The sequence below is a fragment of the Eurytemora carolleeae genome, unplaced genomic scaffold (genome assembly GCF_000591075.1).
Source record: "Eurytemora carolleeae unplaced genomic scaffold, Eaff_2.0 scaffold218, whole genome shotgun sequence".
Classification (NCBI taxonomy): domain Eukaryota; kingdom Metazoa; phylum Arthropoda; class Copepoda; order Calanoida; family Temoridae; genus Eurytemora; species Eurytemora carolleeae.
Genome location: NW_019396368.1, coordinates 200116 through 261125, shown reverse-complemented (window position 1 = coordinate 261125; position 61010 = coordinate 200116). Strand labels below are relative to the sequence as shown.

At 33.1% G+C, this 61010-nt stretch overlaps 5 protein-coding genes and 2 long non-coding RNA genes across 11 annotated transcripts; 6 read left to right on the top strand and 1 right to left on the bottom strand.

Moving 5' to 3' along the window:
* The first annotated feature begins 360 nt into the window (after nt 1-360).
* Nucleotides 361-12776, top strand: LOC111701857 (homer protein homolog 2). Of its 3 annotated transcripts, none has more exons than XR_002765282.1 (14): nt 361-457; nt 892-991; nt 1971-2042; nt 2531-2635; nt 4301-4395; nt 4978-5046; nt 5284-5373; nt 5792-5922; nt 6406-6519; nt 7222-7329; nt 8267-8371; nt 9503-9574; nt 10086-10251; nt 11726-12776. XR_002765282.1 is itself a non-coding variant. In XM_023473319.1 (13 exons), the coding sequence occupies exons 2-13, from the start codon at nt 906-908 to the stop codon at nt 10188-10190; spliced, it is 1152 nt and encodes a 383-aa protein (XP_023329087.1). In that variant the 5' UTR covers nt 361-457; nt 892-905; the 3' UTR covers nt 10191-11331. The 3 variants fall into 3 exon arrangements, 1 of the variants encoding a protein (XP_023329087.1); XR_002765281.1 differs by lacking the exon at nt 11726-12776 and adding an exon at nt 10485-11331; XM_023473319.1 differs by lacking the exon at nt 11726-12776 and having other exon boundaries at nt 10086-11331.
* A 94-nt stretch (nt 12777-12870) lies between these two features.
* Nucleotides 12871-21307, top strand: LOC111701858 (mediator of RNA polymerase II transcription subunit 27). Of its 3 annotated transcripts, none has more exons than XM_023473322.1 (11): nt 12871-12949; nt 14660-14794; nt 15345-15440; nt 16963-17045; nt 17827-17928; nt 19623-19731; nt 20013-20078; nt 20289-20368; nt 20771-20812; nt 21063-21123; nt 21168-21307. In XM_023473322.1, the coding sequence occupies exons 1-11, from the start codon at nt 12896-12898 to the stop codon at nt 21207-21209; spliced, it is 870 nt and encodes a 289-aa protein (XP_023329090.1). In that variant the 5' UTR covers nt 12871-12895; the 3' UTR covers nt 21210-21307. The 3 variants fall into 3 exon arrangements, with proteins under 3 accessions (XP_023329090.1, XP_023329089.1, XP_023329088.1); XM_023473321.1 differs by having other exon boundaries at nt 21063-21150; nt 21195-21307; XM_023473320.1 differs by having other exon boundaries at nt 21063-21307.
* An 8-nt stretch (nt 21308-21315) lies between these two features.
* LOC111701859 (uncharacterized) lies at nt 21316-22681 on the top strand. The gene is made up of 3 exons (XM_023473323.1): nt 21316-21753; nt 21899-21999; nt 22541-22681. Exons 1-3 carry the CDS (start codon nt 21546-21548, stop codon nt 22664-22666), a joined length of 435 nt encoding a protein of 144 aa, XP_023329091.1. The 5' UTR covers nt 21316-21545; the 3' UTR covers nt 22667-22681.
* A 2055-nt stretch (nt 22682-24736) lies between these two features.
* LOC111701863 (circadian locomoter output cycles protein kaput) lies at nt 24737-37896 on the top strand (the record flags this gene model as incomplete). The annotated part of the gene is made up of 10 exons (XM_023473324.1): nt 24737-24800; nt 24861-24929; nt 27043-27140; nt 30333-30403; nt 31089-31197; nt 31627-31679; nt 33353-33464; nt 34008-34134; nt 35624-36484; nt 37645-37896. Coding segments are annotated over 10 exons (1581 nt in total), but the record flags the coding sequence as incomplete, so codon positions are not given.
* A 573-nt stretch (nt 37897-38469) lies between these two features.
* LOC111701860 (uncharacterized) lies at nt 38470-40337 on the top strand. Its single transcript, XR_002765283.1, has 2 exons — nt 38470-39104; nt 40099-40337. It is a non-coding gene; the product is annotated as an uncharacterized LOC111701860 (long non-coding RNA).
* A 3424-nt stretch (nt 40338-43761) lies between these two features.
* On the bottom strand, nt 43762-46555 carry LOC111701861 (uncharacterized). Its single transcript, XR_002765284.1, has 2 exons — nt 44737-46555; nt 43762-44668 (listed from the first exon to the last, which is right to left on the bottom strand). It is a non-coding gene; the product is annotated as an uncharacterized LOC111701861 (long non-coding RNA).
* A 7967-nt stretch (nt 46556-54522) lies between these two features.
* LOC111701856 (glycine-rich protein 1) lies at nt 54523-57398 on the top strand. Its single transcript, XM_023473318.1, has 2 exons — nt 54523-54631; nt 56645-57398. Exons 1-2 carry the CDS (start codon nt 54595-54597, stop codon nt 57346-57348), a joined length of 741 nt encoding a protein of 246 aa, XP_023329086.1. The 5' UTR covers nt 54523-54594; the 3' UTR covers nt 57349-57398.
* Nucleotides 57399-61010: the final 3612 nt, after the last annotated feature.

Sequence of the window (61010 nt, the reverse complement as noted above, 5' to 3'; positions counted from 1 at the left end):
TAGCCGCAGCGCTCGGCCCAGAAAGTATCTTAACCTAACCTAAACCTAAATAACAAAAAAATAAATAATAATGAATTTGCTGAAAAATAAATGGTCATGTACAAAATTGATAGGAGGGGGGGGGGGTCCAAAAATCGTATACTAGGACAGACCCTACAGGTCTTTACAGATTAGATTTCCCACAAATCCTTAAACTCTCTCTTTCCAACTTTTATTGAGCAAAACATTACAAATATTTATAACGTAAATATACGAGTGTTAAAAACTAAACAAATAAACTTGAAAGCTAATAGATATATGTTCAAACCAGCTCTGAATAGATTAAAACTTCGCGCCTGAATATAGAAGAATATGCACATTTTGAATGTTAAAATTATGTTTCAGAACTTTGATCTGATATAAAATGTAAATCTAAGAATATGATGAATAAAGTTTAAATGCCAACTCTACTAAATAGGTAATTACGATATTTACTCTTTTTGCTCTAAAACTGTAAAAGCAATTTAAATTCACTACCCATTTATTATTCTACAATGAATTTTTATAATTCCCTAATAAACGATTTATAGACCCCCAAATAATCCAAAAATCGTATTCTAGGACGGACCCTTAAATTTTATTGTTTATGTCAATACACAAGTAAAATAAATTTAAGGAGTACACGCCACGGCACCCAGCCCACTAGCCTGTCTTAGCCTTAGCGCTGGGCCCAGATCAGAAATTGTCTTAACCTAACCCAACCCTAGAATTATGTTAAGTGAAATGAATGGGTTNTCCAAAAATATTTGACAATACTCTTGGCAAATGATAGAGGAAATCAAATCAGTTAAACAAATTAGAACCAGTTTTTTCCACTTAAAAGTTGCTAAATTTTTATTTTTTAATTTTTAGATTTTTTTGACCAAATGACAATCCAAGGTGAGAGGATGGGTGAGCAACCAATATTCACGTGTAAAGCACATGTCTTTCATATTGATCCAAAAACTAAAAGGTAATTCAAAGGAATTTAATTATTTAGGAGAAATAAATAAGATTAAATTACATAGATAATTATGAGGAAATTTAATGAGAGATAAAGGAATTGAATTGAAGGATAAATAAAGAAGAATAAATTCAAGGAGAGTTAAATAAGATTAATTTAATGGAGAAATAAATAAGATTAAATTAAAGAAGAAATAAATAAGATTAAATTAAAGGAGAAATAAATAAGATTAAATTAAAGGAGAAATAAATAAGATTAAATTAATGGAGAAATAAATAATATTAAATTAAAGAAGAAATAAATAAGATTTAATTAAAGGAGAAATAAATAAGATTAAATTAAAGGAGAAATAAATAAGATTAAATTAAAGAAGAAATAAATAAGATTAAATTAATGGAGAAATAAATAAGATTAAATTAAAGAAGAAATAAATAAGATTAAATTAAAGGAGAAATAAATAAGATTAAATTAATGGAGAAATAAATAATATTAAATTAAAGAAGAAATAAATAAGATTAAAATTAAGAAGAAATAAATTAAAGCATGTCAAAGGAATGATAAATATGATTAAGGGAATCTAACCAGCTTTGCCTATCAAAGTAGACTCACTCAATTTAGAATTTTTAAACCAAGTCAAGAACATTCCCATAGGTCGACCTAGATTCCCAAGCAAATTGGTCTCAAGGTTTACGAGTTATGATCGGACATACAAATAAACAAACTATGATTACTACTTTATATATAGAGAAGATCAAGTTTGAAAAGAAAACATATTTTACAAGTAAAATTTTCAAAATACTTTGCAGATTAGTAATTACTGTATTTTCCAACAGAATAATTAATTTTCCCCAATTAAGCAAATAAAACCATAAAAAAGTTTCTGCTCTGCGGTAACATACATAATATTTTGGGAAAAAAATAATTTCCAAAAGGGAGGGGGGAGGGTGATTTTAAATGAAAATATACAGTACACCCTTACTATCTTCAGATCTTGGATCCCGGCTTCTAATGCAGCAGTTGCGGTTTCATTCTTCTATGATTCTTCAAGAGCACTGTACAGGTAATTATCATTTTCTTAAATGTTGTAAATCTTATTTCGGGCCGGGTAATATGTTGGATAGGGATTTAATTCTTAGTTTTTCATGTTATAAATTTTTTTTGTTAATTCTTAAATGTACATCAACATGTCGTGGAATATTAAATGGAGGTATTCTCACAAAACCTCATCTATGCATATACTTTGCTTATTTGTTGATTTGTTGCATCCAATAAATGTCAAAACAGCCAAACCGATCTGGCCCGTAATTTTTGTGGGACCTGACATGGCCCAAAGAATATTATTATTTATGGGTGGTTAGTATTTAAAAAAATGCCTTGTAAAAAATCCGATTTTCAACATCCACGACAAATATCCATCAATCCATGAAATTATTTTTATTGTTAGATAATTTAAGAAGTGAAAATGCCGCAGATAGAGTAAAAATGTTAAAATTGAAGATGGGTGCGAAGCGCCTTGAAAGTTTAGTTGTTTTATATTTCTATATTTAGGATTATATCTGTGGAAGGAACAAAAGCGGTAATTAACTCCACAATTACACCAAACATGACGTTCACCAAGACAAGTCAGAAATTTGGCCAGTGGTCAGATGTCAGGTGGGTTTTTAAGAGTTTTAATGGTAGAATATTTTATAGAACGCCCCCCATTAAAATAAAATCATAAAATAAACGGATATTTATCCCCCCCCCCCCACAAATACAATACTACTCAAACAAACAGAACCCCCAATAGTGAAAATAGAAAAACCAAAAAACATTGATATGATATGCTAATTCAGGGGAAAATTGTTCCAAAACTAACACTTGATCCATTTCTAACACTTGTTAGAAATGGGTCAAATCTGCAAAATTATCTTTTTCAAGTATATATATCTTTAAATACAAGCCGAGTGAAACAAGACTTACGCCATACAGAAATGGCTAAAACTGTTTATTTAAACTAATAATAAGGTGTTAAAATTAGTTTTTGATGATTCTTATTTTCATATTCGAACATATCCCTATTTTAAAACAATTAGTGCATTTCAGCTTACGTCGTGGTTTTTTAAACATATCCTGGTTTTGAGGCAATTACTCTAATTTATATCAAGGTACTAATGCAAGGAAAGTTTCAGAGGTGTACGCATTTTTTGTTCTGCAGTGTCCTGTCTTTGGGCGGAAAAGTAAACTCAGGACGGATGTCACAGCCTGACATGGAATCCATTTTCACAAAAATAATCTATGAACTATTTTGGTCATCGGAAGCTATTATGTGGATTTTCAAAAATATCAAAATTAAATGCTTTTAACCTCCTCGGATAATAAACGAACACCGATGCATCTTTTCTTGTTAACAAAGTCCGCCCAGAGAGAACTGGTTTTAATATGTAACCAGAGTATACGCGACCGCTATTAACTTTCCTTGCATTAGTTCCTTGATTCATATCAATGTCAATTTTCAAGCATCTACGCACTACGCAGTTAACTAACAAAAAAAGATTTTTTTGATAAGGTAAAATATAAACAAAATAGAAATTAAAAACATTTTGCTCTTTTGTTATTAAAAAAAACATAACGGCATTGAGAAATCAAAATCTTTATTTTGTTCTTGCAATGTAGATTTAACTAGAAATGCTGGAAATTAATAGTTTAAAATGTAGTAAACTAAATCAACTTTATTCTCTTATTTAACAAATAAAATTTGAAAACTTAGATTTTAAATATAATCCAGGAGTTAATTTAGGCTTGATAAGATAATTTTTATTCAGTGATTTATTTTGTAAGTTATAAAAATGAGTTTTGTTTTGAATTGCGGATTATACTCAAAAACGGAAAAGTGTGTTTTGTCTCGAAAACGTGACAATGATTCAAATTCAAGATAGGTTCTAAAACGTGAAACCTAACACTGTCTTGAAAACGGTTAAGGGTTTTAATATAAAAAGAACTCCTTTTATAATTTTTATTTCAGAAAAAAAGTTTAAAAATCGGAATTGTTGTCCTTGTGATGCTTAATAAGATGTTCGTTTTATTAGTTTTTATTACCGACTTTTTCTCTCAATATGGGCCTGTTTCCTTAAACCCCTGTCTTTCAATTTGTGCCCATTTCTCAGTGTTTGTAATGGGCCAAGTGTCAGTTTTGGAACCAATGTCCCATGTAATTACACATTTTGATATTATTGTACTTGCTTGTTTGACATGAATGGTTGACCGACATAATCGGAAGATCAAGGGGGGGGGGGGAGTGAGAATAAATCAAATATTTTATTTTAATTTGTATTGCAGAGCGAATACAGTATACGGACTAGGGTTCTCCTCTGAGGCAGAGCTAAACAAATTTATTGAAAAGTTTGCAGAGGTTAAAGATGCCACCCGGGCAGGTAAACAATTTTTATGCTCATGTTCAATGTTCATGTCTTTGTTTTATTTATTTTTTTGTTATTGTTCTTATTGTTGTTTTTCTTGTTCTTCTTGCTGTTCTTGAGGTTCTTGTTCTTCTTGTTGTTCTCGTTGTTCTTCTTGTTCTTCTTGTTCTACTTGTTCTTCTTGTTCTTTTTCTTCTTTTTCTTCTTGTTCTCCTTGTTCTCGTTGGTCTTCTTGTTCTTCTTGTTTTCCATGTTCTTCTTGTTCTTGTTCTCCTTGTTCTTCTTGTTCTTCTTGTTCTTCTTGTTCATCTTGTTCTTCTTGTTCTTCTTGTTATTATTGTTATTATTCTTCTTCTTTTTCTTCTTGTTATTCTTGTTCTTGTTCTTCTTGTTCTTTTTCTTTTTTTCTTCTCCTTTTTCTTTTTTTTCTCGTCTTTCTCTGCTTTTTTTCCCTTTTTTTCTTGTTCTTCATCTTCTTTTAGTCTTTTGTTGTTCTTAAGTTATTGACACTTTTCTAATATATCATATTCTGTTTTTAGTTTCACATTTTCATCTTTGTGACTTGTATCATTATTTAAATCCTTGATGTCTGTTCAGGAAAAGCCAATGGTAGTGGAACCACCCCGACAACGAGTGCCAATGCTAGCCCTGTAACCGCAAGATCAGGTGAGTGCCCACAGCGTTTAATTGTAAAATATAACAGAAAAGCCCCACAAGCACCAATGAAACAATTCTAAATTTTATTTAAGTCATTTCTATTTCTATTTCTATTTCTATTTTTATTTCTATTTCTATTTCTATTTCTATTAGGAATCAAACATACATAAGAACAAATAATTGTAAATAATAATATTTTATTCCCACTCATAATAGAAATATATATTTATAATGATCATATTTAAGGCAAAGAATACAACGACAACTTGGAACACATTCCTCCAAATCAAAATGATGCGGTCAACTCAAACCTTCTTAAATCCCAGCTAACTATAGGTAGGTCAACTCGAACCTTCTTAAATCCCAGCTAACTATAGGTAGGTCAACTCGAACCTTCTTAAATCCCAGCTAACCATAGGTAGGTCAACTCAAACCTTCTTAAATCCCAGCTAACTATAGGTTGGTCAACTCAAACCTTCTTAAATCCCAGCTAACTATAGGTAGGTCAACTCGAACCTTCTTAAATCCCAGCTAACCATAGGTAAGTCAACTCAAACCTTCTTAAATCCCAGCTAACTATAGGTAGGTCAACTCGAACCTTCTTAAATCCCAGCTATAGATTTGATCGTAACAACCCGATCATGTCCTGGGGACAAAAAAATCTCTTTTAAAAAGATTACATGATGCATCGATTGTCAATTGTTATTTATTAATTTATTGGACAGACGATTGATTGATTGATTGATTGCTTTAGGTTCTGACAGTCCAAAGAAAGCTGGTCTGCCTGACAAGGTCCCTGCCCCGGCTTTAAACGGTGATGCTCAGCTCAAATATGAGAATGACCGGCTTAAGCTCGCGCTAGCTCAGAGCTCTGCTAATGCAAAGGTACTCACAAAGGTTTAATTGAACAACAATTTCCTTTCTCAACCCTCAACAATCATTTTCCCTAAATCTAGCGCGTTTTTGAGGTTCTTAAGGTCGAAATAGAACGTGTTAAGAAAAATAGATTGTTTTTGTGTTAAGGGGTTTCTATAAAGATTAAAAAAAAATAAAAATATGAGTCACATTTTCCATTTTCTTTACTATAAAGTATGTACCAATTTGTCATCAGGATTTCTTCTATTTTTTCTCAGAAAACCCTTAAATCTTCTTTTCAACGAATTTTGGTTAACAATATCGCGTTTTTTAACACTTCCTCTTAAGTTGCATCTTCTCTAATTAAATTAGTGAAGATTTGTAAGAAAACCCAATTGAACTTGGTGGGAAACCAATCTAAACTTTCTTTCTCGAAGTTTTTCTTATTTAAACCTTTCTGTTTTAGTTAATTTTCTTCTTTGTTGAAGTTTGATGAATCTTATTACATTGTAGAAGTGGGAGGTAGAACTATTGACTCTGAAGAACAACAACGCCAGGTTGACCAGCGCGCTGCAGGAGTCAACCTCGAATGTGGAGGAATGGAAACGCCAACTTCATTCATACAAGGTTTTAAATATAAATATAACATTATTCTTGAAATTGAAATGAATTAGTCCACAAATGTATGGTAGATTGATAGATCAATTGATTAGACATTTCACTGACAGAAAACACGATTGATTAATAAACGACTAATTGAAACGATGATGTACTCGTTCATTGATTAAGCGATTGATTGATTGATGCCGCGATTGATTAATGCGACAATTTATTGATTGATACAGCGATCAGTTGATAAAAGGATTGTTAAATGGAAAGAAGTATTGATTGATTGGTTGAAAGGACGGTTGATTAATTGATTCAACGATTGTTTAAGGAGTAATAATCCTTTTTGTATTCAATCAAATAAAATGAATTAATACATTTTTGACAGTTTCAAACTAGGATTGTACCGAGATGGACTATCCTAGGTGGCTGTTAGTGCCGGCGGTCTGGGGGGTTCATAACGGGGCCTCTTTTTCAGATTTCATTTCAAATAAGTTCAAATTAGTTGGGCGGTGACGTATGTCATTAATCTGTACTTCGACAGTTGGCCACACTAGACAAGCGTCGTAACCAATGGGTGCATTAATAACTGTTGTGGCTATTTTTGCTGATGTCTCAGCCCTCAATACTACGCAATGATGGTTGATCGCTTGTTTGTTTGTTTGTTTGGTTATTTGATTGATTAATTGATTTGTCGGTTGCTTGATTGATTGATTTCTCTAGGAGGAGAATGCCAGGCTAAAAATGAATCTGCTTGAAGCTGAGGCCGGGAGAGGAAACTGTGATTACGATGCAGTTGGGGAGCTTAGAGAGCTCAGGGCACATTTCGAGGTTAGTTTTGCTACTAAGGGTGCTCAGGGCCCATTTTGAATTTATTTTTATTCAATACAGGGTGCTCAGGGTCCATTTTGAATCTAGTTTTTCAATCAATGGTGCTCAAGGGTATTTTAAATTTATGGAGTCAAGGGTGTTCAGGGCCCATTTGTTCATTTCTTGGTTAGATGTTGAGTTAAAGTGAGGTTGGTATTGGAGTTCAGGGTGCAGTGGTAACTGTTCAGTTCAGGGCCCATTTGTGATTAGTTTTCAAATAAAGTAAAAGCAGTTAATTTCTGAGTTAGTAATGGAGTTAAATTGTTCATTTAGGGGAATTCAGGGGACTTTTTAAAGGTTAATTTTGGAACTAAGGGTCACAAAATATGGTCCAGCTTTTTTATCTTTAATAATTTATTTTGGATAAGGGGTGTGGGCACAAGCTCACGCATACAAATAAAACAATTTATCAATAAATCTATTTCCAGTTTGTAATCAAAGTCTTTCTATTAATTTGTCTTGCTCAAGATTAGTTAAAAGTCATGTACTTCAACGTTTTGTGTTGCGCCGTTGTCTTGAAAACTCGAGTGGTCCAGCTTTTAATATAGTGTATATCATGTTTATTTATTTTAAATTTTTAAATTTTCTATTTCAATTGTAAACATTTTCTCTTAGTAAACCTTGTAAAACATAAACAAAGAAAAGTTTACGAATTATATACCAAAAAAATTCTTGGCTTTTCAAAATTTATTGAAAATTGAATTTTGTTGGATGCTAATTTTTGAAACTTTGATCATCCATAAACCTTCCCTAGAGTCATGTGAGGCCCCATACAAAATGTGGGCCCGATCGGTTCAGCCGTTTGGGCGTTTATTGGAAACAGACAGACAGATTTCATTTCCTTATGATTCCTTATGATATGTATATATAGATTTGATAATAATAACTTGCTATCAAGGATGTTGAACGCGAACTAGGAGAGAAGAACGAAGAAATTAGAAAACTAAAGACGGAGGGTGGAGGAGGATCTAAACTAGATCTAGAGGAGATTAAGTCTCTCCAGGTAGGATCATGAAGCTAAGGAAGGGTCTAAGCCAGATCTAGAGGAGATTAAATCTCTCCAGGTAGGATCATGAAGCTAAGGAAGGGTCTAAACCAGATCTAGAGGAGATTAAATCTCTCCAAGTAGGATCAGGAAGCTAAGGAATGGTCTAAGCCAGATCTAGAGGGGATTAAATCTCTCCAGGTAGGATCAGGAAGCTAAGGAAGGGTCTAAACCAGATCTAGAGGGGATTAAATCTCTCCAGGTAGGATCATGAAGCTAAGGAAAAGTCTAAACCAGATCTAGAGGATATTGAATCTCTCCAGGGTGGATCAGGAAGCTAAGGAAGGGTCTAAGCCAGATCTAGAGGAGATTAAATTTCTCCAAGTACGGTCATGAAGCTATGGAAGGGTCTAAACGAGATCTAGAGGGGATTAAATCTCTCCAGGTAGGATCATGAAGCTAAGGAAGGGTCTAAACCAGATCTAGAGGATATTGAATCTCTCCAGGGGGGATCAGGAAGCTAAGGAAGGGTCTAAGCCAGATCTAGAGGGGATTAAATCTCTCCAGGTAGGATCATGAAGCTAAGGAAGAGTCTAAGCCAGATTTAGAGGATATTAAATTTCTCCAAGTACGATCATGAAGCTATGGAAGGGTCTAAACGAGATCTAGAGGAGATTAAATCTCTCCAGGTAGGATCATGAAGCTAAGGAAGGGTCTAAACCAGATCTAAAGGAGATTAAATCTCTCCAGGTAGGATCAGGAAGCTAAGGAATGGTCTAAGCCAGATCTTGAGGGGATTAAATCGCTGCAGGTAGGATCAGGAAGCTAAGGAAGGGTCTAAGCCAGATCTAAAGGAGAATAAATCTCTCCAGGTAGGATCAGGAAGCTAAGGGATGGTCTAAACCAGATCTAGAGGAAATTTTATCTCACCAGTTAGGATCAAGAAGCTAAGGAAGGGTCTAAACTAGATCTAGAGGATTAAAGCTTTCCAGGTAGGATCAGGAAGTTAATGAAGGTGGAGGATATAAACCAATTTGCTAATTTACAAAGAAAATTATATTTTTTTTTTTCAAATTATTTTGGAGGTCAAATATGTAGAAGAAGACAAATTGACACCATTTTTCATTTAATTTCATGGTTTTGTTTTAGGTGGAGAACGAGAGTTTGAAACTAACCTTGGATAAAACTCAATCCCAGTTAGATACATCACTTGATGCTCAGGTGATTGGGGAGACTAGATAATATTAGCTTTTTGTCGGGGGGACAATATGATAAAAAACTAAATTCAAAAATTTGGTTTTTGTAGCAAAACCTCAGCAGAAATATAGAGAACAGTAATTTTATTTGTTGACTAAGAACTATACAGAAGATGGTTGAAGCTCTCTGAAATATAGATACTTTCCAAGACTATCTATCTATCTTAACCTAGCCTGACCTGGAATAGTATAATCACGGGAGCTGTATATATTTGAGGAGGAGGGGGGGGGGGGAGAACTATGAAAGAATTGGGCCTTAAATGGATTGTTATTTATATTTAACCAGTGCTTAGGATTTGGATCTGTTAGATTTGCAATATTTTAGCTTTCTTGATCCGGATCCGGATCCACGGGGGAAAACATCAACAAAAACCGTTAAAAAAGTCTGTTAACACTCCAACACCAAATCTGAACCGTTGAAAAATTAAAGATAATTTACAATTTCCAAGATCTGGATAATTTGAATAATTATTTAGGATCAGCAGCGGAAGGTTCTGGAAGCGATAAATCGTCAATTCGGCGATTATGTTCATCATCTGGGAGAATTGCAGAACGAACTGACCCAGGTGTTAAACACCTAGACTACACTAAGCCACCAGGAGGAGCTAATGAACTAGGATTCCAAATTTCCAAAATGTCGGGGTTAGTTTGAGAACGAACAGGGGGTATATATTTTCAATACAAATCACTTCTCCCCGTTTCTAAAAATCTTTTTGGACTTTTTTCAAATTGTATTTAAAATTTTGTTTTACTCTCGAAATCTACAAATTCATATCCGAGAAAGGGGGAGGGGGCTTAAAAATATATCGTTCTCAAGTTTATTTTGACAAGATTGCCATGTGTCTTGTTCAAAATTTATCCCATAATTTTTGGAGAAGAGGAAAAAATACTTCTAATTTAGTTTTTTTAATTCTTATCATTCCTGATAAAATTTATTTGGCGACAAATTCTGTCGAAATTTTTTTAAAGTTCCTTTTTTTACTGCTTATCCTAGTTGATATTAATGTAACCATCATTTAACTTTTCTGATATTGCGGAATCTCTTTTAATGATATTTATAGATTTTTATACCCCATAAACCTCATTCATTAACCTACTGTTGTCTATATTTAAAAATATTTATAAATAAGAGGGCGTTAAAAAAAGGAAAATGTATTTCCGACAAAAAATACTTTAATATTTGAAAATTTTTAATTAAAAATTGTTAATAACAAACCAGTGACTTGCGAGGAGTCTTATTGAATAGTTTAACATTAAACGTATCACATTGGATTTTAGATTTATATTTGTTTTTCTGAATATGGTAGAGCAGAGAATACAATTCAATGTTAAAACCAATGTGATTTTTCTGACCCTGTAAAACACCCTTGTTTTCATTGGACAATGGACACCCTGGATTAATGACATAAACTCTTAATAAGCTTTATATTTATCATCCTATAAAAGAATCTCACTATTTATTATTTCTAAGAACTTCTATTTATTTATTAAATCTTGCTTTATTATTTCTTTTTCTTGTCTAAATAATCTTCCAGTTTTCAAGTGCGGGGGAAATCCCTCTGGGTAAATTATCTACCCCCCCCCCCTCGCCTTGGTCGATAGCTAAGGTACTAATAAAATCAAAATATTTATAATTGTTTTTAACGGTTCAGTAAAACGTATTGATATTGTAACAAATAAAATTACACTTTTTGTGAAACCAAAAATACAGATCTAAGCTCGTAGACCTTCTACAATAAATTTAAAGTGACTGCAATCATAATTTCAAGTGACCCTCTCTGTAAAGGTGGAAATTCTCTGTTAATAACGGTTCTCTTTGTTTGAATTAGACATTAATGTGTTTGTTCTTTTAAACTGTTAATTTCGTTTATGTTCTCTGCAAAACGAACTTGCGCATTTCTTGCTACAAGAAATACTGGAGAATTTATAAGAATTAAAAGACTTTTCGAGCTAGAAAAACGACGTTATATTTTACATCATTGACGAGATTGAATTATCAAGGGTACCGATGTTAATCGGTCATTGCCATCTTCGCATGAAGTCATTTAAAATTATGTTTACACTCCCTTTAAACTCAATCATAATTTAGAACTAATAATCTTTTATAACTTATTAGAAACAAGATTAAAGAGACAGTTAAGAAGAATCTAGAAAATTAATCAAAATGGTTCGCGCAATAGATGTACAGTACACATGGTTTTTGTTAGTGTGTACAGTGTATATGTACATATTACACAAGGTACGTAATGTACAAGAAACATATTTTTTCGACAAAAAAGCAAGATTTTATCCGAATGTCGTTTCTTTTTTAAATGATTTTAAACTAACAATAATTTTTCTAGATTCTTCAGCAATTTGATGGGATATATACAGTCCTATTCTAAATAACCCAGAATAATATAAGTTTATTAATGAATTCATAAATAGTATCGACATTAAAATATAGGTAACCTGATTTTAGCAATATTTTTAATGAAACATGAATCACAAAATAGCCCTAATCCTGCCATGTTTTTGCTCTAAAAAATAAAAAGATTTTGTTTAAATTTCAATTTATTTAAAATCGTTCTGAAGAAAATCATATCTCTGATATTTTGGAAATGGCAGGACTAGGATTATTGTAAAAAATATGCCGGTTACCTTTAATTAATGCCGCAAGATATTTCTAAGGTCAAAGACGACCTTGAAGTTATCAATTGATCAATTTATATTAGTCCGGGTTATTTAGAATAGAATTCAGGATTATAATTTATAATTTGTAAATAAATCTAGACTTGTCTTAACATGAGATGTATTCAGTATTGTATGTTATATGTATGTAACTAACTAAACCAAAACCTATGTTCTGAAAATATTATGACGAAAAGTATTAATTTACTAAAAATAAGGCCTAAACTTTAGTGAAAGGGCAATTTTTTTAAAAAAAACTTCATTTAATGAAAATAACTAAGGTTTAAAAATTGTAAAGTTTTCTTAAATATGTTTTTTCTTTGAATAATCTACTTTAAAAAATAATTATAAATCACAGTAAAGAAATGAATTTTTGATGTTGAAAGCAAAATTAGGCGACTGTTAACCCCATATTGGAATACAATTTGTTAAGTAATTATGTTTTGTAGTGTATTGTTATATATTTACATTCCTGAAATAAATGTCTTAAATTTGAATTTATCTATTATTTTTCCTAGTTTTAAAAAAAAAATTGAAATTGAAAGGACGTATGAGAATAAGTATTATGAACCTAAAGTCCCTATGTTTAGGTTTTTTATTGTTTTTTCAGATAAAAATGAGCGATACTACAATTAGACTTATCGATCAGCTCAGAGAATCTGCTAATGAGGTAATCTTGTACATTAGAGGGACTGTAAGCGTAATTTAAAGTCACCCTCCTCGTCTATGAAAACGGTGCTTAGGATTAGTTTTGATGCGGATCCGGATCCTGGATCCGCACTGGAAAAAATAGATTCGGATCCAGGTCATTTCTTTAAGATTTACTGAATTTTTTTAACAAAAAATAATTTTAACATTTTTTTCGCTTATTTTTATCCTAAAACTTAATGAACCATTCAGAAATGAAGAAATTTTTATATTCTAACTTTTTTCGAAAGTTTGGATTTGGGATTTAGGAGTAAAAAAGTTTTTTTTTGACAAGTCATTAAATAAACTATTAAAAGATTATATGTTGATGCGGAGACTTAATTTAAGCAAATGTTCTTTTTGCAAACTTATTGAAAATTTGATGGGATTTCAAAATCTATCAAAGTTTGACTTAGGTCAAAAAATATAAGTTTAAGAGCGTGTTAAGTAACACAAAATTAGACTTTTGTAGTACACTATAAATAGACCAACATTTTTGAAATGGCCAAAACCACCACAAAAAAAAATAAAAATAAAATTCATGAAATGAGTCTCTGGCAGTGCTTAGGGTCCATCAGCAACATTTTGGCTTCCTGGATCTGGATCCGCAAAATATGCAAATCCACTGATATTTTGCTCTCAAAACCCAAATCTGAACTGTTGAAAAAAAAGAAATTATTAACAATTTTCTTATCTCTTTATGGTTAATCAAGTTTACGTATACAAATAACCGAAAAAAAAGAAGAAAACAAATTAAAAAAATTTTCTTTTCTTCAGAAAATCAGCAGATCTTAAAGAAATGTTCATGACCCGGATCCGGATCCATTTTGTCCAGTGGGGATCCTCAATCCGATCCGCATCAAAATGATATCAATACTAGCTCTCGTTCTTTGTGGGTACTGTACTGGGTAACCCTGTAAAAATAACTTAAAATAAAACGCTGATTGTTTGATAGAGTTGGAGGGGAAGGAGAGAATGGTTAACTATAAAATCTATATCTACATATAAATTTAGCTTGTCTGGGTGTCTGTTTATCTGTTTGTTTGTATCCAATAAACGCCAAAACGGCGCGGCTGAACGGATCAGGCCCAAATTTTGTGTGGGATCTCACGTGGCCCCAGGGAAGGTTTATAAAGGATCAAAAATTTTGTGTTAAAAGGATTTTTAGTTTGTAATATTTTGAAATTGCGCAAAAAAAATATTAAAAAATGCGCTAACTTTTTTTGGTTTTTGTTTTTAAAGAGTAGATGCTGACACACAAAGCCACAATTAAAAGTTGAAAAAGAAGATGTTCGCGAAGCGCCCTTAAAGCCTAGTCTATATATAAATTTAGCTTGTCTGTCTGTTTGTTTGTTTGTATCCAATAAACGTCAAAACGGCTGAACCGATCGGGCCCACATTTTTTGTGGGAGATCACGTGACCCTAGGCAAGGTATATGAATGATCAAAATTTTAAAAATTTGTGTTGTGAAGGAGGGGTGGATGGGGAGGAGAGAGAATGGTTAACTATATATATATATATATATATATATTTATATATAAATATGTATTCTCTTTTTCCATCTCCGATCATAATTGAGGAACCCCTCGACGGAGTTGCAACACATTTTGCTTGGGTAACTCGGAAGAACCACGGGAATGTTTTTAGTTTACTTTGGGATTGGAAGTCAAGTTATATTTATATATTTTCTAGGTGTTTGATAGAGTTGGAGGTGGGGTGGAGGGGGAGGAGAGAGAATGGTTAACCGGGCTACAGAAGAAAATGGAAACTGTCTCCGCTAACATAAAGGATATTGAGACTGCAGCATCACAGTTCAACGGACCTACGGTAAACTCATACTTAAAAGTAAACTTGAGGTAAATATACATTGCCAAGGACTTTTTGGTAAACATACTGTACAGTGGATCTATGGTAAACCTTCATAAAGTTTAACTGACCTACGCAAACTTAAACAAAGTGTTCAAGGGACCTACGGTAGAAAAAATTCAACAGACCTTTAACGAGCTCAACTACCCTTCGATGAAAGTACTGTTCATAATGACCAAATATTCAGTTCAACAGACCTACAATTGATTGATTGACTGACTGACTGACTGACTGACTGACTGACTGACTGACTGACTGACTGACTGACTGACTGACTGACTGACTGACTGACTGACTGACTGATTTATTGATTGTTTTGAAAACATTAATGGTTGATTACCTTCACGCAGACTCCTCAATAAAATCCTTTGATTAAATTGATTGATTGAGTGACTGATTGATTGATTGATAAATTGTTTAGAACACACTATTCACCAGAATCTATTAATTGTTTGACTGTTTGATTGATTATTTGATGATTGATTGATTAATTGAGTGATTGATTGTCTAGAATACACTAATGGTTGGTAACCTTGACGCCGACTCCTCAGTAGAATCCTTTGCCCTCTACACAGATATCACAAGAAGCCATAGATGGTTAGATAAGGTTAGAACCTTTTCAATAGATGGTTAGATAAGGTTAGAACCTTTTCAATAGATGGTTAGATAAGGTTAGAACCTGTTCAATAGATGGTTAGATAAGTTTAGAACCTTTTCAATAGATGGTTTGACAAGGTTAGAACCTTTTAATAGATGGTTAGATAAGGTTAGAACCTTTTAATAGATGGTTAGATAAGGTTAGAACCTTTTCAATAGATGGTTTGACAAGGTTAGAACCTTTTAATAGATGGTTAGATAAGGTTAGAACCTTTTAATAGATGGTTAGATAAGGTTAGAACCTGTTCAATAGATGGTTAGATAAGTTTAGAACCTTTTCAATAGATGGTTTGACAAGGTTAGAACCTTTTAATAGATGGTTAGATAAGGTTAGAACCTTTTAATAGATGGTTAGATAAGGTTAGAACCTTTTCAATAGATGGTTTGACAAGGTTAGAACCTTTTAATAGATGGTTAGATAAGGTTAGAACCTTTTCAATAGATGGTTAGATAAGGTTAGAACCTTTTAGTAGATGGATACATAAGGTTAGAACCTGTTCAATATATGGTTAGATAAGGTTAGAACCTTTTCAATAGATGGTTAGATAAGGTTAGAAGCTGTTCAACAGATGGTTAGATAAGGTTAGAACCTTTTAATAGATGGTTTGACAAGGTTAGAACCTTTTAATAGATGGTTAGATAAGTTTAGAACCTTTTAATAGATGGTTAGATAAGGTTAGAACCTTTTAATAGATGGTTAGATAAGGTTTGAACCTTTTAATAGATGGTTAGATAAGTTTAGAACCTTTTAATAGATAGTTAGATAAGGTTAGAACCTTTTAATAGATGGTTAGATAAGGTTAGAACCTGTTCAATAGATGGTTAGATAAGGTTAGAACCTTTTCAATAGATGGTTAGATAAGGTTAGAACCTGTTCAATAGATGGTTAGATAAGTTTAGAACCTGTTCAATAGATGGTTAGATAAGGTTAGAACCTTTTAATAGATGGTTAGATAAGGTTAGAACCATTTTAATAAGCATTTAATGCGAAGTCTCATGAATATTTGTCTGCGTATACTCATAAATATTTCTCTGCATAGACCCATCAATATTTGTCTGTGTAGACTAATGAATATTTGTCAGCGTACACTTATGAGTTTTTAATTGTGTAGTTTTATGAATATTTGTCTGTGTAGACTCATGAATATTTGTCTGCGTAGACTAATCAATAGTTGTCTGTGTAGACTCATGAATATTTGTCTGCGTAGACCCATCAATAGTTGTCTGTGTAGACTCATGAATATTTGTCTGCGTAGACTCATGAATATTTGTCTGCGTAGACTCATGAATATTTGTCTGTGTAGACCCATGAATATTTGTCTGCGTAGTCTCATGAATATTTGTCTGCGTAGACCCATCAATATTTGTCTGTGTTGTCTCTTGAATATTTGTCTGCGTAGACCCATCAATATTTGTCTGAGTAGATTCATGAATATTTGTCTGCGTAGACCAATCAATATTATTCTGCGTAGACTCATGAATATGCTGGGGCTGCTGCAGCATATCTAAGTGGAAACACACTCAAAAGATCGTACTCATCTGTTGCTAAATCCAGGTAGACATTTTAAATTATAGTCATAAAAAGAAAACTCCGGAATTAATTAAGCGACTCTACGTTTTTATCTCTGGCAATATTAATTGTTTAAAAAGGCAGACCACAATTTGGAAATGGTAGGACTAGGGCTATTATGTGTTTATCGTTTCATCAATTATATTTCAAAATAGAGTACAAAGTTGACGAATAATTATAAATTATTAGGACTGTATGATTTTTCTAGTTAAAACTTTTTTTTGAGGTTTATATGATACTTGAAAAAAATTAACTTTAAAGAATAATATTACTTTAAACAAAGTGTTGACTTAGTCATAAGGCAAAATTCTGATAATTAATCAATGAAGGAAAGAATCCCATGTTTATTTTATAATTCAAACACTTCAATAAAATGTATTTTTATCATGCCCCAGAGTTTCTTGAGATTTACCCAGTGCTTAGAACCTATTTGAACCGGATTTACCGAGTTTTTAACAAACAAAAATCATGAATTAGAAAGTTTTTAATAAACTCTCATAAATTTACAGTTGAGATTTGTTTTTTGAGCAGCATGTTTATTTTTCTTTTAGCAGGTGTTTGTTGATACTTTGACACTTTTAGCAGGTGTTGGTAGATACTTTGACACTTTTAGCAGGTGTTGGTTGATACTTTGACACTTTTAGCAGGTGTTGGTTGATACTTTTAGCAGGGGTTGGTTGATACTTTGACCCTTTTCGGCGGATCTTAATCCAGGTTTACCGAAATGTTGCGGATCCAACGAATCTCGAATTTTTTTATTGTTTAGGCGAAAACCTCAAACTAACAGTCATATTGCTCAGCCCATGCATCTAAACAGACTGATTGATGGAGTCAATAAAATGTTCCAGGATATGAAACTCATTATCAGGTTCCTTTCTCATCTTCTTACACATTGTGATTATAATTTTAATAATATTCATTATCAGGTTCCTTTCTCATCTTCTTACACATTGTGATTATTATTTTAATAATATTCATTATCAGGTTCCTTTCTCATCTTCTTCCACATTGTGATTATTATTTTAATAATATTCATTATCGGGTTCCTTTCTCATCTTCTTCCACATTGTGATTATTATTTTAATAATATTCATTATCGGGTTCCTTTCTCATCTTCTTACACATTGTTATTAGTTATTAGTATTACTGTTTGAATTATTATTTTGCTGTTTTTAATGTCATTGTCATTTCTTTCAATTTATTTTCCTTATCATTATTATTTTCCTAGTTGTTAAGTTACCATATAATTATCTCCTTCTCTTACTTCATCATGATTACTATTATTATCTTTAAAATTGTTCTTATTGAAATCATTATCATTATTATTTTCCTAGTTGTTAAGTTACCATATAATTATCTCCTTCTCTTACATCATCATGATTATTATTATTATCTTTGAAATTTTCCTTATTGAAATCATTATCATTATTATTTTCCTAGTTGTTAAGTTATATCATTATCTCCTTCTCTTACATCATCATGATTATTATATCATTATCTTTAAAATTTTCCTTATTGAAATAATTATCATTATTATTTTCCTAGTTGTTAAGTTATATCATTATCTCCTTCTCTTACATCATCATGATTATTATATTATTATCTTTAAAATTTTCCTTATTGAAATTATTATGATTATTATTTTCCTAGTGGTTAGGTTATATCATTATCTCCTTCGCTTACATCATCGTGATTATTATTATTATTATCTTTAAAATTTTCCTTATTGAAATTATTATGATTATTATTTTCCTAGTGGTTAGGTTATATCATTATCTCCTTCGCTTACATCATCGTGATTATTATTATTATTTTTGAAATTTTCCTTATTGAAATCATTATGATTATTATTTTCCTAGTTGTTAAGTTCTATCATTATCTCCTTCTCTTACATCATCATGATTATTATCTTTAAAATTTTCCTTATTGAAATCATTATGATTATTATTTTCCTAGTTGTTCAGTTATATCATTATCTCCTTCTCTTACATCATCATGATTATTATTATTATCTTTGAAATTTTCCTTATTGAAATCATTATGATTATTATTTTCCTAGTTGTTCAGTTATCATATTATTTTCTTCTTCTCTTACATCATCATGATTATTTTATTATTATCTTAAAAATTTTCCTTATTGACATCATTATAATTATTATTTACCTAGTTGTTCAGTTATCATATTATTTTCTCCTTCTCTTACATCATCATGATTATTTTATTATTATCTTAAAAATTTTCCTTATTGAAATCATTATAATTATTATTTTCCTAGTTGTTCAGTTATCATATTATTATCTCCTTCTCTTACATCATCATGATTATTATTATTATCTTTAAACTTTTTCTTATTGAAATCATTATAATTATTATTTTCCTAGTTGTTTAGTTATATCATTATCTCCTTCTCTTACATCATCATGATTATTATTATTATCTTTAAAATTTTCCTGATTGAAATCATTATAATTATTATTTTCCTAGTTGTTCAGTTATCATATTATTTTCTCCTTCTCTTACATCATCATGATTATTATTTTCAAAGAATTGCTTTGTGTTCAGTCGACCCGGTAACACCCAGCTGAATGCTATTGTTGAAGTAAAGTTGGACCGTGTATTGAAAGCTGTTCTTATATTCAAGGGGCTGATGATAGAGTGGGTGGTTGTTAAGGTAAATTCTAGGACCTAACAAGAGGTAGAATTTGATTCACAGCGTACACCCTTGAAATATTTGATACTATATGAATGAAAACATTCTTGCTTTTTAACTTAAAATCGATAATTTTCTATTTCGGATTCTGCAAAAATGAAAATTTGCTACTCAGATAACGGATTTTATGGTACTATGTTATGAATCTGACATGCCAAATTGAAGGTCACTTGAAGTTACTTAGACAATAGACAGTTCCTATAAGGATATATGGATTTTAATATTAGATATTGATTATTCAGGGTTGGGAGGAAGAACTGCTGAAGTCTGACGGACAAGTTGATATCTGGGGGGAGAGTAGATTTCAGGTGAAGGATTGTCGAGATGCTAAGTTGAGTGGGTCCACTTTTAAAGTGAAAAATAGCTGAAATTGGAAATTAAGACTAAGCGCGGGTAAACGGTGGGATTTAATATGACTACCCTGGGCAACGCTGGGTTCCCAAGCTAGTGCTATATATGACAGTTGAATGACAACTTAAAGGACTAGTCAGTTGAAATTACGTCAGAGTTCCTTTAAGGTTTTCCAACGAATTACTGAGAATGCTAATGCCGCGATGCTTCACTTCCAATCCCCAGTCTACCCAGATCTTGCAATTAGGTAGTTCTTTATATTATTTTATAGCGATACTCATAATTTTGTATAAAAGTAGAAAAATTGTAATTTTTAGAAATATTTTCCGTCTTTGTTTAGAAATTAACCTTTTCAGTTTTTTTCCCCCAAAGATTCAAATATTTACTTAACTAAGAATAACATTTTTATCTTCCTTATGTTTGTAGATATACAAGTAAGATAGTATTCAGAAGTAGCTGGATGGCTTAGCATCCGTTCTACTTTGATCCAGATCCAGCCTTATAATATATTTCTTCATTTACTAATTTTCTTGATTTTTATGCTGGAACTTTATGGGCAAAATGCTCCGTATAATAGTTTTTTATGGAATTTTGTTGGTCGATTTTTTTTTTTCTAATTAGTCAGCAAATGCATTTATCTTTATTTTAGATCGTTTATGACCTATCTTCACAGTTTTAACAGCTTATTCAGGAACCAATCAAACACTATTTGCTTTGCGTTTTATTATTTTAGTTAGTTGTTGATTGATTGACGTGTTGATTTTTGTTGGATTACATTAATTGATTAATTGGTTGATCTATTGTTAGAAAAGTGGTTGGTTGGTTATTTATAGTTGAATGGATGAAGGATTTATGAATTGACATACTTTTTATTGATTAATTGATGATTTAATGATCAGTAGTTCTTAATTGTTTGTTTGATTGATTGATTGATTATTCAGTGATAAATGTAAACAGTGCGGCATGCATCTGCACAATCACCTCCCCCCGACCTGGAGGGAGTTTAGAACCCTTGAACCATTTCATGAGGATTGTAGACCCTAGAGTTTAGAACCCTTGAACCATTTCATGAGGATTGTAGACCCTAGAGTTTAGAACCCTTGAACCATTTCATGAGGATTGTAGACCCTAGAGTTTAGAACCCTTGAACCATTTCATGAGGACTGTAGACCCTAGAGTTTAGAACCCTTTGTAGACCCTAGAGTTTAGAACCCTTGAACCATTTCATGAGGATTCTAGACCCTAGTGATGGGTTTGTTAAACTTCATGTTTGATGGAGTGAGATCTTTCCTTGATAATCTTAATATAATTTCTATTCTTTTGTAAATTTTTGAAATTACAAGAATTTGAAAGTCTTTGTCGCATATTTGTTTGATATCTCATGTACCTGAACCTTGTACTGCCTGTTTCAGAAATTGTACACAATGTCCCGCCCACTTCTTGTACATGGATGCCGTCTACTCAATCAGACAAGTGTACATGATTGGTACAAACCTGTGTTGTTCACCCTAGGACAAATACAGGGCTCATGTACTGCATTTAGTACAACAAAACGGGGAGAGTACAGTACAAAGCCTGGTAAAGCGTACACCTCAACAATTGGAAAACCGGTTATCACTATTCCCGTCACAGGAAAATCCGCAACCGCATAAAAAAGTTTTTTTTACATTTCACAATTTTTTTATTAATGTTATCTTTAAACACTTGCATCTCTGAAAGTTTATTTGTTCTAATATCATTATTTCTGGAATTTTAAAGAGGTTGATGTGTTATCTAGTTGAGAAAAGAGCGATGAAACGACACAAGAATATTAAGAATATATCACGTGATCAGGACAAACAGAAACTAAAGAATAAACCACTCGCCATATCCTGCAAGGGACATTATACTTAAATACTATGCACCCATCCAAGATATTACATACAGTAGAACTCATTTAACGCGGAAAAAAGACGACATTTAAGTAATCCATGGTGTTTTTGTTGTGTTAAAGCAAAATATTTTTTTTCCGGTAGCTTTAAAATATTTACATATAAACTTAATTTAGGATGATGTGTCCATGTACATTGTACACTGTACACAGCTCAGAGCACAATTGTTACGTTTTATGTTCAATTGACTATTCAATGTTAAAACTTGAGTCTTACAGTCGTCTTCCTTTTTTACAATTTTAATTTTTCTATTCCACCATTTTAATTAGTGTGGCCGAAATTTGATTGATTGATTGATGAAAACCGAATTTTGAAAAGGCATCCTCTACGAATTGCAAATCCTTATTGCAATCCCAGCTTAGTACAGTCATGGTGGGATTGTAATGTGGTCATACAGTTTCCGTAATAGTCTGATTGATTGATTGAGTCCCACTGTACAATAAAAAACTCTATTTCTTCTGGTCATAAAGTGTGATGTTGTATTCCAGAGAAGTGAGTTGAACCACTATATGGGTCAAACCTACGGGAAGTTCGATAAAGTTCCCCTAGCAAGTCAAGGATGGAATAACAGGAACATGCAGCTCTCAAACTTAATTCGAATAATAATTTGTTAGGGAATGTAGACCCGCTTTTTTTAAGGACTGTAGAACCGCTTTTTTAGGGACTGTAGACCCGCTTCTTTAGGGAATGTAGAACCGCTTTTTAAAAAGAGTGACATGTCCGATTTACCATGGTACCCTTTAAACTTCTATCTGAGTAACCACGAGGGAGATAAAACCATTATTTTTTAGCGTGTTGAATTCTGACTATTTTAAATTTTCCGAGAGAAAAAGAATTTTAGACCAGACATAGTTCTAAAGGGTACCCTTGGTACTCAGACATGTTTTTTACTTTAAATTACGTTTACAGTTCCACAGGGGTGTATATAATTCCATATTTTTGATTCTTTTCCCCCCCCCCTCTAAATTTTTTTTGAATTCCTTCCCCAAACTCGACAACTCAAAATACATAGATTAAACTCTTCTTAGATTTATTAAAGTATCATCTAAAAGAATTTACTTATTCTTACTTAATTTAACAGTAAAAAAGTCTACAGGGACATGACTGATTTTCTTGGTTCTTCCGTAGCTGTCCAAGAGTTGCAGACAGATCTGCAAACTTCAGTTTGGAGTATTGTCTGGAAAGTCTGGCGTTGTCCAACTTTCTTACAAAGGTCATCTCCTTCATAAACTCATCCCTGTTTTCAGGGATGATTTTTTTCTTTAAGATATGAAGAGGAGGAGCATTAAAAGCTATGATAATCTCTCTTGAGAAAAGCTTGATGTGAGTTTCTTCCTTTATAAACTAGTATATTCATGGGGGATCCCACACTTTGACAGTAGGCTTCAGTATATGAAACAGGTCAAAGAATCTAGACTCTGCTGACGAACTCTGCCTAAAATTCTTTTGGAACAGTTTATTATAACTTTCAAGGAATGCTGATAAGAATTTTGATTAAATGTCAGGAATTGAATGTATGTCTGCAGAAGGCTATCCTGAACTTCAAACTTCTCCTGAAGTTTGTCTTCTATAAGATTTTCAACCAGCTCCTCTAGATGTACTCTGTCACTTGTTTCTAGCATGTCTTTACTGATGTTTTCAGCCCACTCTGTTCTATGAAAAGCCTCTACAGAAGCCTTTACAAGTTAAGTAGGTTTAAATCGTTTTTCCAAGGATGTAAAGATGTCCTCACATACCTCACTAAGTTGCTTTTCAACTTTTTCTATATAATTATCAGTCAAAGACATAACTGAAACCTCTTGCTCAGCAATATCCTGAGTTGTTAGATGGTTGTTTTTAACTTTATCATCCTTTTCATTATCATCATCTTCCTCATCCTGAATGTTTGTGGATGTCAGGAAAGACAGACATCATTTCCAAGTTCAGGCGCACAGCTGCAGATCTTTTACTGTCTCTTTCAAATGAGTTCTGTAATTTCCATTTTTAAGATTGTTGACATGTTTTGATGGTATCCCAATTCCAGACATCATTTCTTGATCAGACCACGAGGTCAACATAATGTTGTAACATGTTTTCAACTCCACAAATTGAAACATACACAATTATTCTCTTAACAACAATTGTGACAATACATTACCTCTTTTTCCATTCCCCTTACTCCCCATCCTCTCCACTTTCACTTCCCATTCCCTTCCCATCCCATTTCCCTCCACATCCCTTCCCCTCCCCTTCGCCTTCCCTTCTCCTCCCCTTCTCCCCTTCTCCTTCCCTCTCCCTCCTCCTTCCCNCAGGTGTTAAAAATTGAAATGTACACAATGTTGGATAAATCACGTTATCATAGAGTAATTTGACGTTTCCTTCTCTTTCCCTTCTCCTTCCCTTCTCTTTCCCTTCTCCTTCCCTTCTCCTTCCCTTCTCCTTCCCTTCCCCTTTCCTTCCCCTTTCCCTTCCCTTCCCTTCCCTTCCCCTTCCCCTCTTTTGTGACCTTTGATTTCTTTCCGGGGGAAATGGAATTATATACACCCCTGCTCAAATTTGAAACTATTTGAAACTATCACCTTAAAACTTACTATTAAGAAATAGCAATTTCAAGCATTTTTTAAATCTCTGGTTTGTTTACAACATTTTGACTTATAGTTTTTTGTTAAAAGATTTTTTTCAATTTTTATTTTTATTTGGTTTGGTTAGGTCGGCTAGTCACCCCACAACTGATAAGAGAATTACCCGTCGTTAACGAGAGAGAAACAGGTAATTACAAAAATGTTTTAGAAACAAATTGGAAAAAAAAATATAATTTTTTTTCTTTAGAGTTTACATCTAGACACAGCTTAGAGTGGAAATTTCTTTTCTTAGATCACCGAGCTCCCCCTATAATAGGTATGATAAGCTTCATTTTGAAATACAATTTTTTTACAATGTGTACAAATAAACGATAAGAATTAGGAAAAGAATCATAATGTGTTACGCACACTGCTGAAAATGAACCATCAGGTTTAAAGTCGAAAACCTATTTTTTTCGGAATATTTTAATATGCAGGGTTCTGAGTTATAATCTAAATTTTTAGAAAATGCCACCTAGGGAATTTTAATTATATCCATTTTAAAGAAATTGTAAAAATCAAGTGCATTTTTAAGTCTAAACTCAAACGTAACTGCAGGTTCAAAGAATAATCAAGACTATTCGGTGTTTTTTGCAATATTTTTAGAACTATTGATGGCAGGGTCCCCAAATTTTGTGAATTTTCCGTAACAGTCATAAGACATGTTTCAGCAAAAAAATCAAAGCCTTAAGTGAACTGTGTATAATTGCCCAATTACTGCCTAAAAAAGACTTCTTGACGTAAAACCAGTAAAAATTACATAAAACAAACTTTTTCGGGCGGCATTTTAACAGTCAGGCAATTGACTGAGGGGTTTGATTTTTTGCTTCAATGAATTAGAGACCATGTTATATACTGTTAAAAAAATATCAAAAAAAAACCCAGAAGAAGCAGATTAAAGTCTTGAAATGATATTTTTGTTTAATTTAAGACCTGTGAATGCACTTGATTTCTACAATTTCTTAAAAATTGATTTGCTCAAAATTCCAAATTGAGAAAATAACTCAGTAGCCTGCATATAAACATAATCCAAAGAAAAAGTTAAGTGTTTTTACTTGAAACCTGATGGTCCATTTTCAGCAGTGTGCTGTTTTGAAAATTGACGAAGATCCTAGATTTAGTTTTTGGTTTACTTTTGACAGTTCAAGGGCGTAAACAGAATTAAATATAGGTGTGGGGGNATTTGAACTATAAATTCAAAACATTTGGTTTCTTGCATATCAGGTACAAGTATAAAATACTTTAAAGGTATACATGCAGTCCAATTAGCTTGCAAGTACTAGTTTATCTTTCTTTCAAACAAAATTAACAGAAACAAGTGTGATTGCTCTGAGTTCTAGGGGAAGGTACTGCCCCCCTTGCCCCCCCTGTATACGTCCTTCAGTTTTGTGATGATTGCTGAAAAAGCCACAAAAACCTTAAGTGTTCATAAAGAAATTATTCGAAAAGTCTCATTCGAACTAGATTTTTTTTTACATAATTTGGATAAAAGTTAAAAAATGAAATCTGAGCAAATTTCTGAATATATCTTTTGATTTTGTTGGTACAAAAATGGTAGACCACATATCAGGGGTGTAAAAGCGCATTTGTGTAGGAAGGCACTTCTTGCTCACGTCAGCGTTCAAAAATATTTTTTGGAGCCCCCTTAAAAAAAAACCTTTTTGGAAAAAATATTGATACCTTTTTTAACTTTGTTCAGCTAATCTATTCGATCATTTACACACTTCCATATTACAAGTGTTAATAAATTATTTATGTAATTTTCTTAAGTGGACTCATTGGACACTCCCTCCCTCTTAATACAGTGGTGTAAGCTTCAAGGGATGAAAAAAAGATAGAAACGTTTTTTAAAAAATATCTATATTGATACTTGTTGTACAGTGTAGTGAGAACAAGAAAACTCTGGAATAGGAAGTTAGGCTCAAATTATTACTTAAACAGTCCAATGAACATAAAACACAGACATTGTGCAGTGTTAACAGACCAATATAACTTAAATGAAACTTTTTTAGTTAAGGGCAAAAGTTATATTTTAAAGTATTTTTTATTTTATGATGTAATTATACTTAAATTTCTGAAGCAAGAAATGCATGAGTCACTTTTGTAGAGAAACCACAACCCGGATATTTAATGTAATACTTGATCAGACAAAGCTTTGAAGGGTATTGTTGTGAATCAGAATCTAATTTATTTCTCACGCGTAGGGGGGGGGGATGTGCACCCAGGTCCCCCGCACTCGTACGCCCCTGACCACATTTTGTAAATATCATGACCAAAAGTTATTTAATAAATACTATTTGACAGAGAATTAATACTAAATCAATTTTTTTTTTAAATCCCGAATGATGAAAGCCGATGTAAAAGTTAAGTATTATGTATCTGTTTTCTAGGATATTTACCCTTTGAACTGCTTGGAACATCAGGATACGATTACTACCATGCTGATGACTTGGATCAAGTTGCAGAGTGCCATAGATCGCTCCGACAGGTTAATATTTATTTCCCTCCAAAGTCCAAAAGGTTAATGCTTTTTCCTCCAAAAGATAAATGTGTTTTTTTTCCGAAAAGTAATTTTTTTCTTCTGGAGGTATATCTTTTCCTCCGAAAGGTAATTTTTTTCTCCTACATGTAAATCATTATTTCCATTCTACAGGTTAATGTTTGTTTCCCTTCCAACAGTTATAAATACTTTTCCTCCAAAAAATTAACGCAGTATTAATTATATATTATGTCAGTATTTCGTTTTTTTGTCCGATCATAACTCATAAACCCCTTAAAAGATTTGCTATAAATTTGGATTGGGTAACTCTGGGTTGATATTTTTAAAGAAAGGCAATTTTCCAGGAAAATCTGGGTTCCAAAAAAGGCATGCTTTATCTGGGTTAAAATTCGAGTTTTCACCAAAGTGGAGGGTTGTAAAATTGATGTCCACTGGATGATATTTGGGTGATATCTGGATGATATCTGCATGATATTTGTGTGTTAACTGGATGATATTTGGATGATAATTGGGTGATATCTGGATGATATTTGGTTGATATATGGATGATATTTGGGTGATATCTAGATGATATTTGGGTGATATCTAGAAGATATTTGGGTGATATCTGGATGATATTTAGGTTTAAACTGGTATTTATCTGGTAGATATTTAGGTGTACACTGGGAATTAAATGGTATATATCTGGATGATATCTAGGTTGAAAGGGAGAAAACTCGCAATATTTCTTGGTTTAAACCCATATAACATCCAGATAAATACTTAGTGTAGTACTGATGTACTCCCAGTATACTCCCAGACTCCTAGACTCTTGGACCCAAATAAGTTATCATGCAGCATACAAAAAAAAATCATAAATGCCAATCTAAATATGTATTTTTACTAAAAATTGAATAAAGTATCAAATGTGTTAATATTCTAAGCACAGTAATTTTTACAGTTACAAATTCAAATTATCAATTGATCTCCTCTTGAGCCTTATTATCATTTATCCTATTCTCTGCCGTGTCCTGAGAAATAAAATCGAAATAGTTTTGATGTATTTTGTTGTACCTTCCATCCATGTTCAGTCCGTTCATCTAAGTTCGTAAATTTACAATCCGTTCAAGCACAGTCCGCCCTTGTACAGTCCGTCCTTGTCTAGTCCGTCCTTGTACAGTCCGTCCTTGTACAGTCCGTCCTTGTACAGTCCGTCCTTGTACAGTCCGTCCTTTACAGTCTGTCCTTCTACAGTCGGTCCTTCTACAGTCCTTCCTTGTACCGTCCGTCCTTGTACAGTCCGTCACAGTCCGTCCTTGTACAGTCCATCTTGGCCGTCCTTGTACAGTCCGTCTTGTACAGTCCGTCCTTGTACAGTCCGTTCTGGTACAGTCCGTTCTTGTACAGTCCGTCCTTGTACCGTCCGTCCTTGTACAGTCCGTCCTTGTACAGTCCGTACTTGTACAGTCCGTCCTTGTACCGTCCGTCCTTGTCTGGTACAGTCCGTTCTTGTACAGTCCGTCCTTGTACCGTCCGTCCTTGTACAGTCCGTCCTTGTACAGTCCGTACTTGTACAGTCCGTCCTTGTACCGTCCGTCCTTGTACAGTCCGTCCTTGTACAGTCCTTCATTGTGCCGTCCGTCCTTGTAAAATCCGTCTCTCCTTGTACAGTCCGTGTCTAGATTTGTATTTGCATTTAAGTATACTTATATAAGATAATGACGGAATTTCTCCAGATCTATCTAGATCAGGGGGGGTGGTATTTCTCTCGAAAACGAGGAGGCTCAACAACTTGTGAGAGAGATATCAGATGGCTCAGAGAATGGTTATTTTGATAAATTCTTTTCAAAAAATTGCATTTCTTAGCATTGTTTTACACGGTTCTTGTTCTAGGCAAAAATAATATTCAGTTTTATAATTACGAAAATGCAAAAAATGTGTGGGTATATAGAAAAAAAATCCGCGAAACATTTTTTCATAAAAACTGTTTTTTTATAAATCACTTGGAAAGTATTTAGGCTGTTCTCTTCCAAGATTTCATAAAATCCCGTTCGCGAAATTAAATAGAGATGAGTTCCATGAAAAATTGTTAGTGCAAATTTGGACCAAATATTAAAAAATAAAATATCAAAAATAAATTTACGGTTTACAAGTATTCCCAATTATAAATTGAATTTCAATAACAAAATTGTTTAAATATATATAAAAAGAAAATTTGTGAAAACTCTTTTATTTATTTATTAATATATTTTATGAAACTTTGAAAATAATAGAACATACATTATCTACTCCATTTCTTAGAAAATAGTTAATGAGGATTTTTTTAGCATCAAATATTTTGGCATTTGGTTCATTTTATTTCAATATTTTTCCACCTAAAACATGAAACCTGCAAATAAATTTAAAGTGTACACGAAAACAACGCTAATCCCGTTTTTTTGCTCACCCTGTAAAAATATAAAAATATACCGGATTATCAATGATTCACTTCTAAAGGAACTGTAAGCGAAATTTCAAGTGACCCTCCATGCCAAATCAGGTGATTTACAATAGTTCCCTTGAAACCTTTATCTGATCAATAATGTGGCAGATATTGCTATATCTTCTATACTGCATACATAAAGTAAACCATATATAAATAGTTGCACATTTTTTGCCTGTAACATAATAATTGGTTTGTGTAATTTTAGCAATAAACTATATCTTATCTTATCTTATCTTATTGTGATTTTTCTAGGTTTAAAAGTGTTTATTTCGACTTGTTAATTCCTACATTTGTTCCTGCAGTTATAGAAATGCGCAATTCACTTTTGTAAAGAGACCCCGATATGAAATGGTGAAACATTGATATCTTATTAATTAACGGTCAGACAAAGCTTTTAGAATTACCATTATAGGGAATCGGACATCTTTGTATTGAGGGTCACTTGTAATTATGCTTACAGTCCCTTGTACATAATCTATTATAACGAGTAAGCAAGTTAATAGCTGATTTATATCATTCCAGAAAAAAAAACATAACTTCTCCTATTATATGGTTTAAACTTTAAGGTTGCTGGCCGCTGGGTCTTGTAAGTTGTATGCACAAGTTTATTTAAGATATTATTGTGAGAAGGGTAGAACTGGTTATTAAACTCTTATCTACTACGCTTTATACCAAATGATTTTTTAGTTTTGAAAATAAGGTGATTTTATTTTTAGACTGGCGAGTGTACCTCATGTTACTACAGATTTCTAACAAAGGGTCAGCAATGGATTTGGCTTCAGACAAGGTACACTGTACACACTATTTTGCCATTGTTCTGCGGCCATGTTGGATATGATTGGCGGCCATGTTGATCATGTTTGGCGCCCTTGGGCATGTTTGAAAGGTTTGACGTCCATGTTTGTCATGATAGGCGGCAATGTTAGAAAGATTTTACGTTTATGTTAAGATCTACCCAAAGGAACTGAGTTCTTGCCACTATCTCATCCCTATATATTTGCAACATTTGTATACTTTCAAACTTAAATTGTTTGATCTTATAGAGTGCATAGGTTGAAATATCAAAGGTCTACGACATCGGGTTGCAAAGATAAAGACATTGAAACATCCAGAGTGTGTTACAAGAACTCAACTAAGTTTTGGTTTGTTGTTTATGTACAGTGCTATCTTCAAATGGTTGAAAGTGAGACTTTATTCAGTTATCTTTGATTTTTATCTCAATAAGTGAGTGACTTTTAATTTATTTCTTATAGCAATGGTCTTTTTTTCCAACTCAACCAAAGTCCGACTTTTTTCTCAATAAATGTACCCGTCCGACGTGTGTACGAGTCCGACGTTTGTACCAGGCCAACGTAATTGTACCAATCCGACGTTTGTAAGTCCGACGTGTGTACAATCAGACCTTTGTAACGTCCGACGTTTGTTGAATCTAATGAAATTTAAATTGGTTAAATTTCTGAATTTGTTTTTAGATATTTCATCACATATCATCAATGGAACTCTAAACCTGAGTTTATTGTTGCAACTCACAAGGTTGTAAACTACGAGGAGGTTCTAATCAGTTCTAGGAAACAAGAGAAGGTTAGTTAACTGCAGCGCTCGGCACACTAAAGTCTGCCCTAGCCACAGCGCTCAGCCCAAGCATTGTTTAACCTAGCCCAGATATTGATTAAAATTTAATCGATTTGGGGTTTTCCAAAATATGATTGTTTGTGATGATAATGGGGTTAGGTTTCAGTTCTTATTTGCTTATTTTTTATAAGAAGCTTTTGATTTTATTTGTAAAGAAAAGCTAATATGGTAATGCCATCACCACTGAAAACATTTATTTTAGTAAAATGTTTTCTTCTTCATCTTTTCTCGTGAATCGTTGTTAATCATTTATGGCTGGCGATTCTTTTAAGAGTCAAATTCGAAATCGAATCAACAAGTTGACAGTTCACTCTAATATTTAGTGAAAGTCTATACAAATGCAAAATGTATAAGATCAATGACAGTAAAATTGTTTAGACTGAATCCCTTCATGATTCTGCGGCTTCAAATAGATCTGGGAAATCATTCAGGTATTAGTATCATAACACTATCATAATCTTATCAATATAATACATTAAATAAGACAAGTAGACAAACGTTTCAGAAAATTACCTATAACATTAATATTTTGGCACGACGTGCTATAAAGTTGTTGGACTTGAATTTTCTCTATATCTCGAAGGTTCTCGCCTTTTTAGGTTATACTTTGTCCTAAAACTGTGAACAAAAATAACAGTGTTACAAATAGTTATTAAGATCGAATAAACTAAATAAGGTACGGTCGTGTAAATTTAGATTAACCCCCATTTAAAAAAATGGGACTGTCCGATTCACAACGATATTTTTGAAACTTTTTTTCTTTTTGATTAATCTGTTAAGTGCTGAGAATCAATTAAATAGTCAATTTTCTTTAAAGGAAACCAATAGAGTTTCGTACTTTTAAACTTTTATAATTTCAAATATTTTTTTAACAGAAACATCCTTTTAATCCTATTGCTCTCTATGTTATTGATTTGAAAATTAGATTTTGAAACTTGTTAAAACTTAAAAGTTAGATTAACGTTTAGATCTTGTATATCACACCTTAACTTACATAACTTCAATACTTATATATAAGTTTTCAATAAAAGACTCGACTAAAGGAATTTATATTTCCCCTCAATTTTCTAAACGCTATAGCTTAACAGCCTGATCACCATGTTTAACTAAAGGGTGTAAAAGGGAGTGTTCACGAAAAATGAAAGTAGTTATTATAGGGTTACGGCGAAAAATAAGAGCTTTTGATCGCTACTCATCTTACTTCTATCTGTTGCGTCTATTAGGACGACTCTTGCCAAAGAACGTAGCATCCATACAAATTCATAAAATTGCAACATTCAACTCGAATCGTAAAATAATCAACTTAATTCCAAACAAATCATTCAGATAGTAATCGATTATTTTTTCGACGCATTCGGATATATTTCATAATATTTTTTATCTTGTTTTTAAAATAATATTTCGCTGGCGCTGGATTTTCAAAGATTCCTGGAAAATATAAAAATGTCGTCTTTATTATCAAACATCCTGGAAAGAGGAATACATGTTTTCAAAAGTAACAACATTTCAGATTAAAGCCTTGACCTGAGATACAAGCCACTAGTAAACTTTAAAATTTAAACAAAACGAACTATAGTTGATGTGAGATACAAGCCAGTAAACTTTAAAATTTAAACAAAACGAACTATAGTTGACATGAGATACAAGCCAGTAAACTTTAAAATTTAAACAAAACGAACTATAGTTGACATGAGATACAAGCCAGTAAACTTTAAATTTAAATAACACGAACTAGAGTTGACATGAGATACAAGCCAGTTAACTTTAAAATTTAAATAAAACGAATTATAGTTGATGTGATATACAAGCCAGTAAACTGTAAAATTTAAATTTAACGAACTATAGTTGACGTGAGATACAAGCCAGTAAACTTTAAAATTTAAAAGGCAATTAAAAGTTGCAAAAATATACGAATTAGTAAATGAGAGTGTGCGTGTTGATTTATGTCAGTCCTAATTTTGTAATTTCATTTTTGGATTGATTTTGGTAGGGCGTCCTTAAGCGTATTTCATTTGCTTAATACGTATTTTTTGTTTTTTGATTTGATTTGATTTGATTCAGCTCTGGTTTGATTAATTGTTTAATTGATTAATTGATTGATTAGATCTGGTTCTCCAACGTGGTCAAGTATGAGTTCTCTATGTGGATCTACGAGTACTGGGTTTGCTAGTTCCAGCAAGATTAGTCAGGAACCTGGAGAACAGATGAATTTTCAGGTAAAATTACTTCCGCCGTATCCCCACATACCCCTCATCTCCTTCTTTATGTAAAAAATGCATGATATTTATTGTAAGCGTAAACTTCAAGAGACCCTTCAAACAAACTGCAAAGACGAAAATGTCTGATATACAGCGGTACCCTTGAAACCTTAATTTGATCAATAATGTAGAAGATAAAGTCGTTTTTTAACTCTCAAGTGTTTAATTTGGATAATTTCTTCATTGCTTCTTATATGCGTAAGTAACTTTCGCAAATAAACCACAAATGAAAATAGACAGTTTAAAGAAAATAAAAATGGATATTTAATTCATACGTGGATATTTTTTAATGGGACTGTTGTTTAATGGGCATTGCCATTTTTGCATGGAGGATCACTTGAAAAGACGCTTACAGTCCCTTTAATTGGAATTTTATGGTTTTATACACACACACACACACTCACACCCACACCCTCTCAGTCTCACACACACTCCCTCGCATGTATGAATAACTACCATGTCTTGTTACGGCATTTTTTAATCTTTTTAATTTTGTTTTAGGGAGGATACAGAGCTAGGAATAGTCGGAGTTCCTCTAGGATCGGTAGCATAGGGATGACAAGTATGCAGCTTCTTCAAGAACCTCAGTTCCTACATGATCAACAGTTTATGTCAGAATCTATGTCAGGTGATTTTTTATGTCAGAATCTTTGTAAGCTGATATATTAATGTCAGAATCTATGTCAGATGATATACTTATGTCAGAATCTACGTCAGGTGACATATTTATGTCAGAATCTACGTCAGGTGATATTGTGAACCAAAGAGGATTCACAATTGTAAATAATAAAGTACAGTTTATTGCTCCCAAGCGAGAATATGATTGTTAGTCTGATAATCTAACCCAAGCCAAGCGCTAAAGGTTATTGAACTCTTAGTATGTTTGCAACCTGATGATCCAAGAGGCCAGGCCAGTACCAGAGCAGGGAAAGGGTAAAACGGGATTCTACGGCAAGGGAAGAAAGGACCAGGATCAGCCATATTGAATTCCCCATATATAGCTAGAATTCACTTAGCATCGAAAAGGAGAAGTTCCATGGAATATACATTCGTGACTGTGGGCGAATGTCGTGTTGAAGAAGAGTTAACTGATCATTCGATCCCCAGTTTGTATAATTTACCTGTAAATAAAGTTTTGTTGCAAACATGTTTTATTATTACACTCAATCTTGGCTTTTTACATTCAGTCCTCTTTTAAGTCTATAATATATTGCGATGTGGTAATAGGGCGTTCCTTAAAAATCTGATTGATTGATATTTATGTCAGAAACTATGTCAGGTGATATATTTATGTCCGAATCTATGTCAGGTGATATATTTATGTCCGAATCTATGTCAGGTGTTTTATGATGTCAGAATCTATCTCGGGTCATATATTGCGATGTGGTCATAGGGGGTCCATAAAAGTCTGATTGATTGTTATTTATGTCAGAAACTATGTCAGATAATATATTTAAGTCATAATATAGTTATAAATTCATGTCAGAATACATGCAGGTGATTTGTTTATGTCAGGTGATATTCTCATGTCAGATTCTATACTAAGTTTTACATCAGAGCTAAAAGCTTTAGAATAGGATACCTTTAATCCCGATCACTTAATTTGAATATCCTGTTAACACTTTTAATTTCCTTAATCCGCTCTGGGTCTTTCTTTTTCTCTCCCTGGCAGTTTCCGACAAATATGAGTTAACTCACTCAATGGCGCGTAAAATTTCAAATTTCCTGGCTTCTCTGATTGGCTGTTTTGGTTTCTCCAAACGTCACCGAATTGGTTCAGTTATAAACACTTTCTCGATATCCACAATTCTAAAGTTAAAGGTAGCGGCCAAAATCTGTTACTCGCGAATGCCCCAATGAATTATAAGAAGAGAGATTAGTATATATTTTAGGGTTAGGTTAGGTTTAGACACCTTCTGGGCCGCTCGATGCGGCTGGGACTGGCTAGGGGGTTAAGCGCCACGACTAGGACAGCCGCAGCTAGAACTGGTTCTCTCTCGGTCTTAAAATTTATTGCGGCGTTCGCGATTAAAACAGATTGGCCGCTGCCAAGTTTTAAGCTAAGATGAGATATATGCTTGTGAAATAAATGAAAGATTAAATGTTGTTGTTTTTAGTCGACTCACGGCAGAGCTCTGTTCACAGTTCAATGTACGATCCTCAAACCAGAGCTCCAGCGATCATTGTACCACACGATCATTCATCATCACACACTTTACTTTCCATCCCTCCTGCGAGTTTATCCGTTCTTCCTTCCCCCTCCTCCCCTGCCCCTCTACTACCCGTCTCCACCCTCCTCCTAGCAACCTCCTGCCAGCCTCCTCTAGTCCTAGGTTCCTCCCCCCTACTCGGAGCTTCCTCCCCCCTACTCGGAGCTTCCTCCTCTCCTATATCATCGACAACCCCTTTTAATCCTCATGACTCCTCCTCTTCTCGTGCTCCTCCTCTTCATCCCTCCCTACTCACACCTCTCCTCCTTTCCCCTGCTCAGCTTCAGCTCCAGCGTCAACTTAGATCCAAGCATGCCGAGCTCAGCAGGCGGATACAGCTGCAGCAGCAGGAGCTTCTTAAACTAGGGGAGCAGCTGGAGATAACCCAGCAGCAAAGTGTGGCGGCTGAACCGAAACGTGTGATATCCATCCAACCCGGAGGGGAATATGAAATTCCTATCCAGCAGGTTCAGGGCCCTCCTCCTTCTCCTCATCCTCCTACATTAGATTATAGAAATCCAACCACTGCTACTATACCAGATTATAGAAATCCTCATCCTCCTCCTTCTCCTACATCAGATTATAGAAATCCTCATCCTCCTCTTACTTCTACACCAGATTATAGAAATCCAACCATGCTCAGATCCTTATCTAACCCGACTCAGGGGTTGCACAGATCAGATCCTCTCAACCAAACTCAACAGAGGTCATTATCTACCATAGGAGATCATTTAACCGTCCCCCAACAGCGATCATTATCGTCTAGAGGTGGGTTTTTAAATACGTAAAATCGGTCTTTTAATTTTAGGACTACTCTTTTTCGATGACAGTCTTAATGCATGTCGAAGTGTTATTTTAAGTGAATCCATGTATAAAGATGGCAATGCCCAATTTAAATCTCTACCCTATAAAGGGACCATTAACTTGTTTGGGTAATTTGAGGGTAAAATAAATAGCTTATTAGCATTTCATTGATTGATATTAGTCTTATTTTTCAAAGACAACTGTGACCGGATGAAAAGTCGATTTCTCGTTTAGAATTCCAGCGCAAAGATACATAGATAGACACTATTAGATGCTTTATGTCATAGTCGTGGATTTTTTTTTAAATATTCAAATATTAGATTAAACTGTAGTATCTAATAGTTTATTGTAGATGTCTTTCAATTTTTTCCAAATTATTATAAAATTGTCAGTTTTCAAATTATAGCTTATTTTAAACATTTGACGGATTGGTACGATTTTTTCCCTTTGTATAAACATATGTTTGAACATGAAAAACGTTAATTTCTTGCTTATTCTAAAATCAAAGTATTCATATTTTTTATATAAAATGGCTGTCAAAGGATGTAATTGAAATATGATAGTTTTACGTTTAAATAGTATCCATGCAAAGGTATCAAACGTACCGTACCTATATGCTGGAATACTAAGCAATAAATCGGCTATTTCTGTGGCTATAGTTATCTTTGAAAAGTAAGACTATACAAATGAATAGCAACTAGGCTAGTTAGCTTATCATTAAATTACCCAAATACTTAAACGGTCCCTTTAAACCTTTGACTAATCTACGGATAATAGTCTATGACTTCTTACAAGGAAAAAAAGATAAAGATTGAAAGGGTATTGTTGTAACAGGTTCCGTCTTTTTTTCGACTATTCGGTTTGTTATTTAAAAAAATATTATCTATATTTTTAATAAGGTCATTATTTTTTCTTTTTTGTTGACATGATGACAATTAACACTGAACAGGGGACTAGATTTAATGAATAGCATGAATTAGTTGAACGTGTCGTCGGTTCTCTTGTAAGCCGGGTCAAGCTGAAGAGAAGTGGTTTTTTAATCTATGTTATTTTTGAACTACTTCTATTGATTAAATCTGATCCCGGATTCTTTAAACTGCTAAAATTGATACTTTATTATCTAGGATGGAATCCTTTGTGATTATCTAAAAACCAGAGGATAAATATTTATTCTGACTTTCAATAATCTTGTTGTTTTGGACCTCACAGGCCATCAAACAATGTACAATGTACCTTAAAGTGAAATAGATTGAAGAAAAATTGTAATGTAAAGAAAAGATGGCCGCATATCAGTGAGTACAAAGAGGAGTTAGTTCGTTTAATACTGTTGCCATTATTATGCTAGCTTAGCCATACAATCTTCTTATTCATAATGTGCTTATGTTATTGTTTTTTTTTAAATCATTTATGTTCTCTAATGAGGGAGGGAACCCCCAGACACCATCAGCCTCCCTTTGCAGAACACTAGCCTCCCAGATTTTCTAGGCAGACTGAGCCTTCACTATGCAGGCCAAGCCTCTGCTATGCAGACCATGCCTTGCTATGCCGTAAACGAGCCTCCACCATACAGCACAGCTTTTAATCTGGTTTTTATGTGTAATGAAAATTGGACATTTTTTTGACGTTGGGCATAAGAATTTTACAATCAGAGTTATTTATTGATTGTCATGATTAAAGTAGTTTATAAGATTTATACTGAAGAATATGTTCATATGTTTAGAGAAATATTTATTGAGTAAAAGTTTGTTTAGTTGTAATCTTTGATTTAAACAATACCTTTTTTTAAAATGTTTAGATTTAAATAAATGATACAAATTTTCTAGATTCAATTTAAACTACAAAAAAGGTATCACTTCAATCAAAGATTGTAAAAGATGAAATTAAATTCAATTGAAATTTTTTAGTCATCACTATTTATGATAATTGATAAATACTTCTCATCTTTGAGAAACCTCTCATGCCACTTTGTCGAAAAATTTGAAAAAAAATCTTTTATTTAAACTTAAATTACAAGTTTAATAAAATCTCCTGTACTACAGAGTCACATTTTGATGTATTACGCATGATCATTTCTGCATTGCGGAGGTTCGGTCTGCTCAGCAAATTCGGGAGGCTCTTTTCTGCATAGTCGAGGCTCATGGCGATCGGGGGTTCCCTCCCTCCTCTGATAGCCTTTCATCGTCCTTAAATTTTTTAATTATATTCAACAGATTTATACCTTTTTATACTTAATTAACTTTTTTACAACTCATACTATGTTTTTCCTTCACTCTTCTTCAATATAGTTTAATTTTATCCTGTATCCTCCCGTATCTCCCTGCATTCCTCCTGTATCCTACTGTGTTCCCCTGTATTCTCGAGTATCCTACCGTTTCTTCTTTTATCCCCTACATCCCCCTAGATCTCCCTGTATCCTTATCTTATTTTATAGGTATCAATTTGTATTTTAAACCCTGGTTTCTCTCTTTCTAACTTGTCTACTTTTGTCACTTCTTATATTTTTTGTTTTAAAATAATTTTATGTTACTGTTTATATTGTTATCATAATTGTAAACACGTGCAGTACAATTCTATCTTATTCAAGGTTAATAACAATTTATTATTGATCTGTGTACACAGTGCGTGTCCGGATTACGAATGTCGTCTTTGAGCCCTCGTAAAGGAGATTTTAAACTACAGATATTTTTGTAATTAAGACTGAAATGTTCATTGTTGAATCTTGTGTAATACTCGAATATATTTACCCTCCTGGGGAGTATTTAATTTCCTACGTCACAAATAATTTATTATTTTTTTTAATGAAACTTAGTTTTCCCTTTTTTCATATTTATTGTGGTAATTGGTAATTTGTTTTAAGTGATTCAAGATTCACGCCGGTACTGTTAAGGCAATATTTAGTTCTCTGAAATATAAATTTACGAGTATTTTTTTGGGAAAATGCGCTGTACAATAAACAACAATTTTCAGACAGAAAACGAACAATATCTCTAATATTTTTGAAGGCTCACAGAATACCGGTGTGCATTGGTTGTGTTCAACGAGGTTATAGTTGGACTAGGTTGTGTTCAACGAGGTTATAGTTGGACTAGGTTGTGTTCAACGAGGTTATAGTTGGACTAGGTTGTGTCCAACGAGGTTATAGTTGGACTAGGTTGTGTCCAACGAGGTTATAGTTGGACTAGGTTGTGTCCAATGAGGTTATAGTTGGACTAGGTTCTGTTCAACGAGGTTATAGTTGGACTAGGTTGTGTCCAACGAGGTTATAGTTGGACTAGGTTGTGTCCAACGAGGTTATAGCTGGACTAGGTTGTGTCCAACGAGGTTATAGTTGGACTAGGTTGTGTCCAACGAGGTTATAGTTGGACTAGGTTGTCACTTTAAAAATGAGCGGCCCACTTCAAAGTACCGTGATACTGATATTCCCCACAAACTTTCGGGCAGGTTTACGATTTTCTGAAACTTTTGAACATGTATTGGTTAAAAAAAAGATGATATTTTGCTAAAAATTTACAAATTCAATTAAAGAAATATGATTTTAAGAATTTAAATTTTGGAAAAATATACATTCTTATCCCTAGTTTCCCTGATTATGTACCACGCTCATAAAAATGTGTTAAAATTGTCTAAATGTGCCATGTTATTTGTTAAGTTCTAGTTTAGTGATATTTGTTAATCAAAACAAAAGGTATTTGATGAAATTTTACGATCTATATTAATTATCTGAAAATATTCTAAATAATTTTTCATTCTTTATTTCTGAAATTAAAACTAGTTGATTATACCAGCAATCAAAAGTCGTAATAAATTGATGAATATAGTCGTATCTATAAATTTTATCAGATAAATAAATAAGTTTATTTATGAATTATCTACTTCAAGGTTGGATACTCTGGATGCGCTCTAATGCATGAAAAATGTCGTCTCCATACCAATGGAGACGTATATCTCAAATACCTATTATGACGTCACTGATTATTCTACAAATAGCGGCAAAGGCTCACCAAATAAAATCTATAATTTAAAACTTTCAGTTTTGTTTTATGACAGCTGGGCTTCTTAACTGACAGCAAAAAATAAAATTTAGTTGGGCATTCATATTTTCTCCACCCTTTTAGAAAGTCGTCTTTGGTTTCTGCCCTTGAAAGTCGTAAAATGAATGATAAATAAGATAGATGGATAGAAAGATAAAGACAAAATATGAAGAATAAAGAGAGAATAACAGAAATAATAAAATCTATGAAAGAAAATATCTGATAAAAAAGTTTTATTTTTGTTTTAAAAAAATCTTTTTCAAGTTTCCAAAAATAAAAATAAATATTTTCAAGATAATTTATTTTTTATTTTAAAAATTATTTTTTTGGAAAATATTTTTTTTAATTCATTAGTTATAAATTTCAAAAAATATATTTTTTATATATATCATAGTAAATGTCTTAAAACGGCGAATAGTTTGTTCCCATTTCCTGTGATTTAGCTGTGAAGTGATTTCCATCAGCTGATATTTAGCTCCGACTTCAGATCTAACCTAAGCTTCGATCTTGCTCTGATTTTGGACTAACGAATAGAAAATCATAGCTAAGCTAGGAAGTTGCAGCTAAATCATAGCTAGAACCGGACAAAGAAATAAGATAGATGAATAGACTAATAAAAACATAGATAGATAGAAAGAGTTAAAAAGATGAAGAATAAAAATCTGACAGAAAAGGTTTATTTTTTTGCTTAAAAAAATCTTTTTTTAGTATTAAAAAACCTTTTAAAGAATCTATTTTCAAGAAAATTTAGATTTTTTATTAAAAAAAGTAATTTTTAGAAAATTTTATTTTTAATTTATTAGTGAAAATTTTTCAAAATATCTTTTTTGAGAAAATATTATTTTAGGATTTTTGAAAAAATCGTTGAAATATTTTCATTTTTCTGAACAATGCATCTTGGTTTCTATTTTCATGGTTTGCAATTTTAGTAGTTTTAATGTCTGCTTATTTCTACCCAAAACTATGTGTATGCCTAAAAATGGCGAACAGTGTGTTCCCATTTGCTGTAAAGTGAAATACCTGTAAATATGTATTTTGTTTTTGCCTCGTTTTGATACGTGGCAATCATTTTCTTTTTTCATTTGTGTTTTTGGACAAAGAAATTAAAAGTTTGAAACGACTAACTCGTCTTTAAACTGAGGACAAACTCCAATCAGGTAATCAAGTTCCTGTGACGTCATAATAGGTATTTGTGTGTCCGTTGTTAGAAAGACGACATTTTCCGTCCATCGGAGCGCATCCAGAGTATTTAACTTTATACTTTATAACCTTGATCTACTCCCATTTCTTAGAACTCATTGAGAGAAAATAGATTAACAATTACAGTAGGTGGCAATGCGATTAAAATTACAGTATATGAAAAAGAGAAGAAAAAACACAAAACTGCCTTAAATCACTTTAAAGAAAGAAGAATGCAATTACATAAAAATAAATGACAATAAATTAAGTTGAGGATAAAAGAATGTTTGTTTTTTAACATTTTTCTCCCCCAGAAGTTGGGTATGTTTTTGGGGGTTTTATTAGCTAAATTTTTTTCCCCAGAATGTTTTTAAGGATTTTATCCGCTGAATCGGGGAAAATAAATTATTCTCAGGGGAAAAGTTAATTTTTAGGTAAAAAGTATGAAAAAAAAAACTTGGCTTTTAATTGTAATCCAATCGTATATTCTTTTCCTTAGATTTCCAAAAATTAATTACCCCTGGGGGGGAGGGAGAGGGTACTTCTTAAACATATACAGTACACCCCTGAGATCGTTGTCCGGCTCATAGCCAGGATTTTGTATGTTATTGTTGTGACATTGGTATGGCCGGGATCCAGGTAAGGTAACTTTAGCCTGAATTTTATCTTATACTGAGTAATATTTTTACATTTTCTTATTAATACCGTTCAAATTTCTGTGAATTTTATATTTTTGCAAAATAGAAAATTTTCATTATATGGTTTTTAAGCAGCTTAATATTATAATGTTTAATGACAGAAAATGTTGATATTTTGTTCTTACTGCTCGTTTTCATTTGAATTTCCATAATAAAATGTAAAGAAAATTTTACAAGTTTTTAATAAAACTGAAAACCACACTTAAAAATCAACTTTTCTGCCCTATTTATTCACTTTATACAATTTTAAATTAAATATGTCTGGATAAAATATTGAAACTGAGCTAAAATGTTTCTGAAAAGAATTTACATACAAGAACATGCAGTGTACATCATTGCAGTCACAAATCATGGATTGTCGGTGAAGGTTCGAAGGCTCCTCTTATCAACAAACACAAGTCGCAAATATATAAATATATTTCAAACCTACAAAATACAGTTTTAGTATAAAATTGCTTGATGTAATTAATAGGATTGAGAACTTACTAGTAGGGTGTGTCTGGGGTTATCAAGGAGGAAGGTGATCAGGTCAGTTTAAAACATTTGGATATTACTTCCGAAATAAAAACCCCAATTGTTTAGGTAGAATTGCAGAATTATACATGGATTGTGTGATATAAGTATTCACTATAGTTAAACGTTTGACTATTTCAACATGTTTTCTCCGTCAGGGGCGGAGTTATTCTGGTATATATTCTCTGGTTTTATGCTGATAACAAAGGGAAAGTGTTGGAAGACAACAATACAGTGGATAAAGTGGAAGGAAGATTTATGTATAAAAATCATATATGAAATATTAAGAAAAGGAGTGTGCTTGAGAAGTTTATACTTTTACTAGCCATGCCTTGTCTAACCACTTCAGACTGTTCAGAAAACTTTACTTGAGGACAAATATTTTTCAAGGGTTCTAATTTGGTTGGTCTGAGGGTAAAGTTTTAGTAATCAACTGTTTATAGTAGATAAATACTAAAAGCTGATATCTCAATTTAAAAAAAACAAAAACATTTTTTTCTTCATTTGCTCATATAAACTATAATACTATTATTTTATCTGTATTAATTCTTGATCATTGTAACTATTTATTTTCAGTTTGAACTATTATTTGCAAATAACACTAATCATAAGTATAGAATTATTTATTATTAAGAAATGTTGAAATTTGAGATTGAATAATCTTTGTTACAAAATGGATATGTCAACTTATGTGATCAAACTATAATTACTTCACAGAAATTTTTTTAAAACTCATTCTTAAAAATTCTTTAACTGCTATTAATAAATTATAATATCAAATAACTTTAAAAGTGATCGTGTATGAAAATAAACCATCATATATAGTAATATTCTTTAATTGGTTTAATTGGTGTATTAATGTTTTTATATCACAGGTGTAATAATTTAAAACATCCCTTTTCTATCTTCATTGGCCCTTCAGTAGTTCAACCAATTGTCAAGCTTAGTTTTGAAAATGTTCTGATTTCAGAACTCTTGATTGCACTTGGAATATTGATGCATGTTGCATATATAAGACCCCCCTGTCCTTCGGATCAATAAGATTTTTTGCTTGGAAAGAGGTTGGCTTCGAGTTGACCACTTCTAGAGAAGGTTCACATCTTAAAGTTGTTTGCAGTTTTCTCTTCACAAATATCACTCAATTTTAAGACCCAGAAATTTTGTTTCAAAACTTTCCAATTCATCTTGAAGTTCATCTTGAAGTTCATCTTGAAGTTCATCTTGAAGTTCATCTTGAAGTTCATCTTGAAGTTCATCTTGAAGTTCATCTTGAAGTTCTTTAATTTCTAACTTGAATGTCACTGTCAGGAGATATTCTAAGGGTCCAGTCTCAAGGTAGTTCGAAAATATCTTTTCTACTGATGCCTTGTTGAGTAGGAAACCAACAAATTTAGTTTGAAGAAGATCGTCATTACAAATTTGTCCCTGATTTTGCCTTGTAAATTACCGTTTACTTGAATCTAGTAGGGTTCTATCCCCCACACCACACCTGTCAAAAGATGTTGAAAGGAGGGCTGCCGCCGAAAAAAAACAATTCTGAGAAAAAGTTTATCAATTGAATTATGAAACCTGCGTTTCTGCATATTTACATAAGTAAAAAAGTAGTATTAAAGCATTAGAGGTGAAATGTTTGATTGGATTGGAGATCTAGCTGAAGAACCACATATTTCCATGAAATGACATCTCTCTCAGCATCCACAATTTCATAACATTTCTTCCATACATTTCTAAAAAGAGAAAATATTGGTTTAAATAATGATTTTAAAAAATAAAACATTTGAAAATGAATTTATACCTGACATTCTTCAGCATGTGACAAATGTCTAGATGTCTGTTTGGAGCAGGGTTGCCAATTTGAGTTTGCTATTTCTGAATTAATGTTGTCAGTATTCAGGCTGACAACTAGCTTTTTCAGCATGGATACATTTACAACCGGTTTGTCACAGGTGATTGAGGAAACATTAATGCCATAGTCTCATCATTTTTCCAGCAAGATTTAACCAGACTGACTTGATCTAGCATGTAGAAGATAATAAAAAATTTAAAAAAGATGGTTGATAAACATTAAGTTGTATTCAACTAGAGCTGTCATTTCATATCAATACAATGCAGACAAATTTTTATTTTTATTTTTACTTCTACCAAGGGCAGCTTTCACCTTGGATCCAAGTACTCTTAAAATCCCTTTATAATCTTTCTCTCTCTGAATATCTGTCATGTTTACTAATTAATAGAGATGTCGTCACTGAGGCTTACTAATAATAAATACCTTGTTCAGCTGCTACAGCTTCCTCAACCTCAATTATCTCATTCAGCTGCTCCGGATCAGGATTTATTAGAGCAGCTTCCTTGAACTCAAATATCTTATTAAGCTACTCCGATTCAGGATCTCTGTGAGGAGCATCCTCAACCTCAAATATCTTTTTCAGCTGCTCCAGTTCAGGATCTCTCTGAGCAGCTTCCTCAGACTCAAATATATCTCCTAGCAATCTCTCAACAACAGCTCCTCATTTACTACTGATAATTTGCAGCTTCTACTGTAATCCTAGCTGCTACCTGAGTCTCCACTACTTTAGCTGCACCTACAATCTGAAATGCTTCTACAGCAATCTCGGTGTCTTTCTTTGCTATTTGAGCTGCTCCCAGAGTCTCTGCTACTTTAGCTGCTCCTACAATCTGAGATGTTTTTACTGCATTTGTAGTTGCTCCTTGAGTCTCTGCTATTTTAGCTGCTCCTACAATCTGAGATGCTTTTTATGCTTTCTCAGCTGCTTCCTTTGCTGGACTTATGACAGGTCTGTGAAGAGCTGTCTATAAATAGCAGGAATTCAAGATCATCTTCTGCTTCTGCTGCTTCTACAACAGGTCTGTGAAGAGCTGCTCTATAAGGAGCAGTGTCTCCTGAATCAGGCTTATCTTGGTTTGCTGCTGATTTGACATCAGGTCTCTAAAGAGCTGCTCTACAAAGAGCAGGGTCTCCGAACTTATCTGATTCAGGATTATCTGATTCTGCTGCTGATTCCACATCAGGTCTGTAAAGAGCTGCTCCACAATGATCAGCGTCTCTGAACTTAGGATCATCTGGTTCTTCTGCTGACTCTTCAACAGGTCTGTGAAGAGCTGTCTATAAAGAACAGCATCTCCTGCGTTGGATCATCTTCTGCTCCTGAAGTCATAGGTCTGGCTAGATCTTCTAGCTGCTCCAGATCACCAGCAAGATTGGTTCCTTGTAAAGGTTAATCTGTAGAGCATAGGGCAGCATCTGATATCCTTGGTGATGCTGAGGATTCCGAGGATGCAAATTCATGTATAATGATGGGGAAGGAGGCTGGTGTCCTGATAGGCATGGTAAAGATACATCAGTCTGATAGCTGTCTAAAAGTGCAGGTCCCCAGGCCTTGGTTGGATGAATGGAGTCTTAGCTCTATGTCTTTCTTGTTCAAGGTTCCTGCAGGTGCACTAACTTAATTTCCAGGTTCATATTCTACCATGACTCGGAGAAAGGGGTGAGGAGTTTAGTATGAGTAACCATGCTTTAAATACTTCATTAACAGCCTTTGTGTGTTTACTTGTACACTTTTAAATTGAAAAGGCTTGTTAGAAATTAAAACTTAAAAAATAAAGTAGTCTTCAATATATTGATAATAACGCCGACCACTGTATTATAAATGTTAAAAAATAACCCGCAAACATACAAATGTGAGACTTTTAATGAAAACATATCCAATCTTTCCTCACTTTATAAGCGTAAAGGTGCAGGAGAGGTGAAGTCATTGGAATCACAAATCTGAACAAAACAGTATCTTTTTTATACTGAGTTCTGAGAACTACTGGTTCTGCATTCAAAACTGTACTCCTGACTAATATACTTGCTGCAAACCTTTCTAGTCAATTTGTACTGGATGTCAGTAGCTAGTACCATAGCTAAATTGCCATTTTCAATTTTAACTGTAGCCCTCTGGTATGGTGAAGACAACATGAGCCATCTCTATTCACATAGATTCAGCCTACTTATAAAATGACTAATCAATTTTTAAGACAGGGAGGACTTTGAAGTGTCGCAACACCTTAGGCTTTGATTTTGCTGCTGCTTTACACTTACATTATCTATTATCTATGCCTCCGATACTAGGCCCTAGTTCAGTTGGCTGACAGCAACTCAAATAACCTTAGCTAGTAGTCTAAGTGTAAAAGAACGACATAAATTCGGTCTAGAATTAAAAACTATTACTTGTACTGAAAAGTGCTTTAATATTAAGTAAGCTGCCTTTAATAGATTTTAGTTACTCTCAACATGTCTATTCTCACTACTTAAATAAAAAGACTAATAGGAACTTGTTTAACGCGGCCAGGCATCGTCTTCCACAATGTATTACAATTAATAATTGAAAGTGTCTATTCTCACCATTTTGATAAACGCAAGTCTAATACACATATGGTGTATTATGCCAAGTTATCTTAATCAAATAAGTACACTGACAGATGGAGGTACTTTGAAGTGTCAAGATTCACTAGAAGTGTTCAAATTTCACTTATGTAACTGCACTTCATTAAAAATCATCAAACAGTTCAGTTTATAATACTTATTACATTCTATCCAGTCTTAAAAAAACTTCTAGTTTTAAACAGATCTTGTATTTTTGGCCTCATTGAAGTATTAAAGTCAATTCCGCATTTGAAAGACCTCTTTAAGTTAGAAGTGAATCAAGCTTATATTAGCTCAGTCGTTTTGGTTAAGACTTTTTATCAGCAATGCATCTCAAAAGTGTTCCATGGCTATAATGGTAAGGGATGAGAATTGTTAACTAAACAATAGGAAAAACGCTTGCCTTAAGTTTCATTTTGGATTTTAAAAAACTAATAAACCTTGGTAAAAAAATATTAAGGTAACATTATTGCAATACTTGATGTGCACATTTAATTATCGCATCTGAAAACACTAAACTTGCACAAAGGTGCAAGTAACTACAGTCTCCATCTAAAAAAAATTGAACAAAAAAATTTGTGTAACTGTTACCAAACATTTACCGAGAAAACTTCAGGAAACGGTGAAAACAGACTTTTCCCGAAGAGATTAGAAAACTAACATTTCATTTTTACAACATTTTTGAACATCTCAACATATATAATTTCAAACAGAACTCACAAATAATCTATATACATACTTTGCTTGTCTGTTAGTTTGTTTGTGTCCAAAAAACGTCAAAATGGCTGAACTGATCGGGCCCAAAATACCCCAGGGAAGGTTTATGAATGTTCAAATTTAAAAAATTAGCCTCCAAACAAAATTCGATTGTTATTAATATTGAAAATCCACGAAATTCTTTTTTAAATCTGCTGATTTTTTTCAAAGAGGAAATGTTTACAATTGAAATAGAAAATGGGCTCGCGTAAGCTTGGTTTGTATAAACTTTGCTTGTCTGTTTCTGATAAACATAAAACGGCTGAAATTTTCGGGCTCAAAATTCCCTAATTTAAATAGCAACATCCGCTAAAATTGTACTGTTTCAATTTCAAATTTATGAATATTAAAGCCTGATCTCTCTCTTTCATAAGCAATATAAAGCTAAGATAAATCAACAAATTTCTGTTTTGAATAATATTCTGGATAACAAGCTAATAGAGTGGCCTTGGTAACACAATGTTTTCAAATATTTGGAAAATAATAAGTTCATATTTATGAAATACAATATCCTATAACATGGCATCCATTGCAACACACAACTGATGCATGTAATTTGTAAAAACAGGGTGCTTTACAATTTAGATTTAACTTTCGTTTTTAAAAAACAAAAGTAAAAAGTAAAGTGAAAAGTAAATAAATACTTCACTTTGACATCTTTAAGCACAGCTAAATCAACTATTGAATGTTGGGGTTTCACAAATGTAGTCGGCTAATTTTGGACCTTCAAAAACAACAAAGGCGACAAAAATTATTTTTACTGGGTTAAATCACAGCTTAGTCAAATAGGGATTGAACTGTTAAACCTGCGTGGGCCGATATCCATATTTTTGCTATAAATGAGAAGGGAAGAAACAAAAAAGTTAGACTTAAAATGCAAACTATGGTTCAATGAAATTTCAAAAGATATAATCTTTCCAAACTTTAGCTTTCCATCATCGGGATTCACCGCTTTAAAATGGTCACGTTGAAAGTGTGGAATTTTTAGAAAAATTTAATTAAATTTTAAGATAATTAATCAAAGAAGTATAGAAAAGAAAATAGAAAGAAATATTATGCTGGATAGATAAAGAATGTAATTAATATAGGTTAGGTAAACAACAACAGAACAATGAAGGTCTGAAAGTACATTTAAGAGAAACCTCGTCATTGAACAATTTAGTTTTGAACTGTTAATGTATTGTTGATATATCTTCTGTATCATCTATGTATATATAAAGTTGTAATCTCTGTTTGTTTGGTTGTATGTCCGATTTATAACTTAGGAACGCCTTGACTGATTTGTTTAAACTTTAGACTGAGGAACTCTTAATAACCAGCATGTAATGTTCTAAGCTTGGTTTGAAATGTCTAAGTTGAGTGGGTTGAATATTTTAGAAAAGTTTAGATTCCAGGCAAAGCTGGGTTTCCAAGCTAGTATTTAAATAAAGTAGTAATCTCTGCTTGTTTGTCTGTTTGTTTGGTTGTATGTCCGATCATAACTCAGGAACCCCTCAACCGATTTGCCTTAGAATTTTATCAGGGATCGGGGAACTTGGAAAAACCGCGGGATTAAAAATTATAAGCTAAGTAGTTTGGCTTTTATTGGTAAAACTTGGTTTCAATGCAGAGCTGGGTTCCCTTTTTGTATAATAAAAACAAGATATTTGTACATATGTTTGTTAACACAAATTCGAAATAAAAGGAAGACGATTTTACCGACTCAGATGCCGATGACTATTTTCAAGACATGTGATTCTATTTCCACCGGTCCGCCCACATGTCACCCTCGCTCCTTTGTTCCCCCCTCACCCTTTACACATCCCAACCCCTCAGTCAGGTTAGGAGAGTTGGGCTGGTAACAGCTCTGACACAGGGAGCCTCTTGACTCCTTCATGATGATGATACAGATACTCAGCTAACAGCAGGTGTGCGTATACCTCTGATCTCCCTACTTTCTTGAGAAGCTTACTTAGGAAACATATACCCGGCTCTGACCGAAGTTTCCGCTATCTCGAGTTGCATTGCCTTATTTTCATTGATAAGCCCTGTTGTTCCAGTTCCTGTTGATCTGCTCCACCAACATGAAGCTCTACAACACTCCCATGAAGTGCCCACAAATATTCATCATTAATTCCTTTGTTAATTTCTAAACCAACCAATTTTAACCCTGTCTTATGCAAATATTTAAAAACTTTCGTTTTTTAAATAAATGTTAGAAATATCCATTTCAGATATCTTTGTTTTATTATAGTGACTTTTAAAGTCAACAATGTTCCTTTTAGCCAGCCAAACGGCTGGGCTGAATGGGCCGATATTTTTTAGAGGGAACCCATGGGTTGAGTAGGAAGACGGCTGCTAGTCTATAGTTAAGAGTTTAGACCGTCCGAAGCAATCTCGCACCATGGTAAAACTGTTTGCTTTATAACATCTAATAACATAGAAGATTACTTTGATGTCGTCTTTATGTTCCACAGTGTTATGGGTCTCACTGTAGAGATATCATTCCACTGAAAGTTTCCTCTCTTTGTAAACTTGAGAATGTGTATTGTATGTATTGTATTGTACGTCATATGAATTCATTATTTTGCTAAAACTCAATTACAGTCATTTTAAACTAAAAGGGTGGTTTCGTCATTATACAATTAATAGAAATGCAGGTTGAGTTAAAAACCGGGAATATAGCATTGTTTTACATAAGATTATGTATTTGTTTGCAGAGTTCATACTTTAGATGGAAAAACATTAAAATATAGTAAACAAAATTCAAAAGTGTTTTGGGGACGAAGGAGAAAAAAATGTACCAAAAAATATTTATGAATTTTGTTCAGGGCATTTTAATATTTTTCAACCTAAAACATTAACTCCGTGAAACAAAGGAATTGAGTCTTTGTCACAAACCATAATTTTCAAATCTCTCTATCTTTGACACCCAATGCCGTAGACCTTAGATATTTCAAACTTTGAATTCTGTTAGATGAAAAAATCTAAGTTTGAAATATCAAAGGTTTCAACCATCATCAGGTGGAAAAATGTAGGTATTAGAAAATCAGAGTTTGCTACAAAGACTCAATTCCTTAATGTTTGTGAAAAATAACGTTAATGCCGATTTTTTAATCACCTGTATTGTTAATTAACACACAGTAGTAAACTAAAGTGGGGAAACTTACAGCGTTCTAGGTTTTTCCCTGGGAATTTCCTGAGAAATGGTTAGCAGAGAATTTTGAGGGATTTGATTTCACAATTCCGAATAATTGATCCCTTCTGCGTAATCTATAATTACATTTAATAATAAAAAACCTTCAAAAACCAGATTTAAGAAATATTTAGTATTAAACCTTAGGTCTAATTAAATGATACATTGTGGGGGTTGAAAAATGTTTATTGGTAAAACTTGTTACGGAATATATGGGAGCGTTATTACTGTGTAGTTAGTTTCTGTGGGAGGATTTAGGGAGCTTCTCTTCTGCTGATATTGACGAATCTTCAGAACATCTAGGAGCTGTCTGTAGCAGAACTGTAGACGGCTGCTTCTGTAGGGATCTGCTTGGAGCTGCAGGTGTATACGAACTTTTAGAACCTTTTTGTTAGTACAGAGTTGGTTTGGAACTCCGGAGCTGCTCAAAGATTGTTTACAACTGATGATATTATGTTTTCTAGATTTCAATGTTAGATTTAAGGCGTAGACTTAACCTTGAGTCCACGTAAAAATACACAGTGTTCACAGGATGTTCACAAAAAATACAAACATATAAATACATTCTAACTATTCATAAACGCACAAATATCAATTCTTAAAGAATCTGTTTTTGTTTGTGGATTTTACAAAAAGAAGTTTTAGTTTATGTAAACACCCAACAGAGTTCCCATATACAGAAATAATTGATTCCAACCATGATCTGACATTCTTTGTTAAAAATACGCACTTTGAACTCCGTTGCATTAGATAAACATGTTAACGTAATAATATTTTATACCTATAATAGCACAGAATCTAATGGACACTAAATCCTCATATTGTAAGACTAGCTTGGGAATCCAGCTTTGCCTGGAAACAAAGTTGTTTTTATTAGAGTCAATCAATTCAATCAAAAACTTTAAACCAAAATAAAAATACTCCCTTGGTTCTACACTCTACAGAGTTTCCCAATAAAAATTTGAGGCAAATCGGTTATGATCGGACATACAAACAAACAAAATGAGATTACTACTTTTTATATATACAGAGGGTCTCCCTGCTTCAATGACAAGTTCTATTTATCTGTATTCTGTAATATACAATAATAAAATTAAACACGCAAAGGTTTTATTAATGTGTTGCATAGATCATAAGTTTTCATCTATACTTAATTATCGCCGCTCATGGCAATTTTGTGTTTGTCAAGCAGGTGCTGAAAATGGCCTCCAATTTGGCCACCACGTTCCCCTTTCCACTGCAGCTGGTCTGTGATTATGGACTCAGTCCACCTTTTTTGCCATTTTTAAAAACTTCTAAGTATATGTCAGGCTCATACCCAACCCCAGATTTTCCATCCAATATATACACACGGATCTCATTGAGAACCTACCCTTAAATTAGTCAAATGCCTATCAATTAGTTGATTAGTTCACCCTCTATTGATAAGAATCTGTCCCCAAGTCGTTCCACACAGCTCCATACTCTCAGGCGCAGATCCAGGGGGGGGTCAAGGGGTCGACGACCCCCCTTTTTCTGGAGACTTACCTGTGTGTGTGTGTCCAGTAAATAATGAATTAAGAGAGAGAAAAAAGGAGAAATAGATAGATGGGTGGGGATGCTGGGATATAGCTCTTTAATTTTGCTTTCCAAGAATAGATCAAAACAAAGAGCTGGATCCACCCCTGCATACTCAAGGATTATCCACGATTCTTGGCCTGTTGAGAAAGGAGCATCTACATTTTTAATGGTTGGAATAGACAGAGTCTCAGAAATTGTTTGGCTGATTTTCATTTCATTTTAGCGGATTTTAATAAATTTATAGATGATTTAAGATTGCTATTTAAGCTTTTGAATATCTCTGGGTGAGGAAGGACAGAAATCCGCAAACCACTAATCTATATATAAATTTGGCTTGTCTGTTTGTTTGTCTGTTTGTATCCAATAAACGTCAAAACGGCTAAACCGATCGGGCCCAAATTTTTTGTGGGACATCACGTGACCACAGGGAAGGTTTATGAATGATCAAAATTTCAAATATTTGTCTCCATCAAAATTCGATCTTCATTAAATTTTTGAAAATTTTGAAAATCCACGAAATTTTTTGTGAAAATCATCGAATTATTTTTGTTTTGTTTTACGATGTACACAAAGAGAACATGTTCACAATTAATTTAGAAGATGGGCGCGAAGCGCCCTATAAGGCTAGTTTTGTGAAAAATTTAAATTCTTGAAAATCCGCGAATTTTTTTTTAAAAATCCGCAAAATTTTTTGTTCTTCTTCTACATTTAAATTTGGCTTGTCTGTCTGTTTGTTTGTCTGTCTGTTTCTTTGTATCCAATAAATGTAAAAACGGCTGAACCGATCGGGCCCAAATTATTTGTGAGACATCACGTGACCACAGGGAAGGTTTATGAGTGATCAAAATTTCAAATATTTGTCTCCATCAAAATTCGATCTTCATTAAATTTTTGAAAATTTGGAAAATCCACGATTTTTTGTGAAAATCCGCGAATTATTTTTGTTTTGTTTTACGATGTACACAAAGAGAACATGTTCACAATTAATTTAGAAGGTGGGCGCTTGGCTAGTCTATATGAATTTGTCTTGTCTGTCTGTTTGTTTGTTTGTCTGTTTGTTTGTATCCAATAAACGTCAAAACGGCTGAACTGATCGGGCCCAAATTTTTTGTGGGACATCACGTGACCACAGGGAAGGTTTATGAATGATAAAAATTTAAAGGTTTTTAATTTTGTAAAAAAAAAAATTCTTGAAAATCCGCAAATTTTTTTTTTTAAATCCGCAAAATTTGTTTCTTCTTTGTTTTGAAATGTAAACAAAAAGAACATGTTCACAATTTAAATAGAAGATGGGCGCGAAGCGCCCTCAAAGTCTAGAAAGAAGGGCGCGAAGCGCCTTGAATTTCTAGTTTTAAAATTAATTTGAATAGAAGCCTAGAAAGAAGGGCGCGAAGCGCCTTGAATTTCTAGTATTGTAAATACTTGCTTACTAAAACAAAAATTCTAAAATTTAGTTTTCTTTGTATTCTGGTTTGAACCATGACAAAAGTTACTAACATTATAATTATATTAAATTCAACTTTTAGAATTTAAAATTAAAACTTTTAGAAAAATAATTATTGATAATTATTTTGTTCCCGCATTTTTTTCTTTGCTTGATCAAGATTAAAAAGAGAAAAAAAGTACAATCAGTTAAAAAAATAAACAATCAGATCAAATTTCTGAATAAGTTTGCTTCAATTAAATCTTGTTTTTATTGTTCTATTTTACATTAGTGAGCCTGCTACAGCACTGCTATGAACGGAATATTCTATCTTTCCTTGATTCTATTTGGTAACTTTTTCTTTTATCATTTCAATTCAAAATATACTTTTTGTTAAATCTCGATGAAATTTTTGTTTGAAAAGTGAAGAGTGAAAGGTAGATTGATTGATAGATAAATGTATAGATAGTAATTTATTGTTCAATCAAAAAAAACAGATAAACATCCTCATCATACACAATATTTCATGAACCAATCTATATGTATATATATGTATAGATCGATAGATAGATAAATAGATAAATAGATAGACACAATGATAGATACATAAATAGATAAATAGATAGACACAATGATAGATACATAAATGAAAGGATAAATTGATGGATAGGCAGCCTAAAAAGGATGAATAAAAGGATGCATTTTGGATTGATTATTAGATGGTTAAATATATATAGATTAATTGATAACTAAGAAAGACTAAGTTCTCTTCAGATATCTAAATATTTTAATGATTTTTGGTATGGTGCGGGCCCTATTAAAGGCTCTAAATTTAACAAAGAACAATTTTTATTTTTTGACCGTTGAGTAAAAACGCATATTTGAATGGCACCAATCAATTCAAGATTTTTTTTTGGCGAAAAATTGGATTTTTCTGAAAAAAACTTCAACTTGGAAATAAGATAACTTATAAAGATGTTGAGATTTATTAGACCCGCTCAAATGAAACCTTTATGTATCTAGCAAAAAAAGATATTTTTTTACATTTACCAATAATCTTTAATGTGTAAGCTGAAACAAATGTCGTCAGTTTGGCTAATCAAAACTATAATCGACACAGGCTACTTGGACTGAAATTTGAGATTTTTTTTCTGCAAATATCTTAACAAAGACAGTAAAAAAGGGGTAGCAGAGCCTTTTTAAAATTTTTTGTTTAAAGTTCCCTTTTTAAAGGACTTTTCATAAAAGGTCGGATATATTTTCACATTTTACTCCAAAACCCTGGGAGCACTCCAAACCCCTGGGAGCAGCCACCCCTCCCTCATAGAACTAATTGATTGAATTATATACATCACTGCATATAGAAAGATGTGAAACGTACCAACATGTTTTGGTATCCCCCGAACCAGAGAGTAAAATGGAAATAAGCTTGCTAAAGAAAGCATAAATGCGAAAGAAAAATGTCTTGGTTTTAGTGGCTGAGACCTGAAACGTATTATTTCAATAATGTTTTTGCTACTCCTCTTGATTATTAGTCCTGAAACTCCTGATTTTAGAAAATATCTAAAAAGATTTTATTGAATTTGTATCTTCACAAATTAAAGCTTAAATATTTTCTTTTATAGAAACTAGAAACAATAATTAAATAAATAAATCAATGTTTGAATGACGCAGAGAGCAAGACATATTAAATCAATTTATTTTATAGATTAATTTTTTCTGTAAAATACGTTTTTCTCAATTAAATTCATTGATCCTGGTTTAGGATTTTCTTTTGGTGCGTCACAAGAAGAATTATTCTTTAATTTGTTTCTTTTGCATGATTTCAAGTTCAAAAGAAAAGTAATCATATAATATTATGAATAGAATTATATTCTTTACAGCTGTGCAAAGTGTAAGTAAAATATTCTAATATTTTAGGAAAATATTAATTGTAGCAATATATTTTCTTTTATAAAATTAACACTTTTCCTCACTTCCATTTGATAAACTAAGAGCATAAAAACATGTTTTGTATAAACTGAAATTTTCATTTAATCTTTAGATCAATGCAAGAAAACGTATGGATATATGGATTAATAAAAGTTTGAGATTAATTTCTCTGTAATCTACTAGATTAAGACTTTATTAAAGTTTAGAAGTAAGATTTACCCTATTTCCCTCCCATGCATATGGGATTAAATAAAAGATATGAACAGCAAATTATAGAAACGTTTGAAGTATTATATCTATATTATGTTTATTCATAGAAAAATATGTCTCCTTGATTCTGTGAAAACAAGATTTTTTCTTAAACGGGAGAATAATTGATGAAGAATTTATAGAAATATTTTAGAATTTTGTAAATAAATTCTTATGTTTAGTGAATGGTATCAGCGGTGGCTATGTTGATATGACAGGAGCACCAGTTGCGAATGCAACCGAAGATGCTGCTGCAAATGCAACAGCTCCTGCAGATCCAGCTGGAAATTCAACAGCACCTGCCGCTCCTACTGCTGCTAACTCAACGGTAGATGCAGCTCCTGAAGATGCTAAACCTAATAACGCAACTGCTGATGCTGCTGGAGCTGGCAATGCAACAGCTGATGCTGCTGGAGCTGCCAATAAAACAGGGAATGCTGGAGCTGCTAATGCAACAGCTGATGCTGGAGCTGGTAACGCAACAGCTGACAGTGGAGCAGCAAACGCAACATTATATGCTGGAGCCGGAGCAGATAATGCTACTGCTGATGCAGGAGGAGCAAATGCAACAGCTACTGCTGGAGGAGCAAATAAAACAGCTGATGCCGGAGCTAAAAATGCAACAACAGCTACAGCAACTAACGAAACTGATGCTGCTCCAACTGCTCCAGCTTCTCCAGCTGCTCCAGCTGCTCCTGAAGATGCTGCTGCTTCTGAGGATAGTGGTGAATCTTCTGAAGGTGCAGAATCTTCTGAAGCCGCTGAAGCAGCTGAGGCTGTGGAAGCTGCCACAGCTGCTGAAACTGGTGGGAAAGAAGCAAAGCCCAAAGGCTATGCAAGTAAAGGAAAGCATGGGAAAGCAGCTGCGAGAAGAAGACGATTTTAAACAGATTGTAGGTTAATGCACTAATGAATAAACAGAGAATGATCGAATTATCCATCACTATTTTTACTGAAGCTGGATTATTCATGTAAAACACATGCCAACTTTAGAGTTCCATCTATTAATTAAGGGGGCTGGCCGTTTTTCCCCAAGCTGATTCTGTTTCAGAACTGAGTCTTGAAAAATAATAAGCAAAAATAACTGAGGCTGCCCGTGAAATCTTTTTTTCCAGACTCGTAGATTTTTCCCACAGATCATCTCATTCATCTTGACGTGGACACAGGTAACGGGGTGGATTTTTGTTTGAAATACTGCTGTTTGAACTATTGGTCGTTTAAACTACATTTGGTCGTTTGAACTACTGACATTACGTCTCCTGTAGTTCAAATTAACACAATGCTTTATTGAATTTTTTTTTGACCATTTGAACTATTTTTTAAAACTTTATTTTTGGTCACTTGTACCATTTTTTTGGTCACTTGAACCATTTTTTGTTCATTTAAACTATGTTTTTGTTCATTTGAACTATATTTTGATCTGTTCATTCGAATATTTTTCAGCTAAAGGGTGTCCCCAAAAACATGGGAATTCAGTGACGAATTCGATATCGTCTTTGTTATGAATTGGCATTGTAATACCTAATTTCAAAAGCAATAATATTATTATGTCTGCCAGAGTTTATTTTATGAAAAGGGTAAAAGACTGTAAAGATGTGTCTATAATGTCTCCGCAAGATGAACAGTGAAGACGGACAAGTTTACTCTGTTTGTATACTGCAATTTTCTTGTTTTACTAAGTACAACCGTTTGCAGTCAAAACATAAACAATCAAATGTGAACATAGCAGACGAAACTCTTAGAGATTACAGCTTTCTCAGTAGGTATCACTTTACTAGCTAAATCAAAGAATTATTTAAAAAGACGATATTGAATTCGTACCTAAATTCCCATGTTTATTGCGACACCCTGTATGAACATATTGTTGAAATGAACATAAGAATAGTTTAAATGAGAATGAAACAAAGTCGTTTGAACCATTGGTCGTTTGAATTACTTTGCACGTGGTTCCATGTGCAGTTTATTTAGTTCAAACGACCAATATTTCAAACAAACAATAGTTCAAAGCGCAGTAGTTCGAACCAAAGTGAATAATTACTAAAGTGGAACAGACTAAGGCAACGACGACAGGTTGGATCATAAGGTTTTATTTGGTTTGGAAATAATTGCATGAATAGATTTCTTTGGAAAGTAAAGACTAAAAAAATAGATTAAGGACCCAGCTCAGCTAGAACTTCAAAATTTTCATAATCAAAAATAATTTTTTTTGTATGTTTGTATGTGTTTTTATGCAAATACTATAAAGTCGCTTAATAAATGCATTGATTTTGCCTGGCTTGCACTCTTAATTCTTCCGTACAGACCAATTTATATATATGTATTATTTTTAAGTACTTGGGACATAAAATGTCGTCTTCCACTTTACTTAATCACTTTGATTTCAAACAGGATAACAACCTTGTCAAAGGAATGTCATAAACTCACAGAGAAAAGACATTTGTTTATGTGACATATTATGTGATATCTTTTTACATTCAGAAAACTGCTGATCTGATTGGAACCAAAATTGTGCTTGAAGAAAAGGTTATCGAAATGATAGAACTGATGGCGATTTCTACATTATTTAAAAATCCATACTTGTAACCAGATAATCTGCGACCTTTTTTCAGTACAACAATAAAATTGCGGTAATCAAACTAGCAGTTAAAAGCTCCGTGCGCCCTACAAGCCATGGTTTATATTTATATTTGTCTTGTAAATTACAATCGTTTACAAATAACAAAATTTTGTTAAAAAAGAAGACGACTTTCACTTGAACCCTTTCTGGTTACTAATATACGACTATTCGAAATATACTATATCAAACACAATCAGACATTTTTTTCATGAAAATATGAATGACATTTTGAATGTTGCATTTCATATTGCTTATTTAACCCGAACTAAATTAGACAGTTACAGTGTATTACGTACTGGCATTATCAATTCTTTGATAATTATGTCTTCTCTTGAATAGTCTCATGGTCGGTGTTTATTTCAATACAATGAAGATGACTTGTATAATTAAGTTTTGATTTCTAACAACCTTTTTCGAATTATACACGTTTATAAGTAAATGAATAGAAGTTGTTAAATGACAGTTTCTCTTTGTTTCCATGTTTTTGTGCATCCAGGCTGTTTGAAAGCTTCACGGTTAGTACCAAAAGAGTGTGTGTAAGTGATAACAAACCAAAGGTGTGTACTGTGTCTATAGTACATAAGAATCTCGGTATTTGTACAGTCTAGGAGAGTACATTTATTTATTGTTAATTGTTTACTTAAAAATAAGTTTAATATACATGTAATATATTATTTATATATTTAAGTCAACACTATAAGCAACATTTGTATGCAAAGAATGTAATTTTGATTAAAGTTTACAATAAACTACTCGTTATTCAAGTTTAATTATAACTGACGACATTGTTCTGTAATTTCCTTGTTGTGTGTCTGTACCAAAAGAGTGTGGTGTGTGTGCTAAAAATTTCAACCAGCCATGGAAACCAGTACAGTACAAATACAGACTATATATGGCTAAATGGGCCTGTACGGCAAATGAATGATCCCAGCTTAGTAAAATTTATGCGGCTTATTAGAAATAAAAAATTGAAATCGAAAGTCGTCTTAATTGTATAGATAAATTCGACGACGACTGTAGTATTCTAACCCAATGCAATTCCGTAGTACTTTTTAGCCCCAAAATCCTCAACTTCTGTTAATTTAAAGTAATAAATATTACTATCTCTCCCTCCTTCCCCTCTCCCCTCTTAAATATGCTATTTTAAGACATATATGAGTGGTTGAGCTCAAAAGGGGCCTCGAGGTAGGTTTAAGGTTGGTAATCCCATGCACTGAAGAGTTGATAATGCTCGAAAGCTGGTTGATGTCCTCTTTCTCCACTACTAATCCATAGTCGACAGTGCACTATGAAGCTTATTTCTAATCGAAAATAAGTACGGGTTAACAATAAATCGTTTAAATATTTAATTGTGAACAATATTTGATTTTTAAAGTTTCTTACTATTTGCTGGTAGAGGCAGAAATTAAGGGGTCTAGTGATCAGAATAAAACGATTATTACTTCTGAAAAAATGAATATCCGTTTGGTTACAAAGATTTGTTTATTATAGCAATAATCACGGATTTTAAACATTTACTGTATTAAAACCTTGTTTCACTTTTCACGAGTTGCGTCTGTTTGTCGGAGAAAAATGTTGGGTTTGGCTCCGGGGTATGATTTGGGTTAAGACGACATTTTACGGAGAAAGGTTGTAGGTTTATAGTCTACATGAGGTAATGTTACATCGTTTATACGCAACTCCGTACTGAACTTCCGACCAACTAACTTTCCGACCTACGGCAATATTATTTGAGGGTTAGGTTAGGCTAAGACCATTTCTGGGCCGAGCGCTGCGGCTAGGACAGGCTAGGGGGCCGAGCGCCGCGGCTAGGACAGGCTAGGGGGCCGGGCGCTGCGGCCAGAAGTCCATACAGCAGCTGTAAAACCACGTGCTAGTAGGTCGGATGTGTAGTATAGCGGATTTGGCGTAGGTCAGAAGTGGAGTATAGC

Bases quoted from the DNA above. Each gene is read 5' to 3' on its own strand.
- LOC111701857 (XM_023473319.1), top strand. From the start codon at position 906: ATGACAATCCAAGGTGAGAGGATGGGTGAGCAACCAATATTCACGTGT. The intron at 5,923-6,405 runs GTACTCACAAAG...ATTACATTGTAG, and splicing joins AGAGCTCTGCTAATGCAAAG to AAGTGGGAGGTAGAACTATT. The intron at 9,575-10,085 runs GTGATTGGGGAG...ATAATTATTTAG, and splicing joins ATACATCACTTGATGCTCAG to GATCAGCAGCGGAAGGTTCT.
- LOC111701856 (XM_023473318.1), top strand. From the start codon at position 54,595: ATGAACGGAATATTCTATCTTTCCTTGATTCTATTTG. The intron at 54,632-56,644 runs GTAACTTTTTCT...TCTTATGTTTAG, and splicing joins TCTTTCCTTGATTCTATTTG to TGAATGGTATCAGCGGTGGC.
- LOC111701858 (XM_023473322.1), top strand. From the start codon at position 12,896: ATGAGCGATACTACAATTAGACTTATCGATCAGCTCAGAGAATCTGCT. The intron at 17,929-19,622 runs GTTCCTTTCTCA...CTTTGTGTTCAG, and splicing joins GATATGAAACTCATTATCAG to TCGACCCGGTAACACCCAGC. The intron at 20,369-20,770 runs GTAGTTCTTTAT...TCTTTATTTTAG, and splicing joins TACCCAGATCTTGCAATTAG to ATCGTTTATGACCTATCTTC.
- LOC111701859 (XM_023473323.1), top strand. From the start codon at position 21,546: ATGTCCCGCCCACTTCTTGTACATGGATGCCGTCTACTCAATCAGACA. The intron at 21,754-21,898 runs GAAAATCCGCAA...TGTGTTATCTAG, and splicing joins TATCACTATTCCCGTCACAG to TTGAGAAAAGAGCGATGAAA. The intron at 22,000-22,540 runs GGACATTATACT...GTTGTATTCCAG, and splicing joins CACTCGCCATATCCTGCAAG to AGAAGTGAGTTGAACCACTA.